The sequence below is a fragment of the Setaria italica genome, chromosome V (genome assembly GCF_000263155.2).
Source record: "Setaria italica strain Yugu1 chromosome V, Setaria_italica_v2.0, whole genome shotgun sequence".
NCBI lineage: Eukaryota > Viridiplantae > Streptophyta > Magnoliopsida > Poales > Poaceae > Setaria > Setaria italica.
Window position 1 is genome coordinate 43,249,814 of NC_028454.1, and position 65,463 is coordinate 43,315,276.

The following is a 65,463-nucleotide window of genomic DNA, read 5'->3' on the forward strand; positions in this document are numbered from 1 at the left end:
ACAAGGCATGTTGAGTCAAATAAGAATTACTGTGCATGTATATACCATAGGAGGAGGATGGTATTTCTTTTTTTCCCCTTAGATTCTAAATTGGTCGAAGTAAATTTTAATAAAATCCAAGTAAACTTCCATGAACTCAAACTCTTATTACACCGGACTAACTGAAAATTCATTATTACGTTTTTCACTAAATTAGCAACAAACACTCGTTTAAAGAGTTTACATGCCCCCCAAAAATGTTTTGTAGTAAAGCTTAAAGAGCTAACTAAAAAATATAACATGTTCTATAGTTTGTTCTTTTGATATTAAGAAGAGCATGAATGCAAAAGTATGGATTATCTTGTTTACTATATTGTTGGATGTAGGTTCAACGATAAATGCTTGATAGTCCAAATAATGCTACGTGAAAAAATATACTTTGGTTTATTACAAGGAAAAAAGTGCGGTGCACATATACATATGTACTTCTTTTTGTCCTTGCATCCAAATGTCAGATACGATACAGAGCTCAAATCTAAAGACACATGAAAATATGCTTATAGTCTTCTACCAATAACACTTTCACATGAAAACACGTCTCTTAGCACCCCCACAAGGATGACGTAGAAGCGCAATGTAGATAGGATGAGTATGGCCAACCGCCTTGTATCTTCCTACCTTCTGAAATGACTCCTTCTCGAGTCACTCGTGGGGTCCATCTCAAGCTTATAAGATTATTGTTCACATTACTTCTTTTTTTCAAAATAAAATGATGTGTAGTCATTATCATCTTAATAAGAAGTGGACAAATTATGTTACACATCTTTCCAAGCCACCAGCATTCCACAAATCCTAGTTTTCGTCCTACGGGCTAAGTTGAAACCAGACAAAAGAGTGCACTTTCGCTGGAATATCATATATAGCTTTAACAAGAAAGAAAAGCCATATACAGTTAAGTAATAACAACAGAACGATATGGACATGACAACACGTGCAACCTCTCCCCGCGCCCTGTTCGCACGTTGCTCCGGCCATGCCTGGGGCTGGGGCAGTCAGGCAGGCAGGCGCAAGGTCAAACGCGATGCACCCGCCCGCACGGGGGCGTGTACCGCACGGCCCCTGGATCTCCGCGCGCCGACGGAGCGAACGCTAGCCCAACCGCCGCGGGACGGCAGGAGGACGGGCGGGCGGAGGTGGGGGGGTGGGGATCCGCCGGCCGGCAAGCCAAGGGTGCCGTTGCCGGCGGCACACGGCCCTTCCTTTTCCCCTCATCTTCTTTCACAGCCTTGCGAGCCACGATTAATCATGGCTGGCTTTTCGCTTTGGCGCGGCGCGGCGAGGGGCGTCGTCATGGGGTGCGGATGATGCGGAGCTGCCGGCCGTGCGGTCCTGGGCGTGGCGGCGACCCCAACCTCGTACCGCCTGCACGCGGCGTGCCTGCGCGCCAGATCGGCTCGCATCTTTCCTGATCGGAAAGCGCTCGCGGCTCGCCACTCCTCTCCGCTCTCCCCTGCCTTGGCTGAGCCCCCGACATCCCCACTGGCCGGTGTCAGTCTGCTGCCTGCCGCGGCCGGATCGTGCCGTGTCGGCTGTACATTTCCCAAGGACGCTAGAGATCACAAAGGAATTTCGTAGCCTCAGCCGTTCAGACAGATCTCCGTTGCCACTTAACTTCAACTGTGGGTGCATTCTTTCATTTCAGAGGGACAAGCAAAATAACCAGATGAGTGCAAGAGAAATTCATCAAAGTTGCCATATATATAAGCTGAAAAAGGAGGACTTTTCATCAATGCTAATGACATGCATGAGTGTTCACAGATTTGGGCTGAACTTACTTTAGCTAAAAACGGCAGACTTATTTCCTGGTATTTACACTGTTCTAAGTTCCTTGGACGATGAAGCTAGGCACCGGTGGATGGATATGATACGCGCGACTACGTACACTAGACTACACTTGGAGCTGCTCTGCAAAGAAGAGGAGGGCCAACGGAGGTACTGAGATTTACAGATACACCATACAAAGGGACTAAGGGCTGATCATGAGTTGCACAGGTCCATCATGTTCTGCAGACCATTACTTGATCGGATACTTTCTGGTCTCCACTGCATCTCAGTGCCATTGCGGTGCTGAAGCTCTGCATTGGATGGGTGAGAGATGACCTTGGTAAGCGTGTGAGACTGTAAAAGCGCGTATTTGAGAAGATTGCAGTGAGGCGTAATAAGATGGCTTTTCGGTGTTCTGATCATGATGGGTAACATACTTTGGCTTTCTTCCGCCGACCGATGAGGTACTGGCACTGGCAGTTGGTTTGCTCATCATTCGTGATGGCCGACGTGGTGGAGGTGGTGGTGCTGGTGGCTGCAAAAATGAGATTGGTAAGAGGTCAAATCTGATGAGAAAACATCCTCACCAACAAATGAATATCTTAGAATTCTTGGAGGTCATAATAAGAATACTGTGATGTGTACAAAGTCATACATTTGGAGCCCTCGTCTTTAAGTTCCCAGTCTGCAAAGTAGCTGTTCTCTTTGAAGTGGATACTCGAGATTGCACTGTCGCCTGAATGCCCTACAAAAAGGTTGGCAACAGTTGTTAGAAAATCTGATTTAACTTGGGTGCAAGATTTACATTACATTCACAAATTCATTTCAGATATAACTGTTTCGAGAGGGATGACTTGCAAAGGTTTGGCAGTGTGTGGTAGTTTACAGCATGATAAAGAATTCTTGGAATTTAGTAAGTTGACCTGAGACCCTAAACTAAGCAAAATCCAGTAGTACAGCCACACTGTTGGGAACATCAGTATAGCTTAATGATCATAACTATGTATTTGCTGTGGCTACAGCAAGCAGGTTCACAATTGTATTGATGAGATTTATCAGCAGATGACAGAAATTAGAATCTAGATTGAAATGTGTTTTTTAGATGGAAAGCATTTAAACAGTCCTCTGTATTATCTGACACTAGTCACTCAAAGTTGCAAAGGTAAACATTTAGTTGAAACTGCCAATCTTGTCACGACTCACGTGCATAAAAAAAAAGAGGCAACGATCATAGATAAAGTCATGAGCAAATTACCTCTTTCCTTTTTGTCCTAGAAATGGTTTCTACTGCTGGTTCTCCAACAGTAGAACTGAAAATTTTCCTTGGAGGAAGGTTAACAGAACTACAAAACCATAAGTTTTTGTCAGAAAACGTGGCAAATAGAATTTTTACAATCATATTTTAGAAGCATCACAAGATTTTCCAACATTAATTTAGTGTTAGAACCTTGATTTTTGTTTGCCAGACGCTTGCAAGTCCATTCTTTTAGACCTAGTAGAGTGGCTATCCAATGCTGAAGATGCCTTCAGTCTGTTGTTATTGCTGTTCATTGAAGCAGGGAAAGAAACAATGGAATCAAAATCCAACACAATAAACCAACATTTTAAAAAATCTGCCAATATGTTTGTAGGGTAACCTTTTGGTTTCCAGCTTGCTACTTCTAGCAGCATTTGGAGTGACAGCCTTTTTGGGATTGGCCTACATGAACAAGTAAAATGTTAAGATTCGCTGCAATTAAACTTTACCACATTAACAGAACATGTAAATGATCATTAAACCAAATGATGATGCTATAAACTACAAGTGCTACACGAGGTGCTTCAGTTACTGTTATGATAATCTAGCTGGAAAAAATTGTCACCATAAGAGATTTTGGAGCATACCACTGTAGTTGTTTCACCCCTTGGATGAGCCACAGTTGGTCTTGCCTTGCTAGGAGTCTTCGCATCCGTTTTCAGAGCAACATCTCTAGTAATAGCACCACTAGCACGTCGCTCTCCTGTAGAGGGCCGGGGTACAGAGGAAATATCAGCATGCTTTGCTGCACTCTCTCTTTTGATGGGACGTCTTTCAGAAGTAGAAGGCCGGCGTGGTGTGGTAACATTGACTTGCTTCTGTGCATGATCTCGGGTGACTGGGCGTCTCTCAGCAGTGGAAGGTCGTCGTGGGGTGGAAACAACAGCAGGGGTCTTTGAATTTGCCTTCGCAATGGGGTGCTGCTCTCCAGTAGAGGGCCGTTGCGCACCTGCTGAGGAAGGTCTTCTGAGACCTGTAAGCTTGCTCCTTTCTGGAGTGCCAGCCATCTTCTGGGGTGCTGCATTTGGCCTTTGCACCGGCTTAGTCTTCTGGTTCATACTTGTACTGGGCTTCACTGAACCAGGCCTCTGAAATGATTCATGTAAGTGTTATGAATTTACCAAAAAATTCATGTTGGTGGGCATATAAAAGCAAAACATGCACTCATCTAGGTAGTTGGCTACAATTCAGCGTAGAGGAACAGAAATGTTGAAAGAAGGTATGCCAAATCAAAACAAACTGCACCTACATTGCTAGTATGTAATGTCATACCTCAGAAGTTTATAATTTGGTAGTAGATGGCAACAAAGTTTTCTATAAGACAAACGAATACAGAACCAAAATCTGTGCTATTACCTCACTAGCAAATGTGTAATCCATAGCACTTTTCGAAAGGTTTCTGATGGATTTTGGTATCATCTTTGGAGTATGTCTGAGCCTGGAATCTTTCTCAATGGTTCTTCTGGGAGTCCTCGTAGCTTCATATGCTGTTCTATTATCATCATGACCAGAACTCGTGTTCTGTTGCCCCACATCCATTTTGCTGGCAGAATTATCACCACAGACAGTTCCTTTTACATCATGGTCAGTTTGCTGCAGAACTCTAGCTGACGAAGAAAGATTAGATGAGGAAAATTCTGTGTTGAAGTTTTGGTTTCCTTGGTCACCATAGTATTGCAGTCCGTGCTCCGACGTGGTTTCTTGAGGAGCTTCTTCCGCGTAGTCATCCAGAGGTGCTCCAGATCCGGTGGGAGTTTCAAGATCAGCACCCTGCTCATCTTCTGCTGTCTGGCTAGAGTCACTACCATCACCACTGTATTCCAGTGTAAGTTCAGTTTGCTGGTTTTGCTGCTGTGAAGCCTTTAGTTCCCTGATCTTCTTGTAATACTCTTCAAAATAAGCCTTCTTCTGAGCAACTAAACCGTTGAACTTTCCAAATTCTTCATTTCGTCTGTCATTAGTAAATACAGACCACTTCTCCCACGATAGTGACTCCAGCTCAAATCTTCCAAAGGAAATGGAACCATGATCAAGTGTCTGGGATACAGATACTCCCTGAAGAAACGAATTGCAACAGAAAAGGGAGGTGAGACTACTAACCACTAGTGGTAGTTGCCAAGAACCAAACTGTCTGGATTTTCTTTTTTTTTCCAATAAGCTAATTGACATAGTATAAATAAATTGAACAAAAGCTCATCACCTAAAATGCATCGGAAAACTTACTTGAGGACCATCCCGTTCAGTTGACTCTCCTTGTGACCATGCAAAATAAGTTTGATTGACTTCCGTCGCCATCACGTATGGCGTGGCTAATTCATCGTTGGGCGAACTCCACAGGCAAACCCTGAAATCATTTGCAAGAACATTCAAAATCCAGGCATAACAGCATAGCTGAAATTTGATCTAAAATGCAAACAGCTAAAAAGGAAGTTAGATATACAATGTTTGGTTCGTTCTTGGCCACAAGTAAAAGATTGCAGGTTAATATCTAGGAACACATCAGTAAGTCTAAAAGCAATATTTGCCGAACACCACAGCTGAGAAGGGGGTTAGGGAGAACACAATTCTAGAACACTTTGAGAAGAACAGTGGAAGCTAATAACATGATATATTCATCATGTCAATTCGACTTGAAGCATCCAGCCCTCTATTTCAGCACCTATCCTTTCCTTTCTTTTCAAGTTTTCAGACACAAAATTCCAACCTTCCAAGCTGCAGTGGAATCCCTAAACACGAAACCAGATACAGCTGGTCTTCTTCTCAACAACCCATACCATGACGTTGTTAGTTCACATGCCAAAACTCAAACCAGCTGCAATCCAAAGGATAAAAGCATGTGCGGCCAAGTAAAACAGAACACTAAATAAACTGACATAAACAAGAAAGAACGAAGAACTCCTGTAAATCCCACTAATCATCTAGAGCACCGAAAGTATGTCTATTGCCTATCCTTCAACGTTGAAACTGTGGTTCTCCATATTACAGAATTTGGCACATAACTGCATCTGCAGAATCCAGCAATTTTCGGCCGTACCAGAACAAATCATGAACAAATAGAGACTGTTTTGGAGCAAGAAAAAAAGAAGAAGAAACTTGGTAGCTCCGGCTCTACACAACAGTGCACGGACGCTGAGTTCAGGACGTGTTCTACCAAGCTTCTCTGCTTATAGGAAAGAGAAGCGGAACAACGAAAGGCGAAACTGTCGGTAATCATGAGAGCCGTCAGATCCGTTAAAAAATACCATCAAAGTGAGAATTTAAACTCACCACAGAAAAGAAAGGGAAAGGCAAGGAAAGAGAGGCCACCGAGCAGCTACAGAACGAAAAAGTTGAAACTGACGAAAGGGAGCGCTTTTGAAGCGCTGCAGCGCTCGAAAACAAATTTTCTGTCAGACAAAAGCTGAATCGAAGATGCATAATTCGGCTTCTTCTCCGCGACATCTCAGTCGGGCGAACTAGTAAGGGAATCAAACCTTCGCGGCGTCAAAACAAGAGGAGAAGACTAAACACCTCGGCGAAGAAAAGGAGGAGAAAATTACGCGTCACTGATCCCAAATTTAAGGAAGTGTTTGGACGAGCGGGTTCAAATTTGAACTGGATCTCAAACTTCCAAATGGAGCACCTCCAATTCAACGCAAGATACCCGGAAGGAGACCGGGAGTTGCTCAGAGAGTCACAGTTGAGGACCAAAATCCGGCAAAACTGATCCGCATTGCAGAATTCCACACCAGCAACCCAACACAGCCGTTCCGCATCACGAAACCGGCCGCCAAAATCCCACAAGCACCGCGCCGCTCCACCCACACGCGCCCTAGAACTCGGAACTGGAGAAACCACCAAGCCAAATTCTCAAGTACCTGACACCGAGGCCGCCGCATGGGATCCGCAAGCTGCCGCCGCCGCCGCCCCCGGCTCCGGACCAGACAAAAGGCGGCCACGGGAAGCCCACTCGCTCCTCGGTCCCTGTTCAGCTCTGCCGCCGCAGCCGCCGCTGTGCGGTGCGGTGCAGCGCAGTGCCGCCACGCAGCAGCTGGGTGGGGGGGAAGAGAAGAAGCGAAGAACACAACAACGCAGGTAGGTAGGTGCGTGCGCAGCGAGGCCAAGGCGGGGGCTCTTAAATTCTGGGCGTGATTAGCGCCCTCTAATGGCCGCCGCGGCCGAGTAATTACCACGGCGATTCGTTGCGTGCTCTGCTCACGGGAGGAGGGGAGGCTCAGGCTCTACTGCCTTCACTGGCCAGACGAGAGTGGAGAGCGTGCTAGTAACGCTCGGCGCGCGCGCTCGCGTGTCTCTGACGGTGGGCCCGCGTCCGCGTGGGAGTGGCTTCCGGGTGGTTACGTGGATGCCTTTACCGCGTGCGGCCCTCCTAACCCGATCCATTTTTTTTAAAAAAAACATGATTTGAGAAAGAAAAATGAAAAATCGATTAACCCTTGTTAATCGTGTAGATTGGATTTCCTAACCTCTCTAATTTGACTGCTACATGAGTGATGATGGCTAGTGAAATTGACTGAGATGCTAAGGACTACCACTAGCATTTAGTTAATGTGATAGTACTCCCCGAGCTAACTTTGAGTTGAACAGGAGCAGTTCTGAGTTCTCATTTCTGCAAGGACACGAGAGGCCAAGGTAGGTTGGTCGAGGATAAGACTAAGGAGCACATATACACACAACCAGCAAGCATCCCAATTATTGGATATTAGAGAGGAGGGAGGAGACGATGACAAATAGAAAACTTTTGAGAGGCTTCCAAAACGCTTCCCTGCCCTACCCTACCTACGCCCTAATTTTCATCACTTGTCTATTCCTCATGTGGGGGCAGGGCATGCACTTGTTGGCCCAGCCAGCAGTTCTCTTGTCCTTTTCCTGGTTGAATTAAGGCCTTGGAGGCAAAGGTGAAGGATAATGCATGTACCCAGCAAGGCAGAATTTGGGTCCCATCTCATGCACCCATTTTTACCTAACTTCACCGGATGTTCTCAATGCATGCTCGCTGGCCTCGTCAGATTTAACGTCCAAGATAAGATTGTATCATGAGAGCAATGTATCACTCTGAGCGTCTGATTAAGACCTGCCCGCCTGCCTCTTACTTGCAACTTTGCAGGGCACAAGGTTAATCTTGACTTGAAGGCTCGCCCAGATGATGGATTACTGGGCGGGCACACACAAATCGCCGACGCAGTCCGGGCAAACGAGAAGCAAGCCTTCCCGTGCGCAGCAGGATGGATCATCACCTTTCACGATCCGATCGACTTGCTCTCCTGCGCATCAAAAAATAAAGTAAAACACCGTACTGCAAGTCCTCAACGGCATCACGCCAAGTACTAGACTCGTGTTTGTTTCCAAGCAAAGCACTAGAGGCAAAAGGGCTCGTGGATGACGCGGTCCGTGGCGCACACATGAGCAGCGTGAGATCGGTTCGGTTAGCTTTTCACCCTTCTTTTCACGCACGCTGATCGTGACGATGGATTAGCTAGGGGGAGAGATAAGATAGAGAGCCCGTGCATACGGGTTTGGATCTCGGGAGCAAGCAACCGCGAGAAAAAGCAACCGGGAAAGGCAGGCTGCGAGCACGTTGCCATTGCCATTGCCAAGCATGCCACATGGGGCTCCGTGGATGGATGGATCTCCGGCACGAGACGCTGTCGCCCATGTGACCCTCCGTTCTGCTACTACCAGCATACAGGCGCTCGCGGGGAAGCGGGGGGTTCCTCATGATCTTGTCTCGCGCGCTTGTCCGTTCGGGGGCCGCGCGCGCGCGCCGCTGGAATGGATCCACGAAGCAGCCGGCCGCCGCTCGCTTGTCGTCGCCGACCTCCGGCTGCAGCAGTGGTCTCGTGCCACGCACCATGCAGGCACAGTGTTCTCTTCCTTCTCTCTCTCTCGTTGGGTGCAGAGGACGAGTCCAATCATGGAGGCCGGGTCCGGTGGCACAGTGGCATACCGCATACTGGTGGTATCGTATGAGAGGGCGACGTCACATGGCCCTGCCATGGAATACTCGACGGCCATAACGTGGCATGCCTCCCATTGGCTCGCATCTTGGAGTTCAGCAGCCTGCTTCTCTTGTCTGTGTGTCATGGATGGATATTCTTTAAGCTCGTCAAAGGCAGTACACATGCATGCCGCTTATAGTTAAACTTAAACCCGTGTTAAGACAGCCGGGGATGTTCTGCCGACATGCAGCTGGCCTGGCCTTTCTCTCTCTTCCTCCTCTCAGTAAACTTCAGTAAACTGCCCGCCGACTTGCAGGAACAGTACTAACAAGCTCTAGCCATCTGATCTGACGTGTGAGCAGCAGCCCACATTGCAGCTCAGGTCAGGCTGGTCAGATCTGACGTGTGAGCAGCATCACGGACGGGAGCCTCTCGCCTTGGCCGGCTAGGGTCAACATGTCGGGCCCGGCCCCACCTGCAAGCGACGCATGCGGGAGGAGGACGTGAGCTCTGCTCCGAGAAACGTCCAAGGATCCCCCACATGAAGGCCACATGGCCCTGCATACGCAGGAGATGCGCCTGGTCGATCAGGAATCTTCCCTGATCAAGTGTACGCTCTACCCATTATCCTAGGCATGTCCGGCCACCCGATCGATCGTCCAGGCCCAGGATATAACAAGGATCAGAATAAACAAATGCCTGACAACATGAGAGCATAAAGAGTATTTTTGCCTTCTTCGATCGATCAACCACTGTGGCTTCGGTATAAAAAAAAAAACCACTGGCTTCTGCGCTCACCAGTCACCACGGCCGGTAATGGTCAACCGAAGCAGAGCATTAGTAAGTCAATTGTGACCCAGGGACAGTGCACAGAGGACACTGTTTCTCCCTTCTTCCAGAAATCGCCCGTGAAAGTACTCGTACTGTTTCGCTAACCAACCAATCAATCAGAGAGGCTTCAGGGCTTCAACCACAGGGAGGGGCACTGATGCCCAACCGCTCTAGCTCTAGATGTAGACGCCAACCACACCAAATCATGCAAGGGCTACGACGCACTGCCATGCCCCAGCTGCCAACAAACCCAAGTACCCTCCAACCCTGCATCGCTTGGGCAAAGGACTAGGCGTTTGAGGATTTGAGCCTGCCAATCTTCCCATCGTCCTCCTCTGTCCTCGATCTCCTTCGCACGAACGATGCGAGGTGAGCCCGTGACGGGGCCAAGGGTACCCTCCATCCGTGGGAATCTAACCTATTGGCCGCGTAGGATCACTGGACCTCGCTAGATAGATTCTACCTTCCTTTTTCTCGCTAGGCACCATGCTACGAATTTGCAAGAAATTCGGGAGCTGGAGACGGAACAAACTCGTGCTCTCAACTCTAGCTGTGAGGAGGCATCAGCCTCTGGTGAAAAGTGTAGTGTAGCCTGTGACTGTGATCATTCAACTTGTCCAAGTAAAATTCATGGTGGCAAATTCAAATACTAGTCGGGAAATGCTTTACCGGCGCCTAGGAATATTCGGCGGAGAACTTAAATTTGCCGGGGAAAAGGAAAAAGGAGCAAGGATGGCCGTGTGAAGGGCATGGATGGGGATAGGTTGTTGGGCCTTGCCTTTCCACCGGTCAAGATGGGGGTCCATATGTTTGTGTACTTGAAATTGAGTTCCTCTCGTCTCGCCCCCTCCCGTCAATCCATCATCCATATCTATCCCCAGTACGCCGACTGGAGCCATATTATCTTAAGATAAACCAGGGGAAAAAAGAAACCTTTTCCCGCATGGATTAGGTGAGCGTCATCATTCCTGACACATGCGAGGATCGCAGCAAATCCCCGCTTTCAAAAGAAGAAATTTGAAATCTCATGTCAAGTAGTCTATTCGTATTTGGTTGCTGCAGAGGCCATGAACGCTTCAACAGCCTGAAAATCACAGAATAGGACTTCGGGCGCAAAATAGGACTTCGATTGCTGTCCAGAATTTCGGCTTCCAAGTGGGATTAAGCGGCGTAAACTTATGTAAGCGGTTCCCGTGAATACAAACATGCAGCGGCCTTTGAATTGATTTGTGAAATGGGCAGTTAGCTACAGCAGCTTCTTTTGCAGTTAGTGGTAGTTGACAAGGGAACAGATCATGAACAAGAACAGCGTCAGTGTGCGATGTACAGCTACCAGCTTGAAGAAGATAGAGTAGCAGCAATCTATAGATACGATGTCAAATGTCACGAGAAAGAGAAATGGATGCGGTTGGGAAGGTCCATATAGCTTCGACAGTGTGGTTCGTAGTAGCAGCACTAACCAGCACACTGTAGATATGATGTCAAGTATCATGAGAGATTTGCAGATGAGTGTGTATACTCCTGAAAGCTGTGTCAAACGGACAAATGGATTATTCGATGATAACAGCAAGACTACTCGGGATGAGGATAATGCTTCTTCTTCTTCTTCCTGGGATTATCTCTGCTGACATAGAGACAGCATTCATGCAGGAGGTCGACGTCCATTCCTTATCCAGTGAATATCCACAACAGAAAAAGGGGAGGAAAATGCAGCAGACATGGAGATCGATCAGGATCCCCTGAAAACGTGCACCACAGAAGCCATTGTCGCTGAGCCTGCACGGTTGGACCGTGATGATAAGTTCAAGGAGGCAAGGCGATCAATGTCCCTTGCAGGTGGGCTGGTGGAGGAACGTGCACCTTGGACCAGGATGACTTTCGTTTGCCAATGGTTCAGCTATGACTCGCAGACCATGAAATAGGAAAGCTCCAGCTCTTCTAAGTTCCAACAAATCTCCTTCTCCTTTTCTTTTCATGTCTCAAGGGAATGTGGTGAGAAAGTAAAAGAAAAGGTTTTCTTTAGCAAGGCTTGTTTTGGATCAAAGGAGAATCCGACAAGAGCAGAACTGATGGCACTATCGACTGAAGAACAACAGAATGCAGTTCTGTCATAACAAAGTGAGCGTCAGTTAATACTCTGTACATGCATCACTAACAGCTGCATCGGTGGCTATATATATCATTCTATCCATTCGCTCTTAGGCCGGGCTGGGTTAAAGGGCTCTGCAACTGACCTCCCATTCTACCAACCCAACAGGTCATCGGGTTCAGAAGGAGCTTTTTTCCATAAGAACCCAGATCAACGAACTGTCTCATCATCGCTCGCGTCGCGTCAGCTGGAAGTTCGATTCTGAAGGCCAACGCTGACAGGACGCTGCCCAGCTGTTACTAGCAAGGAAATCTCGTTCCAGCTTTGTACTTGTACGTCCTGTGCATTAACACTTCTAGGTGCATCTGTTTGTAGGAAGACAGAGAGCAGATTGTGACGTACGAGCTACCAGCAACGCCGACGGATCGTAGTACCCGGTAGGCCAAGAACAGGGAAACGCCGTAACGGCATTCATGTGCGAACAGAGGACCAGAAACAGACAGAGAGAACTCCTTTTAATTTGTTGCTTAGTTGCATTATATCAAATTGTTTCCCAGCAGTCATTAGTCAGGAAGACTTTGCATATTCCCTTTCGGTGAAGCGGTCTGAACCAAGGGCGGTTGGCACTTGGCACTGGGAAGATCGATGGCCTCATGCGCTTGGTTTGAGCCGTTCTACTATGTCGTCTGCGCCGTGCAGTCCGCCACTAGAAGAAACAAGGAAGGAGGGCCATTGGCGGCGGCTCATCTCGGAATCTGCAGCGAGAACCTAGGGTCATCAACTGCTGGATGCTGTGATGCTGATGCGCAATACAGTACTACATGCCAGATTGGTCAGTCTCAGGATGCTAATGAGCACCTGTTTGGTTTGAGTTGCTTATGCATCAACTTAAAAATAAGCAAATAAGTTGCTTATGAACCAATCACTCTTGCTTATAGACTTGCTTATAAGTTGCTTATGCATAAGCAAATAAACAACTCTTAGGTTGCTTATGGAGCACTTTACACCTCCTACCCTCATTCTCTCTCCTTTCTCCTCTTTCTCCCCCTCTCTCCCGTCACCACTCAGGCCCACCGCCGCTTCCGCCCGCCGCCGCCCGCCGCCGCCGCTCCCACCCGCCCGCCTCCGCGCCGCGCGCTCGCCGCCGTCACCGGCCGCCGGCCGCTCGCGCCCCACTCGGTCCCCATAGGAGGTGGGTAATTATTAGGGGTAGAGAGAAATGGGATGGCAGGGGTAAATATGTCAATAACAATCAGATAAGCAACCCAAACCAAACACCTAGAGCTAAAAATAAGCCACTGCAATAAGCAAGTTGCTTAGCAATTGAAACCAAACAGGACCTGAACCACACACGCCAGTCCATCGACCACACACGCCGCCACGAAGACCTTTCCCCGAATCCAACCCCACCTGTCATCCACTACCACGGACCAGCCACGTGTCTCAGGGTCCCACGCGCCAGCCTCTAGAGCTTTGGGTTCTCCGCCCCCACCTTTTTCCGCCGGCCTCCCCGCCACAACAAATCGAACAAATAAATCGGCCATTTTTTTATGCCGACGAACACACGCCCGAGTCCCCGTGCGCCCTCCACCGCCGCCCGCACCCCCCACCCCCCGCCCCCCCGTTGCTGACCCCCACTCGCCGGTGGTCTCATGGCGGCGGCGGCGCCGCCGCGCTCTCTCTCCGCGGAATCGAGGAGGACCGCGCTCGGCGCCGTGGCCCTCCCCGCGCTGCGACCCGGGGCTAGGGTTCGCGCGGCACGGCCACGCGAGGTACGGGGTCTTCTTCCGTTCTTCGCTTGCTCTGGGTGGCCGAAATCGTCCCGCCGTGGTCGTAGCTGTAGGAGCTAATGCTGGGTCCGGTTATGGGTGCTGCCGCCTCGCGTTGTTGGGTTGAAGCTAAACGCGAGGTTTTGGTGTAATTTTGAGGGTGCGAGGTGGCGGGCGGTGAATTGGTGATCGGCCTAGTGCAGATGCAATTGGGTCAGAATCTCATTGCTATCGAACCGTGCAAACTATTGTGCTGATGCATTTCTTACATTTTGAGCGATCTGCTTCGATTGTTTCATTTCATAGCGTGGAATGTGTTGGTCTCATTTTGTTGTGGTATGATTGTCCTAAAATATGATGTATATCACCTGGAGACACTAGAAGGAAGAAATTTTTAGGGTAATGGTAGTAATGGCCATGGACTTATCAGTCATTGTGACTGTAGTGACCATCATTAATTTTTTTGGTGGCAATTTTAAGTGTTTGCTGCAGTGATCAGTGTAGTTTGCTGTGGCAAACGTCAGTCTTCTGTGATCAGTTTAGAGCTATTTAAATGTTTGCTGTGGTAAAGGTTCTAAACTGCAAAAACATTTCTTACTATTCTCATAGCTAAAGAGTATAGATGCCACATCTGTTTGTATTTACTAGTTTTACTACTGTTCCTTGTTGGTGTTTTTTAGTCCATAAAACACATATGACGCAATAGGAGGTATATCTGGACCTCAAACAGGGTTGTGATGAAGAGTGTATTTTTTTTTTGAAATGTGTGATGAAGAGTTTGCAGTATAGAAAATTTTATTACATGTACATTGGCTTGCCTGCATGTGTTATAATTTGCTGCCCGAATGGTCTGATTTATTTATCACCAACAGAATCTGAACTTTTGCTGTGATTGTACATTTGCCTGTTGGTTTCAGGAGAATTTTCATACCCATCGCTTGCTGATGTCGTCTAATATGAATTCAAGGTCGTCAGTGTGCCCTCCATGCAATTGTGCTCAAATGGCTTTGGCTGACACAGGAATTTTTTATCAGCCTGATGTTGGCAAGCATGCTGGAGTTCTGGTATGGAAGCTTTCAGAGTATTTGTATGGGACGAGCCCTCTACCCTTGTGGTAACAAATGTTTTCTCTTCACCTGCAGGCCTATGAACTGGTCCAAGGGAGCCTTGTAAGTTTTTGCTTTAACTTCAATGACCGGTCATTAGTTGTACACTAGCTCAATGTTGAGATGTTCCTGTGCTATCAAGAATTCAAGATAGATCATGTTCAACACTTAACTTCAGGTGCAGTGGAATTCATTTATGGACAAATCGATACCTGATCCACCAACAGCTGTTCTCCTTCATGGCATCCTTGGGAGCAGGAAAAACTGGGGTAAATGAGCAGTGCTCAATATGTTTTACCTTCATTGTGAATTGGTGCATTTTATATTTTGTTATGAGTTTGCAGTTGTCAGTTGAGCAATAAACCTTGATACCTTTATGTTTTGGTTGTGAACCACGTTACTAACAAACTATTTTGTTTGTGAAGGATCTTTTGCAAAGAGGTTGGCTCAGGAATTCCCGATGTGGCAGGTCATTATATCTATCATTCTGATGATGGTCTGAAATTGCTAAACAATGCAGAAACTAACAAGGATTGATATTTGTTCTCTCTATGCAGTTTCTCTTGGTTGATTTGCGCTGCCATGGCGACTCAGCATCAATTAAGAAGCGCGGACCACACACTGTTGCCTCAACTGCTCTTGATGTTCTAAAGCTGGTTTGTAGCTGCTTGCAATTTATGCATTGGCCCCTTGGTTTCTAATGTTTTCAACCTTCATTTTTGGTCAAATAAAACAAGATGTGACCCTTGTTTGAACATAAACTGCACATATGTCCAATGTGCTTGGCGCAATATCTGCATACATCTTTTTTTGCAAATCTTGCTTTATGCATTCGTGGACTGGCTGGATTCCAAGTGTTTGGTGACTTGGCCTAACTCTTCATGTCATCTTACACACATCAGAATCATATATAGGAAATGCAGATTTGAGGTTACTATAATTTAATAATCATCAGTATGCAAAGTTATTTGTGGCCTGGCACTACACCTTGTTTTATAACTTCTATGCTATACTAACTGCTACTATCTGTTATTTCTCAGTTGTTCACACCTTTTCCGCTCCCTTATCTTTTGCTTTATCTAAATCCAACAGGTAGTGCAGCTCAGGCTGGCCCCTCGGGTTTTGGTTGGTCACAGCTTTGGTGGAAAAGGTTTTTATCTTTTTATGCCTTTACCTTTTCAAAATGGCATGCTTTACATTCTGTCTTGGTACTCATAAATGTCCTTTGCAGTGGCCCTGAGTATGGTAGAACAAGCTGCAAAACCACTTGCTCGTCCTGTTAGAGTGAGTGATACTTCTAATCCTGCATGTTATCATGTAGTGGAAATGGGATTGCAGATATTATTTCTTGTCTTTTGTGATAATTTTCTTAAAGTGTTGATCCTCAAAAGGTATGGGTCCTTGATGCTACTCCTGGCAAAGTTCGTGCTGGAGGAGATGGCGAAGATCACCCTGCTGAACTTATTGAATTCCTCAGAAGAATGCCTACGCAGGTTTGCCTTTAAAAGCTATCTTAGAAAACCAATACTACTTAATACATTTTGATGCTAGGTCACTGCTTTATGATGCAATTTTTTTGCATTTATTGTTGAAATATAGGTTTCTTCAAAGCAGGAGGTTGTCAATGCTCTTGTTAAAGAACAATTTTCTGTGGATGTTGCACAGGTATGATTGAATTCTAACTGCTCTTTAAGATGCCTTTTAGACTACTCTATTTTGTTCTCTCCAATGAAACAACCGGGATTCCTTTTCTTTTGGTTGGTTCTTTGTTTCAGTGGGTGGCCACAAATCTACGTCGGAGCAGTCCATTAGGTCAGCGATCATCTTCAAGCTTCTCATGGACTTTTGACCTAAATGGCATCTCTGAGATGTACAAGTCTTATGAAGATACTAACTTATGGTAAATCTTTATCGATGCCAGTTGAGATCATCCTAAGAAATCATGTTATGTGACTAATTGAATGTTTCACCGTTCAGGAGGATTGTAGAGAATGTACCAAGGGGGGTTCATATTAATTTTCTAAAAGCTGAACGGAGTTTGCATAGATGGGCTCTTGAAGACCTCCAAAGAATTCATACTGCAGAAGAATTAGCTGCAGATGAGGGTGGAGGAGTTGAAATGCACGTGCTTGAAGATGCTGGACACTGGGTATTTTGGCATCTGCCTTCTGTTTTTACTAAAGTTGCAAACCGAAGATTTGACTATTTGCATGTTTTCTTTCAGGTTCATGCAGACAACCCAGATGGTCTGTTTCGGATTCTTTCATCAACCTTCCGAGTCGAGACTACCATAAGAGGAATGCAAGATTAAGTACCAAACCATAATTTGACCCAGTGATGATATGAGCTGATGCAATGACATGAATAGAATACGTGTATAATACAAGAAGGGAGGGGGAAACTGTCAGCGATGATGCTAACTGCAATCATTGGCATGTTTGTTCATTTTGTTCATTCTTTTCCTGTATCGCGTGTGTAACATGATAGCCATCTACACCTGTGCTGTTTCTTCGAGGAACAACCAGTTATTTTATCTTTTATACACTAAACGAATGAGAAACATTTTCAAGCTCGTCTCAGTAATTGACTCCTAACTTTGCAGCTGCGATATCCTGAATTAAATTATCTGTTTTACAGTCATGAAATCAACTAAAAACTCTTGGTTCGGAAATCTGCGTCTGAAAATTGGGGTTCAAAGTTTCGAAGATGTATGTCCTATAATTGCAATGTTTGTTAATAATACCAGAAGCTTAGCTTCGTCAGGTCATATTATTATTGTTGGTTAGCTGCTGCAACAGTGATATCCTTTTAATCTTTATTTTGCTTGTTCTATCTAAGTGGCCCACCCGCCCAACTGCCAAACTTTTGTTCATATTTGTGCCAGTTTAAGTTGTCTACTTCTACTTCCTCCATCCTGAAATACAAGATAACCTGAGTTTGTCCTAAGTTAAACTCCGAAGTTTCACCAACTTTATAGAAAACAAAACTAATAATTGCGACATCCAGTAAGTTTGACTTTAGACAAACTCAGGATGCCTTACATTTCAAGACGGATGGAGTATCTCGTAATGTCAGCAATGAGGACGAATGATTGATGCCTGAATGCCTGACCAAGCTAACTGTGAGTTTTATGGGCAGTGATGTCAACATTCTTTTATTTCATATTCTGACTATCAGTTGCATACTTTTGTTTTTAATCAACCATACTTGCTTGCAATATACTTATCTAACACGTTTATTTAGTATGATAGTTTGTGAATTTGTTATATGTAGTCTTGTGCAGTGTTGTGCTGGACTTCAAATTTTAGTACTCTGTGTGATAACATGTTAATATGGTAAAAGACTTGTAATCTATATTTTCAAGATATGCATTCCATGTTACGTTGTGATGGTATGTTTAGGCATTGTTTTAATAGACTTATGGGGGATACAAATTGTTTTTGAATTGAACTACTGAAATAGTTTTTGGTCTTGTGTTAATTTGGATGTAATTCTATACTTAATTTGGGTGATAATGGTTTCTTCCATTTTTATGTATTCAAGTATCAACAGAAACTTGATCACGTACAATGACCTCATCTCACTCAAATCAAATAATATAACAATGACAGTAATTGAGACACAAACTGTATCATCCGGTCCTAGATGATTTAGAACCCACTAGTGGTCCATGTGAGTGGCATGTCATGTTACTAGCATATAAATCCAAGTACCAAATGCATTCTAAACCCCGGGTTAAACCTTTTACATGAAGCAAGGATGAAAGCGTAAGCGGGGTTGGTGCGAGTGCGTGTTTTACTTGGTGTGCGAGTAGAATTGAACCATATTTGAATTGAGGCGTTACACAAACAAAGTTGTTTCTACTCGAAGAAATTGACGATGGCAACAACATGTGTAAAGTTTGGAACAACCCACTGGCTGGAAAATAATTGTAAGAGGCGAGGATCGAAGGGGTGTTTGCTGCTCATGTGTTAGCGAAACTGGGTGGAGTGTCGAGGTTAACTTGCCTAGTTATGGTTGATGTCTTGATGACGACGGTCGCGGATGAATAATGCTCACTTCCACCTAATTAAGTCGGGTGATAAATCCTGTGTTAAAAAAAGTTTACAACATGTTTGATTCTGGTCTTGTTACTAGTATTACTACTTTGCTAGCCTGGCGGCTAATATTCGCGGGTGCTGTCTTGATCATCAATAGGCAGCATACAGAAAGGGCTGCGCAGAAGCTCGGCCATCTCCGGGCACGGCCGCACAGTCTTCAAGCTTTTGTCGTCCATGTCGAAGATGTACAGGAGCTCACCGTCCATGTCCCCCATGACATTGTGGAAGAAGTAGACGCAGTTCCCCTTAACCCCATACTTGCTCGCCGAGCACAGCAGCTGGGCATTGGAGTAACTCAGAAGGAACACCCTATCTCCCAAGTCGTCAACCTCTACTGGCCCAGCTGCTCCAGACGGATCGATCTTGTAGACGCACACCGTATCTCGGGCGTGAATTCCTTGAGGCAGATGTAGACGCTGAACAGCTCCCCGCGCGACTCCAGCATGTACTCCCTGCGGCAGTTGGATCCCATTGGGAACTCGGGAGGCGGGTAGTCGATGAAGCTCAGCTCCGGCATCGCCGCCGGCGAGAAATCGATGACCCCAAGCTTCCCGGTATTGAAATAGAACCTGCCGCCCACGGCGTCCTGGATGACGATCTTCCTCGGCGGCGCGTACGAGGGCGGCAGCTTCACGTCGCCGACGTCGTACTCGTGCGCCGACCAGTGGCTGCCCCCGACGCGGCAGTAGAGGAACTTGGGCTCTTTCATGTGCAGCACGAGCACGACGCACGACGGGGAGGTCGTCGGCGCGTCGGAGAGGCAGCACTCCCAGTCCTCCGGCGGCTCGCGCTCCATTGCAGGGAGGGAGACGCTCTGGCCGGAGCGCGGGTCCCAGAGGCGCGTGCGCGGCGACGGCCCGGGCGCCACGAGGAGGGCCCAGCCGTGCGGGGTCACGTGGTAGTGGTTGCCCGCGAGCTCCGGCACGACGCTGGTGTGGAGGCTCTGGTCGCCGATGGCGAACGCCGTCTGCCGGTTGTTGGGGTTCAGCCCGTGGTCGCACACCAGCACCGGCAGGGTGCCCAGCGGCGAGCGGCCACCGGCGGCGTCGGTGCTCTCCTCCACGGTAGATTTCGCTTTCGTCGCCGCCTCTTCTTCTTGTTTGGGATCGGGATCGGTGGCACGGTGGTGGCCCGCCAATATTTATGGACGCCTAGCGTGCGGTGCGGGTGGAAAATAGAGAACTGAACGGGCACGGTTTCCATGCATCTTCACCGACCGTGACTGGAGCCCAAGGGAATTTTTCACCAGCCCAAAACAATTCCTTTTTTGCCGGCCTCAGAATGCCGACGCCCCCTGATCGGACTCCAGGCCAACTCTTACGACCTTGCACACCCGTACCGTCCGTAGTATAGAGAGCAAGCAAGGGCAGGGCAGGTGTGGCTAGACATCGATGATCTTTGGCCGTGCAGGGCCAAAGATTGGTGAAGCAAGTTTGCTTGTTTACAATCAGTAGTTCAGGTTCAAGATTAGGTGTGGACAAGTTGAACCCGAACAAGGAATGCTTAAAAAAAGACTATACGAAGAATTTGACGAAACAGATTCCAAAGAAGAAGGCTACCGGAGAAAATCAGCAGAAAAGAGTCGAACATTTTATTTTTATTTTTTATAAAAAAAAGGTCAAATGAGCTAGAACGATTCGAGCCGGTATGGACGGTATCTCCTCATCGTGTCCATACCTTTCCGATGATACGCAGCTCTCTGTCGTTGCCTGACCGGGAGGGAACTGACCGCCTTTGGGTCCATTCCCTTTTTGAAGAGGACTTGGCTCCGAATTGACCTGGCTTTAATTCGGCACAGGTTTCATGTTTGTCGCGCAAGAATAAAGTTGATGCAGGCACATGCTTCAGATATGGCGCCTGCCTAAATGAAATGAACGTGTCCTTGGGGTGGGATAGGCATGCGCGTAGTGCGTTTGCTGCGTCCCTTTTGTCGCCTCACTGAAAGAAAGTGAGAGGGACGCCGGACGCGGTCCAAGATGCACTCTCAGCGGTCTGCAAGGAAACATCTTGAGAGGATGCAAACCCAAAAGGCCTTGAAACTACGCAACAAAAGATCACTGATAGGTAACAAGTAGAAGTACATCCAAGAAGTGAGAAAAGTGCTATGTTCTTGAGTTCAATAATCAGAACGTGTGACTACCCTTATTTCTGAATTCAGTAACCTGAATTTTGAATCTCTCATTACTGAATTTTAATCCCTGCAAAAAAAATATTACCGAATATTAAGGGCCAGTTTGGTGGAGCTCCCACCAGCTCCACATCACTGTTCATATACTGTAGCTACACTGTTTACGGGAGCCAGTTTTCTCTCTCCTCCTCCTCACAGATTGGCAAGGAATCGGTGGAGCTACAAATTTTAGCTCCACCGGCTCCAGCTCCTCCGATACCCCTGCCACGCGTATGAGGACCCGGAGTTGGATGGAGCCCTAAGCTGTGTCACATGGTTGTGACTTGTGAGGAACCGAAAATGACGGCGAGCCTACCTGGAGCGCCAAGCTGACGTACGTTATTACAAGATGACAATGAAGCACAGAGTTTGACTGGCCCGGCCCCATTTGAAAATTTTGACCCAGCAGCGAGCGTTGCTCCCCTACCGACCTGCCCACCACCACCAGAAATGTCATCGCGCGTCCACTCTCCAGCTGCTACTTTTTTTTTTCCCTCAAGGTCAAACTCAAACCATATCAGGGCAACTGGGCAAGGTCAATTCGCCTCGGGGGCTGACCTCCCATACCTATAAATACACGCAGCCCGTGCATCTCCAAGGTCAGCCAAGCCCGTGCATCTCCAAGGTCAGCCAAGCCCGTGCCGGTGACACCTCGAGAACGCAAGTCGCGAGCTTTGAATCCTTGAGAGGTCAGGCCAGGCCAGAGCTTGCTCTTCGCGTGGGCGCGCCATGAGGCGTGCGGAGCGGGGCGACGAGGCGGAGGCGGAGCGGCGGCGCGGGTACAAGGGCGTGCGGCGGCGGCGGTGGGGCAAGTGGGTGTCGGAGATCCGGGTGCCCGGCACGCGGGAGCGCCTGTGGCTCGGCTCCTACGCCACGCCCGAGGCCGCCGCCGTCGCGCACGACACGGCCGTCTACTTCCTCCGCGGCGGGGCCGGCGCCGGGCCGGGCGTCGCAGCCGGCGGCGACGTCGCGGCGCTCAACTTCCCCGAGCGCGCCGCGGCCGCGTACGGCGCCGGCGCCGGCGCCGGGGCGGCGCGCCTGTCGCCGCGATCCGTGCAGCGCGTGGCGTCGGACGCCGGCATGGCCGCCGACGCGCAGCTCGTCACGGCGCGGGACAGCGCGCCCGCGCCCGCGCACAGGTACGCGGCGGATCGCACCGGCATTGGCGGCGGCGCGAGCGCACGGCCGCGCGATCAGGACGACGACGCGTACGCGAGCCGCGCGCACGCTAGCAGTAACAGCACGGGCGGGAGCAGGGAGCAGCAGCTCGTCACCGGGGAGATTAGCGTGGATGACATAGAGATCCTGATGTAACAAGCCAAAAGATAGTGCTACTGAAACTGACTGATGCAATAAAATTCTTATTGGCACGTACATGCCGTTGCAAAACGCATAAATAAACCAGATGATGAAAGGAAAAAAAAAACAGAGACGCATTTCAATGTCAAGCAAGCTGACACTGTTTCATCAGTCAGAACGCAAAGGGGAGCGTTTGTTTTCTCGAGCTAAAGTTTAGTTCGTGTCACGTCGAATATTCGGAGGTTAATTAGAAAAACTAAACATGAGTTAATTATAAAACTAATTGCACAGATGGAACCTAAACGGCGAATCTATTAAGCCTAATTAATCCATCATTAGCAAATGGTTACTGTAGCAGCACATTGTCAAATCATGGACTAATTAAGCTTAATAGATTACTCTCGCCGTTTAGCTTCCATCTATATAATAGATTTATAAATAGTCTACGTTTAATACTCCTAATTAGTATCTAAATATTTGATGTGACAGGTGCTTAAAAATAAGTAAAGGAACCAAACGCCCTAAAAGCTTGTTCTCTCCCGAGCTGGTCTGAACAGCCGGGGCATCCAGAACGACCGACCGAACGCCGAGCAGTTGGATGACGGTGACCAGCAGAATCCAATTGCAGGTAAAAACGGATTTAGCGAGCGTCGTCTTTGGTAGGTAAAACGGTTAATTTTGACCTGGCTGCAGCCTTGACGTGGTCCTCCTACTTGTTACTGGGTGATGGTGAGGTGAAGTCGACTAGGGTGCCGTGTTTTTGCTCCTAGACTTTGTCGTGAGTGCACTAGAAGATGAGGTTGCTGCAGGTAGCAGGTTCTGGAGAAGGTAGTCAGAGTTGACGGTTGGAATCCTGACTGCGCGGTGTATTGATTCCTGTAGCAATCCTGCATCAACCCGGGCTAGACCTTGGAGCAGAGAGATAACAAGGGCAGACGAATGACGAGGACTTGCACGCGGATACAGGGAAGCAGAAGGTGATCACTGATCAGCCTGTCGATGTCGCGGAGATCCCAAACTCTGGAGAGCACATCCCAAACGCGTTTTACCATATCTTTTGGAGAGCACACGGACAGTCGGATCATATCGTACCGATGTCTCAGAGTGGTATCAGTTGGCAGTTTGCCACTAAGCATGCTTGAGATGTCTGTTTCTGGACCACACGCAAGCTCCAACCAGATATGGCAAATCACATAGAAAATTTCTTCAGTCAGGGTGTTTGATACTAGGTGCTAAATTTTAGCAGTGTCATATCAGATGTTCGGATGCTAATTAGGAGGACTAAACATGAGCTAATTATAAAACTAATTGCAGAATCCTTGAGCTAATTCGCGAGACGAATCTATTAAGCCTAATTAATCCATCATTAGCAAATAGTTACTATAGCACCACATTGTGAATTCATGAACTAATTAGGCTTAATAGATTCGTCTTGCGAATTAGACTCCATCTGTGCAATTAGTTTTGTAATTAACCTATGTTTAATACTCCTAATTAGTATCAAACATCCGATATGACAGGTATAAACTTTAGCAGGTGGTATCCAAACACCTCCTTGTATTCACGCTACAGTAAAGTTTCATCAGGGACAGTCACAACAGGAAGTTTCAGCTTTGGGCACAGCAGGCAGGTGCCTTTGGATAGCTACACATACTCATGTACCACTGCTATTTGTTCTTTTTATACCAAGTAAAAAAGCTAATCGGTCCACCAATGCAACTACGCAGAGCAGAGCAATCACACTGGCTACAAGCCAGCTAAGATTACTTGGAAGTATGTACAAATTGACCACAAAGATTTTGGCAAACTACGCTGCAAATGAGCAGAGTTTACACCCCATCTTGCTTCGGCTTCTGGCTCAGCTCCGAGTACTGGCCTCCCATCAGCTGCAAAATCTCAGTCCACAGGCAGGAGGGGTCCGTCGTCAAGGCATCCGTTATCAGGCCTGAGCTGCAGGAAGTGACAACCCAGTATCCTGCGTCAATCTCACTCAGCAGCTGGTCATGATCCCACGCAGAGTACCCCACATAGAACTTCAGGTCTTCAGGCTTCACCGTGCCATTATTCATCAGAGCACTAGCCTTCTCCAGGTCAGTCCGGAAACAGAAGCAGATGCCTGGTACCACCTCTTCGAACCCCTTGATTGGTTTTCCCTCAGTCGACCTCATCAGGAATAGGCTCATATCGACTGGGCCACCAAATAGCAGAGAGCAATCGCCAAAAGGGGTTGCTTTCTCGCCGAAGGATGGGTTCACATGTTTCATCTTCGTGTACAGGGGACGGTTCAGGATGATACCAAATGGACCATCATAGGCATCTCTTGAGCCTAGGCTTAGGAGAAGGATGACTGTCCTCTCAAAGGTACCGTTGCCATCAAGCTCTTCAGTGGCGACCAACACGCATCCAGACTCTGGCATAGGAATAGAATGAGCCCACTTCCGGGGAAGATGATATAGTTGTCCATCCTTAGCTGTCTGTGGACTATTCACATCTACTGTTTGCTCCTGGTTCGAATACAGGATAAGAACAAATTAAAAAAGGACCAAGTCAACAAGAGATTTCTTAACCAAAACAACAATTAGCTTCAGGTAGAGACAGGCCATTGCTTTGCTAAACGAGGAGAAAAATAAATGGGTCTGATAAGTATATCAGTCATCAAGTGAATATACAGGAAAAAATGAAAAATATTTGAGACAACCAAAAGGCAAATAAGACACTGGGATGTTTAGCAATATGGCACTGAAGATGTTGTCGCACTACATTATGGGAACTGTCTAGCAGCATGATGCTGTTTAAGGTTAAAAAAACTCCTAATTTTGCCCATCTATAGTGCTAGCTAGCAAGTTTAGCAGGAACTGGGATGATGATAGTTGCAGTGAGAACCATAAGAAATTCCTAAATCAAAGGCCTCTGCACATATGTGATAGTGAGAAAAATGTTCTAGTCAACTGAGGTCAGTCAAAAGTCTTGAAACTGAAATCTTCTCTGAAAAGGGTGGAAAACAGAGAAAAATAAGATTGACTAAGATTAAAATTTGAATATGGAACAAAAATACATTTTGTACGATGGAAGGTCTTAAGTTTCCAAAGTCTCATGTGTCCATTTCAGAAGTTGTAACATTAAGGTATAGTCTTAGGTGGTTGTACAGTGAATGGTCTCCTTTCTTTTATATGGTAATGAATGAATGCAGGAGAGGTAAAACGGTAGTCAGAGTTAATATGAAATTTCATTTCAGATTCTAAGGCCACTCTTATAGAATCACTAAATGAGCAAGACTAAAGGTGCCTGTCAAAATCTTTTGGCACACTTTCTAGCACAAAGGAGATAGCAAAGACCAGATCATCTAAATCTATATATTTTGGCCTCATCAGTAAGATAATGGAGCGACAGTTGGAAAAACTTAGCAGGTAGCACACAAAGTTAGGTCTTACCAACTTTGGAATCACAAAGCTCGCTCTCACGTCTCGCCAATATGACAGGTTGCTAGGTACATACATCGTGTCATTTGAATTTGGTTCGCCCTGATTTTGGCTTGTTCGGTTGGAAGCATCTCCACTGGGACTAGATGCATCACCTTTTCCTGCATGCAGAATTCAGCAGCTCAACACAGGCAATAAACAGACTTTCTACCAAACATTTTATAATAACCACATCAAAAAAGAACTAGAATGCTACAATAATTTATTTGTCTGATGTAGAGTGAAAGAAACATGAAAAATCCCAACACCGCATGACCCAAGTTCCCAATTTTGCAGTCAGTCGGTGATGTACTTTCCACTGAAATGTTGTATATAACTAGAAGTCAAGAGAGATCAAACTGGCTTTGTTACGCTGATTAAGCAATATTGTGACTGGAAAATTAAATGCAGCAATCAGAACTCCACAATCTATACATCGAGAATTTGATATCAGTGCAGATATTGCAGTAAAGTAGTTTATCACCAAAAGTGCCTCAGACTCCAAATGGACCTCGAAGACTATGTCCACTGTTATGCCAAATTACCTTGTTACACCTCATGAACCATAACAACTAGAATCCCCCTGAGACAAGTACACCTTTTGCATCACAAATCATACAGTAACCAACACCAACCTCGATGCAAAGATCACATATTTCAACCGACAGTTTCATAACCCAGCGCCAATCATATCAATCCCCACCCAATCTACAGACGTTTGACCACTTCACACACGCAAATCGCCTAGATCCCACACCAATCTCGCCGATCGACAAGGCATCAGAGCACGGGCAATAGGACCTACCGGAAGAGGAGGCCTTGTCCTTGGACTCGTCGCCGTCCTCTCGGCTGCTCTTCCTCTTCCTCCCCGACGCGCTCGCCACCAACCTCGGCCATCGCGCCGGCTGCCGCCTCCACCTCGTCAGCCCCACAGCCAGCGAGCCGATCTCGCCGGCTGCGGCAAGGGGAGACGGCGTCGCCGGATGGGCGTGCCTCGGCGTGAGGCACGGCCCACCGGCCTTCAGGTTGAGGGCACACATGTCCATTGCTGCGAGGGGGCGCTTGCTCTGCTCGGCCTTCGGGGTTGGAGTGGAAACAGAGATCGGGAGCAGAGAGAGTACAGGTCGCTGGGGTCTGGGCCCTGCTTCCTCTAAGGCTCTAACTACCAGCACATTTTTTTTTTATCACTTCGGTTGGTTAAAATTCTTGTTAAGAATATATGATTTTATATCTGAGAAAGAGGTACTGAAATGTTGGTCAAAATTTAAATATTTATTCTTTGTGGTAAAAAGAAAGCACAAAAGAATGAAATGTGCTACAAGCCTACAATCTTTTTGGGAGATACAATTGTCGATTGCCATGCTAGTAGGCCGCCCCTAAATAATTTGGTTTACTATTATCATGTTTAGCACACTACCACTATGGATGCAAAAAGAAAAAAGGACACAAAATTAGTGATCCGAAAACTGTCTTCGAGAAGAAAACAATCTGAGATATTAAATAGCAAACGCAAAATGCTTACTGTTCCAAAAGAAAACAGCAGCAATGCTCAGTCGCTGCCAAACAGCCACAAAAAAACAAAATGACAAATTTCGCTGCTCCCGGCGGGGCTCGAACCCGCGACCTTCGGCTCATAAGACCAACGCTCTAACCAACTGAGCTACGGGAGCGCGTGGCTTCTAGTTTATATAAAAATTATTAATCGTTTAATGTACCCTCCCATAACGTCCATACCTTAGATAGGATTTGGGGGTTTCTGTTTTGGGCAGTATCTCGCTGTCGACGCCTCGACGGCGACAGCGCGGCGCCTCCGAGATGGGCTTTCCTTTCAGGTCCATTTCTTCCCGAGATTTACTCCTTGTCAATCGATTGAAATCTTGCTTATCCATCAGTCACCGAATTCTACTGGAAATTGTATGGGGAAGAGAATCCGGACTTAGGGTTCGGGGGATTTGGGATTGGGGGTTACCTGTGGCCTGCGGACCTAGAGAGAGTTCCGGGCGGCTGGCCGGCCGGCGGTGGAGGCGGGAGAGACGGCGGAGGAGCGGAGGCGGCGAGGGCGCCGCCGGAGCCGGGCGGTGGAGGAACCCCGGTGGGCGATGGAGGCGGCGGGGGCGTGTGTCACCAAGGGGTTAGCGTGGGGCGGCGGCAGGGGCCGCCGGAGCCGGGCCGGCGGTGGTGGACGCGGGGGAGTGGCATCGGGGACGCGGGGCGTCGGGCTATCCGCGTCGCGGAACAAGGAGGGTGCCAGCGCCCAGCAGGGTTCGTGGCCCCCCTAACGCCTGAAATTTTCTTGAAGACCCTTGCTGCAGCTTGCAGTAGTCGTCTACAAACTCCAAAGCCAGACGTCAAAACCCAAGCAGGCAACCACACGGAATCAGAACCTAGGCAATTCCAAGTGAGAACGGGATGAGGAGTGATTCGTGCAGTGTGGGGCAGTGTGTATTGTGGAAAGCTCACCAGTCACCATGGAGGCAGGGATGGCATATGGTTTGCTTTGCCATGGCTGACACCAGACAAACATGCATGGGCGCACGGCACACTCCACCTATCCAGCACTCACGTAGTGTTAGGTTGCACGGACGCATCATGCAATCAAACACAGTGCATACAGACAGATTGTTTTTCTTTTTTTGTCTTGAAAGTCTAGTTTCCATCTGTTTCTGTCTTCTGGACATGTGTGATATGAAACTAGAATCTTGTTTTAATCTTTCAAGGATTTTTTGCTCAAATCTAAAACAAACAGTTGGTTATTTTTGTAAGATATAATTAGTGATGTTCAATTGCAAAAATGCTGTTGTTACCTCAACATTGTCGATCTTGACGTTGTTAGCTTCTCAGTTGTGCCTTGAGGATTTGTTGGCTGTGGGCAGAAAAAACTGACCCATCAAGGTCATGGGCTGGTCTTCCAATACAAGTCCCTAACAATGCTCAGGCCCTATTCAAAGTAGCTGTTGATGCCATAGTGGGAAATGGTGAGCACATTTTGTTCTGGACAGATAGGTCATAGGTGGCTGGATGGCCATACCCTGGCTGAACTGGCACCTAGTCTATTCAAAACTGTTCCCAAGCGAACAGCCAAAAGACGGACCATAGCTCAAGCTCTTCAAAATCGTCGATGGGTGAATGACATAAAAGGACCTCTAACAGTCCCAAGTTCTTACTGAGTACCTTCAGTTATGGGACATAGTGGATGGAATGGTTCTACAACAAGAGGTGCCGGATCAATATTCTTGGAAGCTAACCTAATCTGGTTTGTATACTAGTAAATCAGCCTATGCTGCCTATTTTGTGGGAACCATCAAGTTTTGCCCCCGGGAAAAAGGGAAAAAAATTGAAAAAGCCCCCCCCCCCCCCCCCCCCCCCCCCCCGCGCCCGCTGCAAGTTCTTTATCTGGTTGGTTGTCCACAATAGGTGTGGATGGCTGATTGCCTCGCGAAGAGGGACCTGGCCCATCTCGAGGCTTGCCCTCTATGTGATCAAGCTGAGGAGACTATCCATCATCTGTTGGTTGGTTGTGTCTTCTCTCGTCTTTCAGCAACGGGGCTTTATTACCCTGACACCGGATCCTTCAGCATCTCCCTTCTCTAAGTGGTGGTGGACAGCGATCTCAGCAGTGCCCAAAGAAATGAGAAAGGGTGTTAACTCTTTGATTATGCTGGTGGCCTGCGCAATTCCTGTGTGTTTGAAAATGCTAGACCATGTATTCAGGAGGTCCTTAGGGCAGTCAGCACTGAAGGCAATCTTTGGTGCAGTGCTGGAGCAAGAAACCTCCAGGAGCTCTTGGCCAGGTCCCCGACCTTGGGCTTTTAGGCTCTGAAGGTCCTGTTGTTTTTTGGCGTGTCTGTTGTAGTTTCTTAGAGTGTGTGTGTGTGTGTTTGTGTGGTGTTCCTGTACTCGAATGGGTCTGCCAAACTCGTGTATTTTTATCTACCTTAATGAAATGACACGCAGCTCTCCTGCATAGTTCAAGAAAAAAAAGTGTATTGCTAGCAGAAATGCTGGAAAAAATTGTGAAAAGCGTACTTGCATTGATCTTCGCACCTATGTCTACCATGAAAAAATTGACTTTTCCTTTGCCCCCCCCCCCCCCCCCCCCCCAGTTTTTTTTTCTGGTTCCACCACTGCATGGGGCTCATGGTACCGCCTCGTCTGTGTACTTGCAAGTATGCTAGTTGTGGTATTTATCTCTCTTTTTTGCAAGTATGTTCTAGTTGTGGTATTTATCCTTTTATTTTGAGCAAACTCGAGTTATTAGTTTAATATTGGGTGCTCTGTGAGCAGTGTCTCAAATTCACCTGTTTAATTTGTAACAGCACAAGGAGCTGGGTTGACAGTATGTTTGAAGAGTATGTTGCTTGTCGAGAGGGCCTCATCAAAGCATTTGATTCAGGTATCACTATCAGTGGTTTGTCAATTTTGGTTTCTTGTTTTGATTGGTATCACTATCTTTGTTATTTTAATGCAGATCTGGAGACACTTGTAGAGGAAAGCAAGAAGGTAGGGGAAGACACACCACGTGAGTTAATATTTTTAATTAGCCAGTATGGTTCCAAACTGGAGAAGTTTGAAAGTTGAGCCACTGACGTACTATAATCTCTGAGATGAACAAAGGAAGTTCCTATGGGGCCTGGAGGACAAAAGTTGGGAGCTGCTATGTGCTGTGTATGGTGAATCTGAACCACAGCCTCAGCCCCTGTTGGCTTTTGAGGAAGGCCTGCAGCTTGACAAATGGGTTAGTCAAGTTGCAGACTATAGCGATGCCTGGCATGCTGGTTTCTTAGCCTACAAATCGTTGTCTTTAAGCAAGCAAGAAAGGTTTGTGTTGTCCTAATTAAACCAGTTATAGAAAAATGGATTGCTTAAGTTAACAAATGACCTCACTTTATACACATAATTTTGGTGATGTTCGTCCTTTTTAGGATTGAGCTCATGGTCAAGATGAATGCGCTACCAGGATTGAAGTATGTGATCAGTCTTAAGGACCTGAAACCCGGTCAGTGGGTGCCCGAGTGAAAGTGAATGCACTGTGGACTACCAGGTTTGAATTCAGTGAAAGCCAGAGGTGACTGAGAATGAAGTGGACCTAGGTCTTGCAATCGGTGGTTTCAAACCTTTTTTTTTCTTCAGAGAATTAGCAAAGCTCTGCCTCTTGTGATGAAGTTAGTCTTGCGTGTCATTCATTTGAGCAGAAAACCTGCAAGTTTATACATTTATTCACTAGTTCAAATTATGGAAGCATTCATGGAGTTGTGCCCATCCGTTGACAGTGACAACCTGAAAGCAATCCAGATAGACTATATATGTGACTAATTTCTTTTCTGTCTAGCATCTGTTGCACTTCCAACTTACAAGTTCTTCTGGTTCATTTGTGGTTTCTGTAAACAAAATTTGGCTTGTTTTTACTTGGCTTGTAGCAGGTGTCCTGATGGAAAGGCATGGAACCCTGGAGTCATGCAGACATATATGCGGTCACAATCTTGCCCATCTAATTAATATTCAGCATTTGCTAATGCGCGCTAACACCTAGTTGCGTGGACAGATAACAAAGGTCTACCTTCTAAACCTTCACTTGTTGCCTGATGGACCTGCTAATTTAGACAGAGCATATTGCATCAGATGGCCCACACGCGCCCATAAATTGGGTAGGGCTGCTGGTGGAGGGGTCCTTCTCCATCTCCAAGCACAAAGGTCCATTTCTTCACACATCATGCAGGTTCCCGTTCACAGCAATGGGCTCTTTGCTGGGCAACAGAGGAAACTTGTGCAAGAATCAGGAAAGGTTGTGTGGATGCAATTGACCTCCATTACATTCATGTGGTCCATCTCCTGGCTAAAGGATGTCAAGTGCAGTGCAACTGTCAGGAGGTGAAATCATGGAGTGTGTGTATGTTGAGGTGTCCTGTAGAAACCATCGGAATGGAAGGCAGCAGTCAAGGGCAGCGATCTGGTCCGTCCAACATGATCTATCCTACCGTTCAGATTTTTACCACTTATATATATGCTTGAGAAGTTGTGAATTGTTGTCACTGCCTGTTGTAGACATGTTTTTTTTTCCTTGCAAGAAAGAAAAATAATACCGGCACAGGGTTCTGGAAGCTGGGTAAATCAATAGGTTTTGTAGCTGCATGATGATGAAACTGGAGCATGCATCTTCTTCTGTCGAAATCAAGTGTTTGGAACGATTCTCATGGATGTTAACGTGTCATGTGGTGGTCATTGCACTGGTGGGCTGAGCATGAATAATGCATGTGCCACCTCTGCATTTCTGGAGGTTGCCAACTATATATATCTTTGGTCCCGGCCTGAAAGATGTGCCATCTCAAAATAGATGAGGTTCTAAAGTTGCAGCGAGGCTTGCAACACGAGCAAGCTGCTTGAAACAGTTCGGGATGATGTGCTTGTAGCTTTGTGCCGAAATGGCAAATGTGAATCTAAGGAGCCCTCTAGGAAAGGGGAGGGGATCAGAGAGGGCTACTGCTTGTGCTGCAAGTACGCATGCGTTCCTTACACATTTTCAGTGCATGAAGTTTATTATGTTGATGTTGTTGTATGTGTGTATATATGGCCAGTGCAGGATAGTAGGAGTAGCAGTGTTGCTGTTGGTACAAGTACAACCTGTGCTTTTTGTGACTGTGCATCACTGTAAAGATGATGAGCTCATTCCTGTTTACAGAACGAACGTTTTTCACAGGGCTATACTGTCGCAGCAGAGTAGTGATCACACGTACGTGCCTCTAGCTAGCTAGCTATATATGCACGGTTAAGCTGCTCGTTAGCATGCGAAAAAGCTTCAGTCCCGGGGCTGCTTTTTTGTGTAATTCTTGCGTGTACGTGGATGCAGTCTTCTACACTTTTTTGGCTATGAACGTACAGAGAATTCACAGAAGTGGTGTTTAGTACTTGACAGGAACATCATGTGGACATTTTAGTGCCTGCAGGCTGAAGGTCATCTATGTATCTGACGCCCGTGTGCCATGATAAGCTGTAGTACTTCGATTTCAGATAGATGCTCCTAGAAATGAACACATTAGTTATGGACGAAACTCGTAGAAATGAAGCCACTAATTAAACTCAATGCTTTAGGAAAAGCTTGTTGTTTAGTGCAATATGGCCAATTTCTCTCACCACAAAATTGTATGCGTGCACGGACGCACGCCATGATGAGCAGGAGAACTAAAACTGATTCTAATTGCTATTTTTTCCAAGCTACTTTTCTGAAAAGAGGAAATTGAAGGGGGGCCAAAATGCATATGTACCAACACGCCACGAGCTCACGAATGAGCAGCAGCGGCACACAACCACTCCCCTTCTTTAAAAGGAAACCACGCTGCGCCCGAGGCTTCCCCATGCAGTTGCCCTATCTTTCTCCTCACCTCGTCCCATCGCCCCGCAGCAAGCCCCCATCTCGATCTCTTCATCAGATCGATCGATCGATCGGTAAGAACACACGCAGTACTCGATGATTTTCTTAGCTCTTGTGTGTGTGAATCGATGCATGGATCTGCCCCCGTTTCTTTTCCTGGCGATTTTCCATGCCTTTTTCTGCTATTTCTTTGGGGTGTAGTTTCAGTTTTGCCGTAAATAGGATCTGCAAAGAACTGCGAGCCTGCGATGAGAGTTTACAGTACAGCAGCTACGTCCGATGAGAGTAGCGAGGTCTTCCGCGTGTAAATTCGTTGGATTTGGCTTTTCTATTTTTGCCTCTCCATATGCAGATCTGGTTGCCCTTGTGGCCAAGATAACGTTTCTTGCAACATGTGATTTCATTTCTTTGAGATTTTAGCTTAGTTTGCTAACTTTTCTTGCTTTCTTCTCGACTTATCTGCTCGTGCTTGTGTCATGTCCATGATCCTTCTTTTGACGGATGTCGATGCTATAACCCTTCTTGAGATAGCTCTTGTGTTCTTTCAGCTCCTAGATAGGATATCCTTCAGATCTGTGCTTCCTTTATTATTATTTTATTCTTGGAAATATTATGCATTAAAGATCTCTTTGGTCTGAAGACTGAAGCAGCTAGCTACGAACCTTGAATTACTGAATTTCTTCTCTGTGTGTGTTTTGCGCTGCCAAGATTTCGTTCTCCAAGCAAACACAAAAGTAGTAACGTCTGGCATGCGTGTGCTAGGGAAATGTGTTTGTGCTTTTAGGATTAACATCGTATTTACCTGCATATATCAAACAAACAGTTAAAACTACGTGCCTGCATATATAATAAATTTCGCTGCTACATCAAACTAAACCTAAAGATTGACTAAACCGAGCTGCCAACAATTGTGTCTCTTTCTTCTTTCGTATCCGGTCTCAGTTGTGTGTTGGAAAGTTTGTTTGTCATCAGATTCATCACAGCGAACATGATCCAAGTGAAAAGTTCGCATGAACTACTGACCATCAATATCCCACTGATGATAATCTACCAATTGTTCTTGTGACCATGCACTTTGCTTATGAAAGTGAACTGTGATTGTGCGTGGGGATGGGGAGGGGGAAGATTGAGATCAAGAGAATCGAGAACACCACGAGCCGCCAAGTGACCTTCTGCAAGCGCAGGAACGGGCTGCTGAAGAAGGCTTACGAACTCTCCATCCTCTGCGACGCTGAGATCGCTTTGGTCATCTTCTCTAGCCGAGGCCGCCTCTATGAGTATTCTAGCAACAGGTGCGTAAACTTATGGACTTGGTTAATTATTATTCTCACTCCATTTTATGCTGTATTTTTCTTCTTAATCATTCAACAAAACTGCACATAGGTGATATGCTAGCTTTGACGGTAGTGTAGTTAGTAGCAAGCTAGCTTGGAGATGCAAATAATAAATCACGCATGCCTTGGTGCAACATTAATTATTTGCATCACCTTATACATGCATTGAAAAGGCATATGATGTACGCGGTGCCATATATATGCCCATATATCGGTATGTATACGTGTATATGGTTATATGTGAAAACTTCCAAAGAAAACCACATTATTTTAGTGAACTACACTGGTCAATTATGATTTTAGTTCCCTCTGGGTTATTTTTGGGACAAACAAATAAAACTCACTATATGTTAAATTTTGAGTAATCACTTTAGTATAATGAGATCTGAATATATTTTCGATTAGCAATAAATTACCGTGCATGTTAATTTTTGAGTAATCGCTTTATTTAGTGATGAACTGAACACTCGATCAGCAGTAAAAAATACTCAAGATAAATAGTCAATTTCTGGTTAACATATAACTAGCATGGCGATTAAACACACTTGTATGAGTGAACCCCAAAACAAAGTCTTCTCATCATTTTGCTCGACATGATAAGCATGATGACTTAATGACTTGGTAAGGCTGGTAACTGATGATCGTTCCAAGTTTTCACCAGTGTGGCGATACATGTATACTCCCGCGCATTTGGTACCTTGCTGCGTTTGTGCAATGGATATTAAACAAGCCTACTACTTGTGTCATAGTTTGGGACTCCGGTGGATAACTTCTTTTCATTCATTCACGAAATAAAGCGATATTGTAGTATGAAAACCCAGCTCCACAGTTGCAAGTTGCCAAGTTCTAGTCCTTGGGAAACTTCATCATGCCGTGCCATGCATGCACTCATGAATCATCACAAGCATGGGCCTAGCTCCCTGAAAAGGTTCTTCCATTTCATGTGCACACTGCACAGACGTCGCTCTCTAGAGTATGCTGCGTTGCATGGAGATGGAAACTGTAGATTCTCCTGCCTTCCTTTCCTTGGTGGTGCTAAGGAGTTTAAGAACGCCTTTGACTGCTTGTGTTTTGCACCGAGTCTTTAGGACTCGGCCATTCAAATGATGCCCATTTATCTACCAAGTCTTTAGGCTTTTATTTGCATCTTTTTTGTGTGCAACGTGTGGCAAGGCAACATATATTTATACATGCACGTCTCCTACTTGTTTTTGTTTTTAGTGATTTTTGGAAATTTGAACTTTGTTTTGTGTGAAAGCTTGTTAAATTCTAACCAGACCTATTGTGGGACATAAGTCCATGCGCAAAGATGAAACTGAGAGAATCTTTTTTTTTTCTTCTGATGAGCAAGAGCTTTGACTTTATTTGACAATAGTTAACATTTGTATCAGCGTGAGGTCGACAATAGAGAGGTACAAGAAAGCCTCTGCCAGCACTTCGGGAACAGCTCCGGTGATAGATGTCAACTCTCATGTAAGAATAATGTCATTTATTTTCTCTTTTTTAAAAAAACATTATTTATAATCAGATACAAAGCTCGGCATCATCAACATCAAAACCCCAAAGAGTTATAGCTTTGATATATAACTCTTTCTCTTAACTATAATATACTCACGGCTGATATTGTGAATTTTTGGCTGCTTCATTTTTATTTTCTGCCCACTGGAATTTTCACAGCAATACTTTCAGCAAGAAGCGGCAAAACTGCATCAGCAGATACAAACCTTGCAGAACTCAAACAGGTATTAAGCCACCGAACTAGTTTCTGTTAACTTATCTCATTTTTTCGTGTCCATAGATAAAACAACATAGATTCATTGTTCAAATCCTTTCGGTACATTCTACTTGTCAGGCACCTGATGGGTGAATCAATTGGCAATATGACTGCAAAGGAGCTCAAGAGCATTGAAAGCAGGCTCGAAAGAGGCATTGGCCGAATTCGATCCAAGAAGGTAAACATGCATGGATCAAAAAGCCAGTAGATTTAAAGTTATTCCGTTGAAAAATCTAAAGCCGTCGTCGTAGGAATTAACAGCGCTGATGTTTAACTGCACGTGAATTTGACACTGCAAAGGTCACCTCCCTAACAGTATATACCTTTTTTGTGTGTGTTTCAGCATGAGCTGCTGCTTGCAGAGATCGAATATATGCAGAAGAGGGTAAGTTCATTCAGACACTTGCTGGAGGGAGCTGTCGTCACAAGGACTCACAACTTTATGTCATTGCTATCCATATTCCTCCTAGCTATATTATATGAAACATGAACGTGGAAATATAATTCCACGTGGTGCATTTTTGTTGGCAGCGCTCCTCTTTAAACTGCTCTGATCTTATCTATGTGTGTACAGGAAGCAGACCTGCAGGGTGAGAACATGTTCCTGAGGGCCAAGGTACTGATCATCACTGCTTGCTTGCTAAATTAGGAAGAGAACAATCAATGACATAAAGCAGTAGTACCCCTAATCTTGATCGAATGGGTGGGTGTTGATCGATCGAACAGGTTGCAGAGGTCGAGCGAGCTGAGCAGGAGGCGGCAGAAGACCAGCAGATGGCGCCGCCGCCGGTTGGAGCGACGACGGCGACGACGGAGCTGCAAGCGCTGCCGGCGTCGTTCGACCCGCGCGGCTACTACCTCCAGGCGCAGGCGAGCATGCTGGCCGCCGCCTCTGCTGCGTCGTCGTCGTCGTCGCAGCATCATCCCCAGCTGGGGCAGGAGCACCACCACCTGCAGACTGCCCTCCACCTCGGGTACCACATCAAGGTCGACTCCGCCGCCGCCAGCAAAGGCTTCATCTAGCTGAATTGGTGCACGCGTGCATCTCAGTGCTCGTCGATCGACGACTAAACGACCGGTGATCATTGACCTATTTGCGTCAGCTGCTAATAACTGCGGCTGCATGCTACATATACATATATATATAGAATAACGCGTCGATGTCAAGTATACGTACGCTGACGCTAGCTGTGTGTGGAGAACTGCTGCTGGCAACCGGTGTGGATCAGTTACTTCAGTATGGCTACAGACACAGTAAGCGTGTGGTTTGTTCTCAGGTCACAGTAGTTTGTGGTTAGGCATTGCTGGTTTGCAGTTTGACCATGCATGTATGGTGTGATGAATGATATCGTCATCCTGTCTCGGTTATGTGTGCCTAGCTAGATGATCTGCCTGCAAAACAAAAAAAGGAAAAAAGAAAGAAACTCTGAAACATATACTAGTATTATAGGGGAAGAAAAACGTGGAGGCTGCTTTATGGGCTTCTGGCCCATGTAGAGAAGCTGTTGGGTTTGTGAGGCCTGACGTACCGATCGGCACGGCAACACTTTCTCTGCATTCATACGCGTACAGCGAATAATAGGTTTGATCATGAATAGTGAACTATTCCTACTTATCATCAGGTAATCCAGCTTAGTATATATGCAAACCTTTTTCGTTCAAAAGCAGGTTATCTTTGCCTAGTCGATCGATCGCGCGGCCTAACTCTAAACTAGGATCAAGATTCATTAGGAGTGTGTTCTCTTTTTAGGGGATAAAAAGGGTCCCACGCTGACTCATTAGGAACTGCGTCAGGCTCCGGCCAGCCACAAATCAAACCGGCCAACAGCTAGCTAGCTGCCGTCCTGCCCAGAGCTATTGCTTCGGTTAGGGCCTTGTTTAGTTGGGGAATTTGGGAGGTGCCAAATTACTGTTACAGCACTGTAGCACACTGTAGCGTTTCGTTTGTATTTGTGAATTATTGTCCAAATATTGACTAATTAGGCTCAAAAGATTCGTCTCGCAAAGTACAATAAAACTGTGCAATTAGTTTTTAATTTCATCTACATTTAGTACTCCATGCATGTACCGCAAGTTTGATGTGATGGGGAATCTTCTTTTTGCATAGTGTCAAAGTTGGGAGTTGGGAGTAACTAAACAGGGCCTAGGTTTGGTTTCGTCAAACCATTGCGGCTACGCGAATCCTGAAAAGAAAGTTCTGCTCAGTTTCTTCTCCTGTTTTTCTTTTGTGAAGAAGGACGTGTAATGGGTTATGACTTATGAATTGTGATGACATGCCAGCTGATCAGAAATTAGATGGGCTCAGATTTCAGAAAACTACACAGCTCGGGTTCAAACCATGACGTTCAGACGTACGACAGACAGGGGTGCCTTCTATACCACTGACTAGCCAACTTCCATCCGTTGAATTCATTCACATATATTCAAACAATTCTCTCCTATCGAAAAAAAAAAACAAACCGAGACGTTTCTTTCGCAGACTAATCTTTTATTAAAAAAAATACAAAAGAGGCGTTCCTTTGGCCTGAACATTGCAAAATCAATGTAATGTACTCATCCATTCCATGGAGCGAGAGAAATCACATGTTCATCTTTGTACCGGACGCATGGTAAACGCTGTACTGGAACTGAACAGGAACCGCCGTATCTGTATCCGTAGCTGTCAGTAAGCGAAGCAAGGTTAATGCATTGAAAAGGACTTGAGCACATGTATGCACGACACAGCTAGTAGAGGTCCGCCGCGCCAAAAATCCTGAGCAGGAATAAAAATCGGATCCACACCGTTTCTACTAACTAATGGTGACTGTTCCAATTTGGCGAAAGAAGATAAAACCAAATTAAAAGTGCCTGTTGGCCTGTTTTTGTCCATGGTACACAGCTGGACAACAACAACAACAACTCAGAGTAACTGATGTGTGGTAGAAGAATGGCAGGTCATTTCCTCTTTTTTTTATTGAACAGATGGTACAGGTCATCTCTTAATGAGACAAACATACATGAAACGTATACGAGCTGGTAATTTCGGTGTTTATGTGAGCGTCTGCATCTGTTCCGTGTTTCGTTAAAAAGAAAAGAAACAATATTTCGTTCAAAATTATTTCCAGTAACGATCTCAAAATATATCAGCTGTCGCTCATAATTTTTTCTTTTTTGCAGTAGCACGCACGTCTCTGTCATCCAGCGAAAGCCTACTATCCTCACTACATGACGCTTTCTGATTTACACCGATGGAAATAGGTAGCAGCTGTGCTAGATTATCTTATAATATATATATGATTAGCCTTGTGTAATCAAGCTAGCTAGCTCCATAGCCATGATTAGTCATGATCCATGCAACCCATAGCTAGGCTGTGTTTTGGATGAGAATGAGCCCGGCCTCCAGGTGCCTAACTGGAACTCGTGTTCCGTTGTGGCCGCCGCAACAACACGTTATGAGTGTGTGCCAATAAACAAATGCAGGCGCCTCACCGTCTGCCTGCCTGTCTGATTGCCTCCAGTGCATACGTGTACATGAAACCTCCATTTGTTTTTGTTTTTTTTTTAAATTTGTCCAGTCAAATGATGACCAGGCCAACCCTAGCTTGATCGGTTTAGGAGAAACATATCACAAAAATGCCTCAAATGTGTACAAAGTTGAGTGGTTTTTTAGGCCTAATTCCGAGGAAGCGGCGGCCGCGCAAGGCTAGAATAAGAGGCTCTCGAGACAGTGTGTTCCAATGATTGAAAAACTTAACGCGGCCAAAATTGGCTGCTGAAATGTCGACGGCTGCGCATGCTGCTGGAGGTGGCGAGGCGATTAGCTTTGCGCGCGTGATGAACGGCCCAGATGGAGAGGAGCTGGCTAGGGGAGCGGTTGCGCTTTGCTAGCTGGAGGAGTCAACGCCCCCTCAAACGGACACCTTAGATTCCGTTAACTGAGGCTGAGTGCAAGAATTTTTTAAACTATTACGACATGGCTAGGGGTACACAAGAAAAAAGCCCAAGATGTTCGATAGTTCACGTTGCGTTGAATGGTTTTTACTATGCGTGAACTAAGATGATCCTAGTCCATGAACTCTGTCAATATAAATTTGTAAGATATTAGGTATACACATGATTAATATAAAAAAATAAAATTGTATTGGTTTTCTGGAAAAGAAATCATTGAACAAAACAAGGAGTTTGAATGAAAGTGTGACAAGGCAATATGAAATGTATTTATGTAGATTTATAGACCAATATTAGCGCAATAAAAATACAAGCATTTTATTTCATGAACAATATTCGATATTGATTCTACAATTAATGGCATATCTACTATGAGGATTTGAACTGTGTAGTATCTTAGAGATATTTTCTTTAGATGTGCCATCTTATATATTGATGGCCTATAATCAATATATGTGCTTGGCTACAAGTGTTGCTGAAATCCTCACGGGTGCACGTAGCAAAACGAGTACCGGAACCGCAAGGAAAAATACAAAACAAACGTAATAATACTTGAAAGGAGGAAAATTTACAGAGGAAACTCCAGAAGCGGAGAGACCTCAATCATCTTGATTTCTGCGCGACATATACTGGAGGGAGAGAGAATCCAAAGCCCTCCTTTGGGTTTGTCTCTTCCTCTCTCTCGCCTCCCTTCTCCCACCCACCCCTTCTCTCTCGCTGTGGGTGTGCTGTGGAGAGGAGAAAGGGAGGAGAGCTAGAACCAAACACCAGCAAGAGCTGCTGCCAACCCCTGCACAGCCTGGGCTTTCATTACTGATTGCCCAACTATTACCTTCCCTCTTTTGTGATTAGAATCAACCATCTATCCCTTATATATCTATCATCCCGGTTCTTTGTTAACTCTCTTCGGTTCCAGATTTCCCAGGCCTCAAGATAGGCCTCTGCACCTAAGCTTGCGGAGTAGCTGCTGTTCTTGTTTTCTTGGTTTCGTAGTTCTTGGATTTTTGTGTTCTTAGGTCTCTTATTTTCCCCTAATCTTGCAAAATCTTGTGGAGAAGTTTGTTGTTTCGCTGTTTGGGGACCATGGATGACAGGATTCCACCGCCGTCCCTCTTGCAATACTCTCCGTCTCCTGTTCATTCTTCCCCCCATCCCCTCAATTCTCTGAGGTATTCTTCCTCTGAAAGAGAAAGGTGCGTGTCTGTTTCGCTATTTTGCTCTTGATTTTTTATTTTGTTTCCCGCGATTGTTTTCCCTATTGTTTTTGGTCAAGTTTTGTTTTAGTTTTTGATCCTGCCCTTTCGGAATCTTTCTGAGGAGCACGAGATTTGATGCCGCCCGTGGAGATTTCCGCTTAATTCTAAACTTCCGGATGTGGTGTTTCGCCTTGATCAATGCTGCCGAGATTGGTGAAGTAGTGATCTGTAAAAATAGGGATGTTTGATGATCGCTCGCTGATAGATTTGTTTCTGCTGTTCCCCAACGACGGCTGCTAGGGATAAATAGGAGCTGTATGTTTGACTGGCTGCTAATGGGTGTAATTTTTTTTGTGTAATAAATCGCTCATTGGCGATGGTCACATGTAATTTTGATTTGATGGATCATGCTGTATCAATCATATCGAAGTTCTTGTTATTACATTTCATTCTGTGGGCTTATAGTTATTTTAGATCCTTCAAATTATGCTTTTTTGTGTATCAGGTGATAATTAAAACAGTAGTGGCTACTGCGATACTAACAGCATGCTTGTTTGGCAGATATCTGGCTGAGTTGCTTGCAGAGAGGCAGAAATTGGCCCCATTCGTGCAAGTTCTTCCTTTCTGTACCAGGCTCTTAAACCAAGGTTTGTTTCCTTTGCCTCCAGGCATTATTAGTGTTACTGGTTTATGTATTTTTTTGTTACTTTAACCATTTTGTTTGTTAATGGTGTGATACATTCATTATCACAAGTTGCTATGTTTAGTTTTCTTGAAGTCTTTTAGGTTAGGGCTGTTAATCATGCATTCCTGTGAACTTTGATGATTGCCTCAGCACTTTGTCTTCTTGGATTTTCTGTAATCATATCATACTATTGTTGTTCAGAGGAGTTAATTAGAGGATTGTTTTGACTGGATTTTGTTGTTGATTCATTTTTCAAATATCCCAACATACTATTGCCTGTTACTTTATTTATGGTTATAATAGGGTAATATTCCGTTGAGTTCTGGCCCTAAACAATATCTTTTTGTTCACATAGTTGACTTCACACTCTAAGAAATGGCTGCTGTTATGTCAAAACATAAATTTTTATCTTAAGAATGGTCATTGTCCAGCTTATGCGTATCTTAAGAATGGTCATTGTGCTGCTTATGTCTATTTTTAGCAAAGTTGAGGTGTTTACTATCTCATTGGCACAGTGCATTAGTTCATGTCATTGTACAAAATTTGGAAATCCCACATACGTTGCTTTTGCCCCAGTTTAGAGTGGCATACAAAGTATTAATGTCATTATTATTTCCAACTTATATGTATCATTGTCTAATTGAGTTAACGCTCTATTTAATGCAGAGATTTTGCGGGCATCTACTATGGCGCCTAACCATAATTTTGTTGAACCTGAGAGAATTGAGCATGGTAGCCCATTAAGGTTACCTGGCCACCCAGTGAATGGTCAGCCAATGGATCTGGAGGGCGGCTGGTCAGGGATGCAAACAGAGGTGCATATCAGACAACTTTTATTCCTTTTTGTATTACATACTTGTTTGGTCATTGGATTTATAAAGTAGAATGCGAATAGGTTTTGGACCTTGCATATTTTATTTGAGTATGCTATGCATTTTACTTTGGAGCTGCCACTTATTATGAGCAATCCAACCTACCAATAGAATAGTTTTTTTTACACTTGGACATGGGGTTAAATAACATGACTTGTAAATTGTAATAGGGAGAGCATTAGACATGCCAGATAGTTTGGACACTTGGACATGGATTAAATAACATGACTTGTAAACTGTAACAAGGAGAGCTTTCAAAAAATGAAGATTATTTTTCCATGTCAGACTTTATTGCTGACAAACATGAAATGTTCTGTTAGTGTTTATGGAGATTAGTCGTTGTTTTAGATATTTTTGTCGAGGACCTAAATTCTTTATATTCTTTTTTCCTTAGCTTATATTGCCAGCTTCTTTTAATATGGAGAACTGCTCTATTTTCTCAGCATATGGGGGTTCTACAAGCATCATCAATGGGTTGGAATGGTGCTCCTGCACTTGCGGGTACTCCTGTTGTCAAGAAAGTTGTGAGGCTGGATGTTCCAGTGGACAAGTATCCTAATGTATGTGTAGCTTTTGTAAACTCTTTCCTTTTTTTTCTCGAACAATAAACTCTTTCCTTTTAACTTTCTTGAACGTGCTATGCCATATCTTAATGCTTTACCCTTTGGATGTGATTAGTACAACTTTGTTGGTCGTTTGTTGGGGCCCCGAGGTAACTCCCTGAAAAGAGTTGAAGCTTCAACGCAATGTAGAGTTTATATTCGAGGACGTGGTTCAGTGAAGGACTCTGTTAAGGTAACTAAATGCCTGTTTTAACTTCTTTTTTAACTTCTTTTTTTTAATATTTCTCCATCTAAATAATATCATTGCTGTACATTAGAATCATTTGGCTTTTTTTGAATATACCATGTATGCTCACAGTTCTCTTTATGTGGATTTTTAATTATATTTGCACATGATTAATTAGCAAATATATTGCATCACTGATATCATGGACAAACTTGTGGCTGGCCCTTACTGATAAGCTGTTATTGCGCAGTTAATTTCACTCAGCCGCATTACATTAAGCTTATGTTGTGCCCCTTCATGCAATGATAGTTACACGGGAGGTATTTTGGAAATTGCTAATTAAGGTTAAAATTGTCCGTTTCATTTTAGTATCAGCTGCTTCAGTTATTTCTTGTATATTAAGCTGCAATCTCGGGCTCAGTAATGATGCAATTTCTATTTAGGATTCGTCTGTGACCCACAAAACAATGTAATATCAATATTTGAAGTTTAGTGAGTTTTGTTTCCAGTTTCAATATAATATCGGCATTTAGAGTCATGTAGAAACGCTATTATAGTTTAGACGTGGTGTGTCAGCATTTATGTGATGCAGTTTAGATGTGTTTAACGACTGTATTCTTTATTGACAGTTTATAATAATTTACCTCAGAAGTCCATAGTTACATTAATGAGCTGGAAGGACCCTTGAACCTTTTTATTTATTTCTGTGGCAACTAAGATAGTATGGTATTGTGATCATTGCTTTCTTGTTACATCTAATTTGTGGCTCAGTGTAATAAGTTCTAGATCTAAAGTAATTTTGGGTTCATTACTTTTTCATACTTCTACTTTACATGCCCAGTCTTGATGCAAATGTCCTGAAATAAAAACTGATTTCATTCACAGGAAGACAAGCTGAGGGATAAGCCTGGGTATGAACACCTCAATGAACCACTGCATGTGCTTGTGGAAGCAGAGTTTCCAGCAGATATTGTTGATGGGCGTCTAAATCAAGCTGTGTCCATCCTAGAGGATCTTCTGAAACCAATTGTATGTATCCTCATTCCTCTTTGCTGACATTCTATATAGTAACTTTGATATGTAGTGTTAGCTAACTGGAGCTGCTGTTACTTGTTAGGACGAGTCCATGGATTACTACAAGAAGCAACAGCTGAGGGAATTGGCAATTCTAAATGGCACACTGAGGGAGGAAAGCCCAAGCCCTCACCTCAGCCCTAGTGTGTCCCCCTTCAACTCCACTGGGATGAAGCGTGCGAAAACAGGGCGGTAATCCCGATTCCGTAAGCTTCACCCTCCGAAATCAATCATGGTTCAATGCCCCCATTACAAGCTGCTGCTGCTGTACTGCTGGAGATGATTGGTGATGCATATGCTGGGATCATCAGTGCTGCTGGCCTATGCCTGTCATGATCTATGCTCTTTATCGACAAACAACATGTCTGTCCTTGGACGGATGGTCTCCGTGGGCTTGTGTTTGACTCTATAATTATTTATTCTTTGTGCGCCTGACTGCCTAAGTATTAACATTATTGGTTTGGGTAAGTTAACAAGGCCTGGTTGGCCAATCACTCTAGAAGCTGGGGTTCAATTGTGTCGGACAATAATAAGGGTCTCGTTGGGTGTACCTGAAATAGTTGTAATATGTCAAGTGCTGATGCTTTTGTGTGGTGCTAGTTCAAGACAACCAGACAGCTCTAGTTGAGGCAATGATTATTTGCATTCACATATTGATGTCTTTGTCATGCCTTGTACATGGATTATCATCTCGTCTGCCTGAAATGAGATCCGTGTAGATCGTCTCTATGGGCAGCCTCCATGTTTTATTGTGTCTCATGATGGAGATGGGCATTTTTGCTTAGCTGCAAGCTTTTGTTTCCATGTTCCTTGGGCAGGTTGTGGCCAAGATCTCATGTGCAGGGTGGCAGTTCAGGCCATTAAAGTGCCGGCAGGCCAGGGCTACAAGCCTGGGAGTGGGGCGCCGAGCTGACCTGGCATGAAAGGCCAGTGCTGCTGCAGCAGCAGAAAGGCTCTCTCAATCATTCGCACGGGCGTAAAACGTCATGGATCTTTCGCTGGATTGCTCGTCCTGCCACCTTTTTTCCATGTGGTCCTATGCACCAACAGATTGTTTTCGTTTTGCAAATCCTCCCCAGGTTTACGCCTTTTTTTAGACAGAATTACTGTGATTCCCATTGGGCTGCTATCGAAATTGACATGCCATTGGAGATTTATGGAGAGCTTTGGTTTAGTACTTGGCAGCAGGGGGACAAACGGGCAATCCTTGTGGAGAAATCAGATGCCTGACGAATGGACTATGACTCAAAAGGATAGCTAGAATCCTCGAGTAGCACGGAAGCAGATTTCCCCGTCACCTATTATTCATCTTATTCGACAAGCTGAAATGGACGTGTGCGTTAACATGACACTATTCAATTGCAGCCTCTCCCACGGAGTAGGGAACATCGGTCAGGAAATCCAAACACCAGCAGCATTTCGCTTTCACCTGACGTCGGAATCGCTTGAACTTTGCACCATACAGGAACGGCGATCGTGTCGATCAGCGACGCCGGAAAATCAGGGTTTCCTTCAGCAAAGCAGCAAGATTACCCAGAAAAAAAAACAAAGAAAAACAGCATGATTGAGTTGACAAGATGCAAACTTGCAGTCAACCTATGGGCGCAATTTAAAAAACCACGTCCTGCCAGATATTTCGATGCGAATTGTCGCTCTCCAGAAGCGCGCAAAAGGGGTACCATCGACGGCGACGTCGTGGGTGAATTGAAATATCACATGGTGTCGCATCCCAGCACATGGCTGAAAAAGTAATCGGTTCGAGCACCAAACAGGCCAGGAGTATCGGGCAGCATATCTCATGAATCGCTCAAGATATTCGCCGCTAACAGCGAGCGAGCAAAAGGTCAGTTCAGTTCCCGCAGGGGCACGTGCAGTGTGCCTCCGAGGCCTTCTGGTTCTGAATATATGCAGTTCCTATGTGTGCCGCTTGCCCTACATCCGCCTCCACTTGTCGAGCTCCTTGGATGTTGCTTTGATCAGCTTCCTGGTGCTCTCCATCAGTTCATCAAACATGATGTCGAACTGCTCGCTGCAAAATGTTTGACAGGATCTTGTTAAAGTAGGATATTGACTGTTGTAAATTTCTTTCCGGTGCATACATGAAATAAGAATACACCAAGTACAACCTAACATGTCATCGTAGAACGTATTTAGAAACTCACGAAATTCAAACTAAAAGTAGGCAAAAACATTTTGATCTCTGACTGGCTAAAGCCACTCATAAGTAAAACTCAATGCTGAAAAACACACATCAGAGTAATAGGGATGAAGTCACTTTGTATTAGCATGAAGCAGATCGGTCACTTACTCGTAAGCAAGGCTTCTGGAGTTCTGGAATGGTCTCCTGATGTTTGAATATCTCCCACTTTCATCATATGCAACGCCTTTTCCGAAACCATAGCCAAAACCTATTCCTATTCCACATCCAGCACCAGCTCCAAATCCCAATTGTAAACCAGGGAATCCAGCTCCAATTCCTGCACCTGTTCAGAGAGAGATGTAAAGTGAGAAGGAACAGAGCAAGCGATTCAGTCACATCAATCCTCAGACAATCCAAACTAAGATGGCTTCTAATGTTCTAAAAGTGAGAAGGAACCGCTAAAAAACTGTGAAAAGAAACAACACAAGATAATTGCATATTTGGTGACATCAGCCATCGCCATCTAAACTAAGACAAGTTCTGCTGTTTCCAATCACAGCATGCACAATGTGTTCTTGGAAATGGTACCTATTCTATGTGAAGTTCAGCCTCTGAAGGAGATCACATATTCACATCGTGCACATAACAGAAAAAGGGCAAAGAACAATGAAGATGCACACAAAAATTAAGTAATAACTTATCATACATAGCGAACAAAACCACAATGGAAAACCAGACCACAGAGTACAGACATCAATTATGATAATCATGTAGCTCCAACAATCTCTGCAATGGAGTTCAGAACTTAAAACAATAGAATATAAATAAATTATGATAACCAGACAGCTCCAATAATCTCTGCAATGGAGTTCAGAACTTAAAACGATAGAATACATAGCTGCAGCTACTCCATTCCTAACATAGAATCAATCTAAGAATAGCAGCGGGATACATGACTAAACATATTATGAAACTCAAGCTGATAATGAAATCTCTTAATTCATCAGAAGCTGCTTTGTGGGGTTTGTGTCAGCTTTGTACTATTGGAGGAAATGAGGCAGCTGTTCCTTCTCCCCAGAACAACTGCTTTTCTCTCTGAGATACTGGGTCTCAGTTCAGCATTCATCTGCACCAGCAGACGAAGCAGCTCCTCTTTTTTCTCCTCAATTTACTTCCTCATAAGGTCCACCAAGGATGCCTACTACGAGAAGACTCGCATGAGTATCTACGCTATTCTTCATTGCACTCTAGAAATACTCTAGGCTCTTGCTTGTTTCCACAGGCCTCCACACCTGTGGCAGCAGGCTCCAAGCAAGGAGCAACCAGCAAGATGATTCTTGTTTGGCGATTGAGGATTACCACCAGAACCAGAGTAGAAGAGGTGCCTGGCAGAGAAGTCTACCACGGGTATGAAGGATGAGACTACAACAGATGGCCGAGGCTGCAGCATGGCGCAAGGGCTGCAGCTCCAGTCGTGGGAACATGCGGATTACACCACCTGAATCTTGCTAGCAGATTGAAGAAACGCTGGTGCCCCTAAAGCCATGATCAATTGCAAATATGTCCTACCCAACGTGATTAGATGATGTACAGAAAAAAAAATGCAGCAAAATAGCAGGGATTTCTGCCGCGACCACCATGTCGCCTATTCCTATGATATGATCCTTTCTACATAATAAGGGGCCGCTTTGCACACAATAAACGTTGATTTCATTTGTAACAAGCTTGAATTTCGACACTTTGTGAGCCGACGCGTTCGCCGTTTTGTCAAGGGACTCCCTCCCGAATCCCCATTCCATATCCACCAACGGCGCGTGGGAAAAGTGATCCAGCATATCACAACAGTTCCAAACTTCTAATGATTAGAGTAAACCACTAACAAAGAACCCAAAAAATGTACGGTTCTCGGATTAAAGATCGAACCGCGGGAGATAAGCGTGCCTAGCTGGACCGTTAAAATCCTCATGTAAGAGCACTCCAGTTCGCGGGTCTGGTACGGTGCTCCGTGAACGTGTCTATGGCGGCGAACCGGCGGCACACGAAGCAGCACGAGAAATAAACATCGGAGAAGGGTCACGCACCTCCGACGAGGCCGAAGCCGATGCCCACGCCGCAGCCGGCGCCGATGCCGAAGGCCGGGCCCAGCTTGCCGAGCGCGTCCGACCTCGCCACCGGGAGGCTCCACAGGGGGCCCCTCCTCCTGCCGCCCGGCATCTCTCCCAGAGTCCCAGTCACCCACCTCGCCGCTTCGCCCGCTCGCTCGGTACGCGCGCCCCCACCCTCACCCTTCGAAACGAGGGGAGGATAAGTCCTAGACCTCTCGAGAAGTGGAAGGGAAGGGAATGGAACGGTGCGGCAGGGGAGAGAAACGATCAAACGCCAGCGGGCCGGTTGGCCGCGCCTCGCCGCCCGATCAGGCTGGCGATTCGTGCGCGCGAAAGAATAGCAAAAAGGTTTGCGTAAAGTTCGCGGACAACTACAAAGGCCGACTCATCGTGGGCCGAGGCCCACCCCTCACCTGCGCCGTGGCTGCGCGGGCTAGAGAGCCTCGTGAAGACTGAAGAGAGCGTAGCTGCATGTGTACATATGTATTTCTATGTCAGACTCATACACCATAGACAGATATAAAGATTGTGAAAACTTCCAACGATCAGAAGCCAGGAACCCAGAATTCAGTATAAACTTGATCCTGTGTAGGCCTTGTGAAAATGTGCCTTCTTATCATATCAGTAAAATGATGATCTTTACAGCTTTCCCAACAACAATTGAGCTCAGCTGCCCAGTTCGGGCAGCAGGGGGAAAAAAAATGGGGAACAATTTACTTGGCAGGACGGTTGCTCAATCAAAAGGCAACTCTTTACATCAATTACAACAAATGGCGCCCTCGATCTATGTGCTCGTCAGAGCTCAGCAGGAATGGAACAGATTACAGGCGATTTGGTGAGCAGTAAAGAGCTTGTGTGAGTGTTGGGTAGACATGTTACATGATGTACGAAGTCGGTCAGAACTCAGCATCTACGCTTCTCCCGGCGTTTTCCAGTTACAAACTAACAATTCTCGACAGCATGTACGCTTCCTCGAGCTCCCCGGCCAAACCATCGTTAGTTTCCTGCACGTGAAAACAGACGTTAGCAGAGCAGGTGAAGAGGTCTATTTTCCATTCCAGTGCTAATTTGCACCTACAAGGATATAATATAATACCACAGAGTAAAGCAAAGAAATTTCTCGGTAATACCAAAGATGGACAATTGTGTAAGAAAGAAAATGTTTGGTTTTACTGTTTCTTGCTTGACAGCACCCTACCCGTAAATTCATCACGTTAGTTCTTGTTATGTACTGATCCAATGCACCGTCTCCTCGGAGAATTTTTGCCCCACAGCCTGGCCTATCAGCAGAACCAATTGCCTCCTCATCAACCACAACAGCGTCTACTCGCTCATTTCCTGCTTTCTCATCTGGGATCTGCTTAAAAGGAGACTCAGAATTTATGGATCAAACTTGAATCTGGTTACAGAAAGGCTAAAGAGGCCTACCTCATACATGGCCTCCAATAGAATGGTTTCCAAGATGGCTCTTAAACCACGAGCACCAGTATTTTTAGCTATCGCCTTCTTAGCTATTAACCTCAGTGCGCCATCAGTGAAGTGCAGTCTAACCTGATGAACCAAAAGTTGCAATACAAGATTAGTAATTGATCGATACGAGAAGATATGTTATAATGATAAGTTTTGGCAGGCTCACTTTGTTCAAGTTAAACATTTTCCTGTATTGTCTGGAAAGTGAATTCTTTGGTTCCGTCAAAACCTGAAAGGAGATCAAATCATTTCAATGAGCTTCAGCAGGCAAGAGAACCTTTTTTATGAAAACCATGTAAAAGCTTCTACTGGAGTAATTAGTTATCGTCATCATCATAACAGGTCAGCATCATTGCATAAACCTGCAGCATGCTACTTATACTCTTATCTGAGTACAATTGTTTAGAACATTAACAGCATTGAATAAAGAAGCAGCAAAATGCTACATTTTCCGGAGCTACCTGAACAAGCTGATCTTCATTAAGAGCTGCCAGACTAACTAGAATGGGCAAACGTCCAGTGAACTCTGGAATTAAACCATATCTTACAAGGTCACCACTCTCAACCTGTCGATGCAATTGGATTATCCAGTTAATGAGTACTTCGTATGTGAGGAACAATTTTTGAGACATAAAAGACTGTTTCGTAGTATTGATGCAAAAAGATTTGATAATATGCTTACAGATTCTAACAAAGATGAAGTAATCATTGGACTGCTAGCTCCAGAACTTCTCATGTTTGTACGAATAGGTGCCCCAAATCCTATAGATGAATCTTGGCGCCTGATTCATGTCAGAAGTTAGGGTCCAATTTCTGTGTGCAATTTTTTTGGAGTAACAAATCTACACATGAAATCTGCAATACCTTTCAGAAATAGTCTTTTCCAAGTCTACAAAAGCACCACCACATATGAAAAGAATATCGGTCGTGTCTATCTGCATTATCATGAGATTCTGTTACAGGCATGTCACGCTGAAAACAGTGAAGAACGAAGATGGACTTATTATGCCCATAATATCTATGCAAATAGTGACAAAATGCAGAATATTTATACTTTGCGCACTTTACCACAGCCAGTTATTTGGTTGTCATGAAACACTTTTGGAGTATCAATACTTGCTTAGTTCACTATGTACTCTAGTACAGTATCCTTTTGAACAAAATACTATCTAAAGAAAACTGTTTGCATTCAATTGAATCCAATTTTGACCCATATGATATACAGCAAATGTATTCATCAAAGACCATGTACAGTACTAGAGTATGTAACCTGTATACTTTCACTGCGAGAATTCTTGCGCGATCCTTTCTCAGGAATACTGACAACCTGCATTAGAAACACCCGTAAGTACTCCACATAAACCGCATCAGTACTGTAGTCTCTTGACAGGCTGCTCCAGTCAGTCAAAGGTAGCTTACAAACTCCTAATTCTGAAGCCATCAAATAGAAAGGCATGTAACATGTGTGCTTGTGTGGTCACTTACAGTTCCTTCTAGGATTTTCAACAATGCTTGTTGAACACCTTCTCCAGATACATCTCTACTGACATTTGCACTCTCAGCCTGGAACATGGCACTATTTAGAAACCTCAAAAATTAAATAAGCTACCCAAAAAAATTTAAAGAATCAGTACCTTCTTTGTTATTTTATCTATTTCATCTATGTACACTATCCCTTGCTGGGCAGCTTGAACGTTATACTCAGCAGCCTGAACAAAATTTAGAATGTCATGAGGATCCTGGAATGGTCTGGTTTTCTTATTATTATTTTCCCTGTCCGTGGATACATTTTAACAACCAAAGGAAAGGCATAATGGCCAGCCACACGTACCACTAGTAACTTCTGCAGTATTGACTCTACATCCTCCCCTACATATCCAGCCTGTATAATGCAGCAAAGTTTAGTTATGGTTCCAAATTTGAACTCGCATTCTCAGTTACTCCATAACTTCAGTGCAATTAAGATCTCCACATGTCCCTAACAGACAAACATGATAAAAGAGGAGGAAGAACAGATGGAAACCATAAATAAAAATGCCAGCTCACTGATGTTTCACAAAAATTACTTTCCAGTTTCCACATAAGCTTAAATGCGAGTGGTAACGTATGATACTGAAGAATTGTGTAAAATTTGAAATCCAGAATAGTGAAAGAGAACAAATGAATTTAGCAGCAATATCATGTGTCGAGCATTCATGAATCAGTTAATGCATTTCAGTATGGTTCTTTCCTAGCCATTCAAAAGAAAATAGTGTTTGTACAACAGTAATGAACTTGCCTGTGTTAATGATGTCGCATCAGCTATAACAAATGGTACATTTACAATACGTGCTAATGTTTTTGCAAGCAATGTTTTTCCTGTCAGCAGACAACATGGAGAAAGATTTAACTGTCAGCTCAAATTTATAGTAACTCTAATTATACTCTAATTATACACGTGTAAGGCAACCTTGGAGGTATGGAAGATAAGTTTTTAAGGAAAAAGAATACTAACCTGAGCCTGTTGGGCCCATCAGGAGTACATTGCTTTTATCTATTTCTACAATATTTTGATCATCTTGTGCAGCGTCAGGAAACCCAGAATTGGCAACAGATCTGGACACAAGAGCAAGACATACATGTCAGGAAATGGGCAGGACATAGCAATCAGCAACTTGCATTTACATGCAACCGTATGGGTCACATATTACAAATGGGTAACAAAGCTTAGTAACTTGTCGTTCATATTGTGGAGACATGTGTAAAAATCAAAACTACGGAAGATAAATTAAAGGGAGAGACTAACTCTTTCTGTACATTTGCATTATATATTCTCTTGTAATGATTGTATACAGCTACTGATAGCACCTGCAAGGAAAAGGTATTTGCAATAAGTAATTGGAAACTATACTTTGCTCTTAGAAAAGGATCACAGTGCCCACTTAACTCCTATCAAAGAGCAAAAAGGATCATAGTCAATTTTAACAAGATGTGTCACCAATTACTTATTTGATATTTCAACAAAAAAAAAACTAGCACATCAAACATGTTTTAGGTTGTTTTACAAATATAAGTAAAACACTGCCAACTCCTGCCAATTTAGTTCATGACTTATCCACAGGCAAAGAAATATCTTTTACACAAGTCATGCAATTGAACTGCATAATTTGGTGATTTCAACATTCTATCACTCTCTGCAATTAGCTGTGTTGATAATAATTTGTCAAGCAATTGATGTACCAATAAAACCATTAGCCTTCATGTTAAATTTCCACAACCAAGTTTAGGAACTCCTGCGATCGGTGCCAAAATCCATCTCATCAAGATGTGAAGCTACTATAGTACAATGTAACTTTAAGACCATAAACTTGAAAAGAGGGCACAGTGCCAGTACTAGCATAGGATGATGAAAATGTGGTAGTTGCGTTAAGTGACACACTGACAGTGACACATATGCAGAATTCAATCATCATTAGCTCATCAATTTTGGCAGGCCCCATCAGAGATCTAGATCACACAATACGAGTTCCATCAGTTCAAACCAGAAAACAGAAACAAACGAGACCACAATGCAATGCAATGCAATTCTGCATTGCTTCAGTTATTCATAATTTCAGGAGTCCCAAAATTCGAACTCAAGTTAAATTGCAGAATTAAGTTACCGCACTATACAGCCTCAGTATTGTTTCGCTCACAAGTGCACTAAGTCACATTAAGCCAAAATTCGCACCAATTATGAAAAAAGAAGGCAGAATTGGGGACATACGGGGCACCTTTTTTGCCTTGGCCTGGCCGATAACGAACTCGTCAAGCCTCCGGCACATCTCCCGAGGCGTCGGCAGCTCATCGCCCAGGCTGGCTCCACCCCACCACTCCCTCTTAGGCGAAGCGCTCGTACCCTCCCCTCCCGACGATGAGTCCCCGCCGTTACCGCCGCCGCCGCCACCTCCACCTCCTTCCTCCTTCTGTCTCCTCCTGTTATTTTTCCGTCGCGGATGATAGTGCGGCATCGGCATCGGGGGCGATTGCGGCAACGGGGGGAACTCATCCGGCGGGCGCTCCGATAACATCCTCTTGATCCGATCGGCGAAGCCTCCCCTATCCGCGTCCTCTTCCTCGCCCCCGATGGCGCCGGGGATCTCGAGGAACGCGCCCCGCAGCGGGTCGATCCGGTGGGCGCGGAACAGGAACGCCGCCCGGCACGCCGGGCACACACCCTCCCCGTCGTGTTTGTGGTTCTGGGAGGCATCTACGACCCCTGCGGCGGCCGGCGGTGGCGCCGGGAGCTGCTGGAGGGAGAATTGGACCGACATGTGGGCGTCGCAGCGCGGGCAATTGGCGTCGGCCCGGATCCGGCTCCCGCCGGAGCACCGCCGCACCGCCGACGACGCGAGCGGCGCCGCTGCATCCCGAAGCTTCGTGAAGGTCCGGAACATGGCCGAGGTGGGCGGAGCCGGGGAGGAGGAGGAGGACGCTGGTGGAGAATGGAGATAGGGGAGGAAGTGGGAAGTGGGTGAAGGTTCCTGTTTTTATACGGGCGGAGGTAGTGGGAGACTGAGATTTGATTGGGGAATCTCCAGCCGTCGGATGGGGTGACGTGGAGGAATCCGGAGGCGTCGGCTCCGGAGCAAACCGTCCTGCGGCCCGGAGCGGTTAACGGCCGGGTCGCGTGGGAGGGTGTCGCGGGGGCAGAGAAGAGAGATGGAGGCCGACGCGTGGGACCACCAGCTCACGGGAGAGATCCGCTGCCATGTGGGGCACGTGGGGCCAGCCATCAGGGATGCCTTATGCCCTTATCTTATCTGCCAGGGATGGCCGCATGGGGGGTGGCGCTTTGCGTACCCGCGAGGCTTGCGCCGCGGTTATCGTTGGGATCGTCGCCCTGACTCATCCCCGGCCCGCGCGGGTGCCGTGCCGGAAAGGAGGAGCCATGCTCCTGACACGCCCTCCACTCTCGACGTTACAGCTGCTGTGGCTTCAGCCTTCACGTCTCTTTTCAGGAGGCCTCGATGCCGCCCATTGTTTGTGCAAAATCCAGAAATCCTATTCAGCATGTTAGCCAATGTGGCAAGCAGCCTATCTGGAACCGGAAGTGAGTGGGTGTGTTTTAATGCCTAGGCCCAACTCTCTGATCTTCATTCATGCGCAAGTCTCAAGTGTCAACGTCGCAAGTCGCAAGCAGTACGAGTAAAGCGAGGTTTTCGCTTTCCGATGGAGGATGAGCAGGAACCAAGGAGCATATCCCGAGCTAGCTGAGCCTATCATTGAATAGAGACGAATGGCTGACCGGTGTATTCGCTTTTCCATTTTGTTTTTGTTATTAAGCGCCTCGTGTTTTTTTGCATCACGTGCGCGCACATGACACGAGCTAGAACTGGATCTCGATCCCCTAGGTCCAATCGCATGTTGCGAACCTTGTTTACTATGCGCGGTGAATTTGGTTGGAAGATGGATATGGTTTCTCGTCTGACGTAGGACGCATTTCACTTGGAAAATCCAGAGGGAACACTAGCGGTTGGACCACATGGAATGCGTGAAGTTTTTTTTTTTAAAAAAAAAGGGGGGGGCATGCGTGAAGAAGGGTGGTTTTTGAGAGAGAGGGTCATACTGGGCTTTCCAGGGAGGCCCAAACGTAATCTGTTTTTAAGAGGAAGGGAATTTTGGAAGGCCCATTTGCGGTTGTGAACATACAGGCCTTTTGTTATTTTCACTTCATCATGCTTGCTTGGTAGACCTGGCCCGGCAAGCAGATAGTGGAGTACTGTAGTGGACGACACTGGACAGGAAAACAAAGCCAATTTTGTCTCCTTTTTTTTCTCTTTCTCTCTCCTTGCACATATTAAATCTTAAATTTTGTATGGATATAAATCCCTGCAGCATCTATTCATCCATATTTTTGGCTGAAACTTTTCATGCACCTTTTGCTGTTTTTTTTTCGGCGGAGCACGGGAGCACCTCGGTCGACAAAGACCAGCGTACGGGCAGGAGATTTTATGACAGCACAGCTCGTGGCCTCATTCTTTGTACCTTTTTTTGTTACTGCACTTCTTTCTCCCCGGGTGGAAAACGAATGAGATTCTTTCTGCTCAACTGATCAGACATGCCGTCGAGGACTCGAGGCTCGTCCACGCCTCTTTCGGTTCCAAAGGGAGAACTGGAGAAGGGGTTCAAACTGAAACCCCCGACGGAACAGAACCTAGCAGAGCAGAATAATCCGTTTTGTTTCCAGTGCGCGGGCCGGGTCTTCTTCGTTGCTTCTGTCGTCGACGGTCTCGTCGCGCTTCGCCACAAACATTCAGAACTCGACGGCAGAGGGTACAGAACCATTGGCGTGCATGCCATTGGATAGCTTGACGGGGCCCACCTCATCCCCTACCGTCCCACGTCAGCGCCCCCCGTGATCCCGCTCAACATGATGACTGTACCAAGCACCAGCACCATTCACCCGGGCGAAAAGGAAACTAGCCTCAACTAGAAGCGACGGTGTCAGCGGCAGTATGGCGCACGCGCATGGCACGTGTCACATCGTACCAGTACTAAAGGTGTGCATGGGTGCAAAAAAAGAGTCATCAAGGGCCTATTTAGTTCCCCAAAATTCCAACTTTAGCACTATGCAAAAGGAAGATTTCTCATCACATCAAACTTACGATACATGCATGGAGTACTGAATGTAGATGAAATAAAAAACTAATTGCATAGTTTGGTTGTACTTTGCGAAATGAATCTTTTGAGCCTAATCAGTCAATATTTGAACAATAATTCACAAATACAAACGAAACGCTACAGTATGCTACAGTGCTGGTACAGTGATTTTGGACAACCAAAATCAGGCAACTAAACAAGACTTAAACTATCTTCTCTCTCGCAGCCTCCGGACACGGGGACACAGGACGCTCACACTACTCACTACTCATCTGCCCCTGCCCGCCTGTGTTGACACGTTCGCCCGCCCATGCAAATATACAATGCAGCTGCTGGGGCGCATTTGGTCAGCTACTCCAAGAGTCCGATTGCCATGCCGTGCTCTGGAACACTACCCATCAAAAAGTTCTCGGTTCTCTGTTCCTGCGAAAGCAGAAGTCTTCCTCCGTCGGCAGCGAGACTGGGACACGCGTGAAGGGGTTAGCAGGAAGCGGACGCCGCGACCGGCTCTGGAAATGGTGGGAGGTGTCAAACGGTGCGTGCGCCACAGGCGCCTACGCGGACGTGTTCTTCAGAGTTCAGGCGCACCGCAAGCGCGCCCCCAGCGCGGCAAGATCGCGTGACTGTTTCAGAGTTTCGGTTCAGATACGGGCGGCCACGCCCGCCGGTCACGCCGTTTGGGTGGGCCGTCTGCCTTGACTTGTTTCTTTAATTTTTGTTCCCCATCCAGCTTTGATGCGCCGGCGGAATCCAATTGATCGTGGAAGTAGAAGAATTAGGTCTAGATTGGATGTTAATTATTCGTGGGTCAAAATTTTAAATAGCAAGCTTTATTTGTTGGGAGTACTACCCTTGTTTACTTCCCAAGTTGGGAGGTGCCAAATTGGCATTTTGCCATAAATGCGACACTGTAGCGTTTCGTTTATATTTGTGAATTATTGTCCAAATATTGACTAATTAGGCTCAAAAGATTTGTCTCGCAAATTACAACAAAACTGTGCAATTAGTTTTTGATTTCGTCTACATTTAGTACTCCATGCATGTACCGCAAGTTTGATGTGATGGGGAATCTTCTTTTTGTATAGTGTCAAAGTTGGGAGTTTGGAGGGAAGTAAACAAGGGCGAAGTAGGGTTTGTGCGGCATGTTGGACTCCGTCCTGTTGCTTTCCAGCTGACACGGCAGATGATGATTAATTACCACTTCGATTTGACTGCGGGAAGACGGTGATGGCATGCAGGTTAAAATTGCGTTTTGGGGGTCAATCGCTTAGCATTATTTACTAAACGCCAGAGAAGCGGAACTAAGCTATGAAAACTCTAGGATAATAGTGAAGTGACATTGCGTTCATCGCTTAGCTCAAGGAACATTGGACGAGGTGGTGGAAAGAACGGAGACTTTTTGTCCAAGATGCCTAATCCAAGTTCTCATCAATGCAGAATAAACATTTTAGAGTGGGCTTCGTAGTCCAAAAAAAAAGGAGTATTATTTACGGTTTTTTGGGTATGCAATGATGTAGCAGCTTCCTTGTGATCCGAGACGGTAGAGTGGTAGACAGAAAAGAGGACGAGGTTTTGCTCAGAAAACGAACAGGGTTTTGTTCTGATTGCTCAGGGACAACGTGACGTGTCGGTCATGAGGCACAAAACAAAAATTAGGTAGTGCTCATCTTCATCTTCATCCCGGAGAGGGTCACGCCGAACGTGCCGGACGCGGGAGCGCGGTGAACCTGGAAAGAAGCTTTGGGCCTTTGACCATGCCACCACGTCACCACGACTCTGCGCCGGAACCGTGCGGTACACGAACATGCAATTAGCCCCAAACACACGAGCCGGTATTCTACTCTAGCTCCAGAACACCAGAAATTCCGTTCAATGGCGGCAGCTAATCCACCAGACCACCACCAAACTTTCACCAGCTGGTTATTGTTCGAGACAATGCAGTGCGAGGCTCGAACAAGCCAAGCGAAACTTGAGCAGCCTGGAGAGCACGAACACGACACGCTCGCACAAGCGGCAGCCACCGAGCTGCGCACGCCGCCTGGGGAAGGAGCCGATGAGCAGAGCAGCAGCTAGCTACTCCGTACCAACCACGACCGAACCCGACCGATGGGCGTCGTCGACGCCCACCGGACCAGCCCGCGCCACGGCGGCGTGCTGGCGGGACGAGACGGGGAATAAAAATCTGGCGCCCGAACGAGGCAGCGGCGGGCGGCGCGCCACTTGGGCGCGTCGCGACGGGGAGCCGCAGTGCCCGCCTCGCCACGAGGCCACCTGCCCGTCCCGGGGAAAACAGCGGCGCTGCCAGCCCGCCACCTAGACCGCCCCGCGACCGTCCGTTCGCTCCGCGCCTGCAGCCTGCACAAAAAACAGCGGTGTGCCGGTGTGTGTGCTCCGTCTGAGGTGTGTGTTGGCTGGGTGGCAACAACGGTCACATGACGAGCCATGAGGTTTGCGTCTCGCAACGGACTGAGGATGGTAGGAACGGGAGTAATGGAGTGTGCACCGTTACCAACACGTGGGAATCTCATGTGAATTATGTGGCAACACGGGCTGATGCGGCAGTTTAAGCATGTTTCACAGTTTTTTTGGGCTAAGGAACTCGAGGAATTCCCTAGGTCTTGTTCACGTTGATATATACAAGCACAAGAAAAAAGAAAAAACGACGTCTCTTCCCGAGCGTCGCTTCCAGGAACAGCTCGGGGGCATACCCACCCTAGCTCACCGTCACCCACCAAACCCTAAGCCGGCGGTGGCTCGAAGCCGATGCCGCGCGCGTCCCCGCTCCCTTCCTCCCTCCCCTCACCATCCATATCCAGGTCGACGACGGGGTGCTCCAGGGTCAACGGCGGGGCTGCTCCGACCTTCCGATCCCGAGATCCGCGTCTCCCGGTACTGGATCTGCGGCCTCTCGGGTCAGGCGGGGGCTCGGTGAACGGGCACGGCAGCTGGCGGCGTGGCGGCACGTTGCGGGGGCCCGCGTGGGCACTCGACGCGCGCGGCGCCCCACGTGGGTGCCCGGTGGCCCAGTGGTGTGGCTCCCCGTGGCGGGGGCCCGACGGCTGCCGGCGCAGTGCGCCCTCCACGGGAGCGGCAACGCAGGTCGGGCTTCTCGGCAAGCTGCCGACCGCGGGTACGACGGTGGGGACCACTCCCTCTCCTGCTCTGTGCACCGGGCTGGACCTCCAGCAGCGCGGTCTCTCGCTGGCGCTCCTACAACGTCAGCCGGGTCGCAGGGTCACCGATAGTCGCTCCTCGTCTACGACATCACCTCCGCGCTGTTGCTGCCGCTGCCACCTCTCCCGGCCGCGTGCTCTCCTCTCTCCTCCCCCTCCACCTTTTTTTCCCATCCCTTTCCCCCTCCTCCCTTCACCCCTCCACACCCAGGTCATGTTACGGTCGCTCCCTAGGGTTGCTGCCCTCACCGGTGGTCTCCTCCAGTGGGTCTTCCGCCATTTCTGCCCCTGACCCGGATCCGCTCACTCTTCGTTGCCGATGGTTGTCGCTCGTGGGGCCATGCCTCCGCCAGCCGTCTTCTTCGCTGGTGGGGTTGAGAGGATGCGTCTTCGTCCTCCCCATGTTCCTTCGGGGTGCTACTATTGCCCCACTACGGGTCGTCCCCGATCGTCATCATCGAGTGTTGCTGGGTAGGGGAGGGCTTCATCAGTGCCTACATGTGCTCTTCTGTTATCGGCTTCGCATTGGTCCGCCACCTTTGTTAGGCTGCCCTCTTCCCAAACCTTCTACTAGGGCTTCGAAGGTGTGTTTGCAGTCTTTGGTTGTGGATGTAACAAGCAAAAGCTCTGCCTGGTGTTGTCCAGTGCTGGCAGTGGCTACATCTGTGGGTGTAGCTCACTCTGTTGGGAGCGCTGTCAAGATCATCCACAACACTTTTGTCATGCCAAGTGAAAACTTGGTCTATTCTTTCCTGAATGGACGGACGACAGGCGACATCTTTGACGCCGTTCCCTCCCTAGAGGCGCCATCTTGCATATCCCTCCGCTCCACTACTTTAGCTCGAGACCTTGGCATTGTTCTGTTTGTTTAGCAAAACTGTAGGCAATCTTTGCGTTGTCTCTTTGTAATCTTGCAGGTTGTTAGTCGTTTGGGTTGTAATCTTCAATTGTTTTGGTTGCTCCAATAGTTAGGGGTGTTATGGGGTGAATGGAGTTTTCTATTCTTCTGGTGATGGTCGTCTGCCATGGCTCTAGGTCGCCTTTTCTCGCCGGCGCCACCCATCGCCTTTGGGTTGTTGTAGTAGTGGCATGGTCGCTCTTTGGTCGTCTTTGGCTGTGCCTGCGGATGTTCCTCATCATTGTCGTCGTGGACTGCTCGTTGCCATCCCATCGCATTGGCTCTCATCCAGGCGTGGTGGTTTATCGTGTGGGATTGCCAGGTGAAGACTTGGTCTGCTCCTCCGCGGACAGACGGGCGATGGTGGCGTTGGTGTTGCTTTCTTCTTAGAGGCATCATCTTGCATGACCTCCTCACTCGACCTCCGTTGCCTTCGAGTTGTTAGGCAATCGGTGATGTGCGTGTGTTCCTAGTGTCTCTCTCTTGCAAGCTTCAGTCGTCTTGGTCATGTTTAGTGTGGTGGTCACGAGGTGGTTTTTCTTTTCTGTGTTGTTTGTCCCCGATGGCATCTTTTGTAACTCTTTGCTTTATGGTATCTCCTGAAGTTGCGTTGTTGTAATTCTTTTCTTCGTAATGAAAAAAGTGCACCATGTACGTCTTAAAAAATGATATATACGAGCATAAAGTGTAGGTTGGATAACGGATAACCAATGCACAAGCACCAATTATTTTTTACAACGATTATTCACGTGAGCGTAGCCTTACAAATTACGACGCTGACTGTTTGTGAGTGTGAGAAGGCGTGGCCGTACGACCAGGACCGGCCCTAGGGGGAAGGGTGTGCGGCCACCCTGAGCCCAAATCCCAGGGCCCCCCAAATCCTAGGGGCATAGTAACGGTAACACAATTCTTAGGGCAAGAGCAATGCTTATGTTCCAAATAGCATTAAGGTTGGGGCCTAGAAAAATGTAGCCTTTGTTACTGCCCTCGCCCACAATGGTTCACAGTAAAAGATGACATTAAGGTGGACCCACTTCGTGGTTAAAAAAGGGCCCAATTCATCTACCACATCCCCTTATCTCTGTTACCTCATCCTGCCGTTGGTCCTCTCTCCCGCTCGCATCGCACGCCTGCCGTCCCTTGGCGGAACGGCGGAGATCAGATAGGAGATTGTCAATTTGCTTCTGTGATCAAATGATTTGATTGCCAATTCCCTATTCTCCGTACCATTAATTATTAATTCACTATCACAAGTTATTTAATCTCAACTGATTTATAACTATTGTGTATTTATAATAATTTTAACACTGTGGATATCGTGTCGTCTAGAAAATATGAATCAGGTAACGAGAAAAGGAAAAGAAAAATACATGTGGATGAGTTGATGAATCACAGAGAGGAGCTACGGATAAATTTTGCAAGAGTAATCAGGGCCTAAGAGTAATACGGGCGTTTTGACGAACCTAGATGAGTTGGCAATAGTTGTTGTAGATGAACCAACTAATGGGAATCAAGAAGAAAATGTTAGCATCAACATCGATGATAACAATGTAAGTGACTCTAAGAACACAGTAAATGCATCAGGTGCACATGCACAGTCTGCTAGTGTTGATGAGCAACCAGTTAACACTTTGAAGTCGTTAAATGATAATGAACTTGAAGAATGTTGCACTAAATTAGAAACATTTTCTTTTGATGGTTCATCTGATGTTGAGGTATATGGTCTTATTTCTAAATTAAAGATTATGAAATTCACTCTGCTAGATAATATAATGTCTGCTACGAAAATTTTCGAGCATGTCATATATGTGAATTGTTATCCTAGTATCTTCATTATTTACCGACTCTTATTTACCGTGACCATAACTGTCAGCATCGGCGGAAAAAACCTTTCAAAGTTGAATTATTGACAGCAATGACTCAGGACCGGACCTGCGTACGACGAAACTGCACGCGAGGCTCTCTTTTGACGGCTCTGCTCACCTCGTACTTAACGCCCAGGCAGCCACAGGCGCTGAATTCCCTGGCCTGCTTGGCAGGCAGCGCGAAGCGGCCACACGCCCCCAAAAATATCACGATCCAATGGTCGATGGACCATGGACCCGACAAGTCGACGACCCCCTCCTGCTCCTGGCTCCTGCCTTGCCTCCTCTCTCAGCCTCCCGTCCTTCTGCTTCTTCCACCCTTGGTCCATCTGCCGCTCGCCCACTACCCCTCTTCTCCTCTCTGCTCCGACAACACGCTCCATGACAGGTGGGCCATAGAAACGGTCCTACCCCACGAGCCATCGTGACGGGTAGAGAAGCAGGTCGAAACTGCTGCGCGCGCAGCAGCGCTTCGTCTTTCTGGTGCCCGACGACGCCAAGCTGGACCACCACACCCTCCTGCTGGACTACGAATGACGGGTGGGCCATCACTGACCTGTCATAAAGCGGGGAATAAACTGTGTACATTGTTTGGTGCACGTAGAGATCAAGGGAAATTACTGCTATAAAAGCCTCTCTCTCTCCATCTTGGCATTGCTCGCGTCGTCCGCCTTTGTAACCCTCTCTGCTTCCTCTCTCTCTCTCTAACCACTGCCAGCCACCTCTGCGCCCGTCGCGACCACTCGCGAATTAATTCCCGTTCCGCCCACCTGACTAAGCCGAGGCCCCGGCGCCGCCTCCGGCCGCCGGACGCGGGAGCCATGGCGCCGGCGGTGGGGATCAAGCGCTCCACCACGCAGGCCGTCACGCTGCCGCCGCCCGACGCGCGGCTCGCGGTGCGCGACGTCCTGCGCTCCACGATCCCGTCGCAGCCCGCGGAGGCGCCGCCGGCCGCGGAGAGGCCGGCGGCGCCCGCGGCGGCGGTGGAGGGGTTCCTGTGCCTGGAGGAGGTGGACGGCAGGCGGTGGAGTTACGTGGTGGACCGAGGGGCCGTGAAGGGGAGGGGTAGGGCCGGGGCGGCGAGCCCCGCGGGGGCCTCCGTCAGGGCCGTGCCGCTGCAGTCGCCGCTTCCGCCGGCCGAGGTGAGGCAGCTGGGTGGAATTGTGACGAGCTGTTAGGTTCGGTGTTGGTTACAAACTTGCGGGTCATCTGACGGCTCATTGGGAAGAATTGGTTGCGGCTTTTGGGTAATTTGATTTGATGGATTGCTAGGGTGTTTTTCGATTGGATTGATGCATACGAGGCATGGTCGCTTGTGGATTTGATTTTTTTTTGGGTATTGATCTAATCGGCAATAGATATGTTTTCTCGCCCATAGGATGTACACTTCTGATTGAAGTAACACCGGTGTTTTCGAGGTAATAAGAGACAAAATTGGGGGAAGTTTGGTTTGATCGAGAATTCCGAGGCTGTGAATTCTTTTGTGATTTTAGTCTATATGTACCTTAATCTTTCGATGATTTCTAGTTGGTTCGCGTAAATTCGTAGAGAATTCGTTTTCAAAAAAAAATCGTAGAGAATTGGACACTTGGGTGGGGATTAGATGCGAGATTTATTGGTCTCACTGTGGAACAGTCTCAGATTAGCTGGTGGGTGTTGGTCTCAACTTTCAATCAGTTGGGAGGTTGCTTCCTTATTTATTAGTGTCCCACCTAGGGACAATTACTTCTACCTCACCAGCTTTATTGATTTCGGTGTTAGGTTATGTTCCAAGTTTTGAACAGTTGAATGTTTTTCTCGAACACGTAGGAGAGCTGCGTATCAATATATTAAGAAGAATTTGAACAGTTGAATGTAATTTGTGCTACCAATTTAACTTTTCGTTCTCCATTAATATAGGGATTTGTTAAGTGGCATGTGAAATGTTGAAGTTCGTCCATTGGAACTGAAAAATTAAGTGTACTGTGGAATGTGGCTGCAGGAAATAATGGCATTCATAAGATCATATGTCGTACCTGAAGGGTTTCCTGACAGTGTTACTCCTTCATATGTCCCATACATGACCTGGAGGGCTTTGAAGGTATATTGCACGACCTACGTTCATAGTCAGTCGTCAGTGCTAGATTCAAATGAATCAGGCTAAGTTCAATTATTTGATCATTATTTAGCATTTCTTTGGTGGAGCAATGGGAGTATTTACAACAAGAACCTTGCTGAGCTCTGTTGGAGTCTCTCAAAGCAAGTCAACACCAGGAGCCATTGCTATCAACTGGATCCTCAAGGTACTTTTTTTTCCCATTCCAGAACTCGCCAAACCAG

At 46.3% G+C, this 65,463-nt stretch overlaps 10 protein-coding genes, 1 long non-coding RNA gene and 1 other non-coding gene across 17 annotated transcripts in view; 6 read left to right on the plus strand and 6 right to left on the minus strand.

The window, feature by feature from the left end:
- Positions 1–1,718: 1,718 nt before the first annotated feature.
- Positions 1,719–7,310, minus strand: LOC101770570 (serine/arginine repetitive matrix protein 1). Of its 2 annotated transcripts, none has more exons than XM_004970767.3 (10): positions 6,958–7,310; positions 5,324–5,444; positions 4,457–5,155; positions 3,688–4,188; positions 3,441–3,502; positions 3,251–3,346; positions 3,059–3,146; positions 2,459–2,548; positions 2,241–2,338; positions 1,719–2,157 (listed from the first exon to the last, which is right to left on the minus strand). In XM_004970767.3, the coding sequence occupies exons 2-10, from the start codon at positions 5,393–5,395 to the stop codon at positions 2,037–2,039; spliced, it is 1,827 nt and encodes a 608-aa protein (XP_004970824.1). In that variant the 5' UTR covers positions 5,396–5,444; positions 6,958–7,310; the 3' UTR covers positions 1,719–2,036. The 2 variants fall into 2 exon arrangements, with proteins under 2 accessions (XP_004970824.1, XP_004970825.1); XM_004970768.2 differs by having other exon boundaries at positions 1,719–2,114; positions 6,958–7,309.
- A 6,244-nt stretch (positions 7,311–13,554) lies between these two features.
- LOC101771909 (abhydrolase domain-containing protein C22H12.03) lies at positions 13,555–17,414 on the plus strand. The gene is made up of 13 exons (XM_004970770.4): positions 13,555–13,728; positions 14,643–14,789; positions 14,868–14,894; positions 15,010–15,100; positions 15,257–15,300; positions 15,389–15,487; positions 15,924–15,981; positions 16,063–16,115; positions 16,223–16,324; positions 16,431–16,496; positions 16,607–16,731; positions 16,809–16,980; positions 17,056–17,414. The coding sequence occupies exons 1-13, from the start codon at positions 13,609–13,611 to the stop codon at positions 17,140–17,142; spliced, it is 1,191 nt and encodes a 396-aa protein (XP_004970827.1). The 5' UTR covers positions 13,555–13,608; the 3' UTR covers positions 17,143–17,414.
- Positions 17,415–18,821: 1,407 nt separating this feature from the next.
- Positions 18,822–21,555, minus strand: LOC101762204. The gene is made up of 2 exons (XM_004972222.3): positions 21,415–21,555; positions 18,822–20,082 (listed from the first exon to the last, which is right to left on the minus strand). Exons 1-2 carry the CDS (start codon positions 21,553–21,555, stop codon positions 18,994–18,996), a joined length of 1,230 nt encoding a protein of 409 aa, XP_004972279.1. The 3' UTR covers positions 18,822–18,993.
- On the plus strand, positions 21,551–22,577 carry LOC101772580 (ethylene-responsive transcription factor ERF020). Its single transcript, XM_004970771.3, has one exon. It carries the CDS (start codon positions 21,828–21,830, stop codon positions 22,410–22,412), a length of 585 nt encoding a protein of 194 aa, XP_004970828.1. The 5' UTR covers positions 21,551–21,827; the 3' UTR covers positions 22,413–22,577.
- A 1,348-nt stretch (positions 22,578–23,925) lies between these two features.
- LOC101772987 (UPF0301 protein Cpar_0662) lies at positions 23,926–27,092 on the minus strand. The gene is made up of 3 exons (XM_004970772.4): positions 26,661–27,092; positions 25,829–25,977; positions 23,926–24,901 (listed from the first exon to the last, which is right to left on the minus strand). The coding sequence occupies exons 1-3, from the start codon at positions 26,899–26,901 to the stop codon at positions 24,227–24,229; spliced, it is 1,065 nt and encodes a 354-aa protein (XP_004970829.1). The 5' UTR covers positions 26,902–27,092; the 3' UTR covers positions 23,926–24,226.
- Positions 27,093–27,451: 359 nt separating this feature from the next.
- On the minus strand, positions 27,452–27,525 carry TRNAI-UAU. Its single transcript has one exon. It is a non-coding gene; the product is annotated as a tRNA-Ile (tRNA).
- Positions 27,526–27,565: 40 nt separating this feature from the next.
- Positions 27,566–32,050, plus strand: LOC101773396. 3 transcript variants are annotated; one of them, XR_002678001.1, is made up of 5 exons: positions 27,566–27,687; positions 30,172–30,248; positions 30,324–30,673; positions 30,778–31,406; positions 31,475–32,050. It is a non-coding gene; the product is annotated as an uncharacterized LOC101773396 (long non-coding RNA). The 3 variants fall into 3 exon arrangements; XR_001163993.2 differs by having other exon boundaries at positions 30,324–30,374; positions 30,470–30,673; positions 30,778–32,050; XR_002678000.1 differs by having other exon boundaries at positions 30,778–32,050.
- Positions 32,051–33,707: 1,657 nt separating this feature from the next.
- On the plus strand, positions 33,708–37,717 carry LOC101773682 (MADS-box transcription factor 21). The gene is made up of 7 exons (XM_004970773.2): positions 33,708–34,513; positions 35,947–36,028; positions 36,233–36,297; positions 36,408–36,507; positions 36,673–36,714; positions 36,904–36,945; positions 37,056–37,717. Exons 1-7 carry the CDS (start codon positions 34,332–34,334, stop codon positions 37,350–37,352), a joined length of 810 nt encoding a protein of 269 aa, XP_004970830.1. The 5' UTR covers positions 33,708–34,331; the 3' UTR covers positions 37,353–37,717.
- A 3,148-nt stretch (positions 37,718–40,865) lies between these two features.
- On the plus strand, positions 40,866–45,527 carry LOC101774348 (KH domain-containing protein At1g09660/At1g09670). 2 transcript variants are annotated; one of them, XM_004970775.4, is made up of 7 exons: positions 40,873–41,449; positions 42,014–42,099; positions 42,804–42,952; positions 43,453–43,569; positions 43,688–43,804; positions 44,684–44,827; positions 44,916–45,527. In XM_004970775.4, exons 1-7 carry the CDS (start codon positions 41,340–41,342, stop codon positions 45,066–45,068), a joined length of 876 nt encoding a protein of 291 aa, XP_004970832.1. In that variant the 5' UTR covers positions 40,873–41,339; the 3' UTR covers positions 45,069–45,527. The 2 variants fall into 2 exon arrangements, with proteins under 2 accessions (XP_022682681.1, XP_004970832.1); XM_022826946.1 differs by having other exon boundaries at positions 40,866–42,099.
- A 979-nt stretch (positions 45,528–46,506) lies between these two features.
- On the minus strand, positions 46,507–49,344 carry LOC101774752 (protein TRIGALACTOSYLDIACYLGLYCEROL 5, chloroplastic). Its single transcript, XM_004970776.3, has 3 exons — positions 49,094–49,344; positions 47,181–47,355; positions 46,507–46,901 (listed from the first exon to the last, which is right to left on the minus strand). Exons 1-3 carry the CDS (start codon positions 49,224–49,226, stop codon positions 46,805–46,807), a joined length of 405 nt encoding a protein of 134 aa, XP_004970833.1. The 5' UTR covers positions 49,227–49,344; the 3' UTR covers positions 46,507–46,804.
- Positions 49,345–49,683: 339 nt separating this feature from the next.
- LOC101775159 (CLP protease regulatory subunit CLPX1, mitochondrial) lies at positions 49,684–55,074 on the minus strand. 2 transcript variants are annotated; one of them, XM_004970778.3, is made up of 15 exons: positions 54,340–55,074; positions 53,373–53,434; positions 53,082–53,182; positions 52,866–52,945; positions 52,419–52,469; positions 52,222–52,296; positions 52,073–52,150; positions 51,858–51,914; positions 51,452–51,522; positions 51,270–51,369; positions 51,049–51,153; positions 50,754–50,816; positions 50,546–50,668; positions 50,316–50,474; positions 49,684–50,121 (listed from the first exon to the last, which is right to left on the minus strand). In XM_004970778.3, the coding sequence occupies exons 1-15, from the start codon at positions 55,000–55,002 to the stop codon at positions 50,053–50,055; spliced, it is 1,857 nt and encodes a 618-aa protein (XP_004970835.1). In that variant the 5' UTR covers positions 55,003–55,074; the 3' UTR covers positions 49,684–50,052. The 2 variants fall into 2 exon arrangements, with proteins under 2 accessions (XP_004970835.1, XP_022682633.1); XM_022826898.1 differs by having other exon boundaries at positions 54,333–54,413.
- Positions 55,075–63,806: 8,732 nt separating this feature from the next.
- LOC101776232 (protein root UVB sensitive 6) overlaps positions 63,807–65,463 on the plus strand; it is a 4,846-nt gene continuing 3,189 nt past the window's right edge. The window contains exons 1-3 of the mRNA XM_004970780.4: positions 63,807–64,286; positions 65,126–65,224; positions 65,313–65,426. Of these exons, the coding sequence (XP_004970837.1) occupies positions 63,966–64,286; positions 65,126–65,224; positions 65,313–65,426 (534 nt within the window). The 5' untranslated portion in view covers positions 63,807–63,965. The remainder of the gene's footprint in view (positions 64,287–65,125; positions 65,225–65,312; positions 65,427–65,463) is intronic.

Coding starts and splice junctions, on each gene's coding strand:
- LOC101773682 (XM_004970773.2), top strand. CDS start 34,332: ATGGGGAGGGGGAAGATTGAGATCAAGAGAATCGAGAACACCACGAGC. Junction 36,029..36,232: donor TGATAGATGTCAACTCTCAT/GTAAGAATAATG, acceptor GAATTTTCACAG/CAATACTTTCAGCAAGAAGC. Junction 36,715..36,903: donor TCGAATATATGCAGAAGAGG/GTAAGTTCATTC, acceptor ATGTGTGTACAG/GAAGCAGACCTGCAGGGTGA.
- LOC101775159 (XM_004970778.3), bottom strand. CDS start 55,002: ATGTTCCGGACCTTCACGAAGCTTCGGGATGCAGCGGCGCCGCTCGCG. Junction 50,669..50,753: donor AAATGTTTAACTTGAACAAA/GTGAGCCTGCCA, acceptor TTGGTTCATCAG/GTTAGACTGCACTTCACTGA. Junction 50,475..50,545: donor TATTGGAGGCCATGTATGAG/GTAGGCCTCTTT, acceptor CCTTTTAAGCAG/ATCCCAGATGAGAAAGCAGG.
- LOC101771909 (XM_004970770.4), top strand. CDS start 13,609: ATGGCGGCGGCGGCGCCGCCGCGCTCTCTCTCCGCGGAATCGAGGAGG. Junction 13,729..14,642: donor GCGCGGCACGGCCACGCGAG/GTACGGGGTCTT, acceptor TGTTGGTTTCAG/GAGAATTTTCATACCCATCG. Junction 15,982..16,062: donor TCACAGCTTTGGTGGAAAAG/GTTTTTATCTTT, acceptor TGTCCTTTGCAG/TGGCCCTGAGTATGGTAGAA.
- LOC101774752 (XM_004970776.3), bottom strand. CDS start 49,226: ATGCCGGGCGGCAGGAGGAGGGGCCCCCTGTGGAGCCTCCCGGTGGCG. Junction 47,356..49,093: donor CGGCTTCGGCCTCGTCGGAG/GTGCGTGACCCT, acceptor CTCTCTGAACAG/GTGCAGGAATTGGAGCTGGA. Junction 46,902..47,180: donor TCCAGAAGCCTTGCTTACGA/GTAAGTGACCGA, acceptor AACATTTTGCAG/CGAGCAGTTCGACATCATGT.
- LOC101770570 (XM_004970767.3), bottom strand. CDS start 5,395: ATGGCGACGGAAGTCAATCAAACTTATTTTGCATGGTCACAAGGAGAG. Junction 3,347..3,440: donor AGCAAGCTGGAAACCAAAAG/GTTACCCTACAA, acceptor TTCAATGAACAG/CAATAACAACAGACTGAAGG. Junction 3,147..3,250: donor TCTGGCAAACAAAAATCAAG/GTTCTAACACTA, acceptor ATGGTTTTGTAG/TTCTGTTAACCTTCCTCCAA.
- LOC101774348 (XM_022826946.1), top strand. CDS start 41,829: ATGGTCACATGTAATTTTGATTTGATGGATCATGCTGTATCAATCATA. Junction 43,570..43,687: donor CAGTGGACAAGTATCCTAAT/GTATGTGTAGCT, acceptor GGATGTGATTAG/TACAACTTTGTTGGTCGTTT. Junction 43,805..44,683: donor CAGTGAAGGACTCTGTTAAG/GTAACTAAATGC, acceptor TTTCATTCACAG/GAAGACAAGCTGAGGGATAA.
- LOC101772580 (XM_004970771.3), top strand. CDS start 21,828: ATGAGGCGTGCGGAGCGGGGCGACGAGGCGGAGGCGGAGCGGCGGCGC.
- LOC101772987 (XM_004970772.4), bottom strand. CDS start 26,901: ATGGACATGTGTGCCCTCAACCTGAAGGCCGGTGGGCCGTGCCTCACG. Junction 25,978..26,660: donor GGACAAGGCCTCCTCTTCCG/GTAGGTCCTATT, acceptor TTCTGCATGCAG/GAAAAGGTGATGCATCTAGT. Junction 24,902..25,828: donor GCTTTGTGATTCCAAAGTTG/GTAAGACCTAAC, acceptor TATTCGAACCAG/GAGCAAACAGTAGATGTGAA.
- LOC101762204 (XM_004972222.3), bottom strand. CDS start 21,555: ATGACATTTCTGGTGGTGGTGGGCAGGTCGGTAGGGGAGCAACGCTCG. Junction 20,083..21,414: donor ACGTCAGCTTGGCGCTCCAG/GTAGGCTCGCCG, acceptor ACCGCACGCTAG/GCGTCCATAAATATTGGCGG.